Source organism: Nicotiana tabacum, chromosome 13 (genome assembly GCF_000715075.1).
Source record: "Nicotiana tabacum cultivar K326 chromosome 13, ASM71507v2, whole genome shotgun sequence".
Classification (NCBI taxonomy): domain Eukaryota; kingdom Viridiplantae; phylum Streptophyta; class Magnoliopsida; order Solanales; family Solanaceae; genus Nicotiana; species Nicotiana tabacum.
In genome coordinates this window covers 64752073-64824161 of record NC_134092.1, presented here as the reverse complement: position 1 = coordinate 64824161, position 72089 = coordinate 64752073, and the positions used below count along the sequence as shown (strand labels likewise).

General features: G+C 40.0%; 1 protein-coding gene and 1 long non-coding RNA gene across 2 annotated transcripts; both read right to left on the bottom strand.

The window, feature by feature from the left end:
- Window positions 1-4143: 4143 nt before the first annotated feature.
- LOC107778690 (uncharacterized) lies at window positions 4144-6042 on the bottom strand. The gene is made up of 2 exons (XR_012698024.1): window positions 5636-6042; window positions 4144-5033 (listed from the first exon to the last, which is right to left on the bottom strand). It is a non-coding gene; the product is annotated as an uncharacterized LOC107778690 (long non-coding RNA).
- A 22034-nt stretch (window positions 6043-28076) lies between these two features.
- LOC107813106 (UDP-glucosyltransferase 29) lies at window positions 28077-30204 on the bottom strand. Its single transcript, XM_016638320.2, has 2 exons — window positions 29439-30204; window positions 28077-28994 (listed from the first exon to the last, which is right to left on the bottom strand). The coding sequence occupies exons 1-2, from the start codon at window positions 30185-30187 to the stop codon at window positions 28298-28300; spliced, it is 1446 nt and encodes a 481-aa protein (XP_016493806.2). The 5' UTR covers window positions 30188-30204; the 3' UTR covers window positions 28077-28297.
- Between the last annotated feature and the right edge of the window lie 41885 nt (window positions 30205-72089).

Genomic DNA, 72089 nt, shown 5'->3' with positions numbered 1-72089 from the left:
GTTATTATTCATGTTATCTCTTTCCTTGTTGACTTCCATTAAGTGAAGTCATTGTCACATGTTATCTTTTTCATTGTGAGTTATTATTATTTAATTTCTTGGTTATATATTATCTCTCATTGTTGAGTTATTGGTGTTGAAGTTGTGAAGGCCGTTATCACGTTGAGGCAAAATTGTTGTTGTTGTTGAAACATCTTCCTTGTTGAGAATTTAACATTCATTGTTATAGTTGATATTCTTGTACCCGCTGTGGTGGAGCCATGGGCTATTATAGTGGAGGCATTAATATTGTTGATTGTTGGCAAGTTGTGATATATGGGCACTTGTGGTGTGAGTTATTATTGTGATGTGATATTGACAAGCATACAGCGGTATAAGGATCGGGGTTAATATGCATGCGGCAGTATAAGGTGGTACTTATGTGCGTGTTGCTTGTAGGAGAACTACGTGAAGTCACGCGGCATCATAAGGTGGGCTAAAGTGCGTGTAGCTATGTTGGAAATATTATTTTTCAAAACCCATTTCAAATATAAGGCTCTCGCAGCGGAATAAGGAAAGATTGTGATTGAAATTGAGAAATGTGAATATAAGGTGGTTCCTCAGTTGTGATTCTTGATTTATACGAGGCGGTACCTCGGTAGTGATTCTTATTGTACACGAGGCGGTATCTCGTTGTGATTCTTGTTGTTTATCTCATTTCGCAAGTAGTTTTGGTAGGAACATTACTTTTTTTTTCTTCCTTGTTTAGCAGTTGTTCTCTGTATATGATCATTGTGATTCTCTTTAGCTGCTTCTTTTATGTTACTTCCATGTCTAATGTCCGGTATCAGTTATTTCTCCATTTTCCATTATTTATCCTAATTAATTTTTTATACTGTTTATTTACTTCCTAGTAGGTGTCTTGACCTGTCACTACTCTATCAAGGTTAGGCTTGATACTTACTGGGTACCGTTATGGTGTACTCATGCTACACTTCTACACAAATTTTGTGTAGATCCAGGTACGTGTGCCCGTGCCGACCGCTAGAGTTAATTGGAGTTGCTGCTTTGGAGACTTCAAGGTATACCTGCTCCACGTCTGCATGCCTCAGAGTCACCTTCCCTTTCATTCTTGTTTACTGTTGTATTTTCTTCCAGACAGGGAGTGTATTGATGAGATTCTATTTTTCGGAAGGTTATATCAGTTATTCAGTTTTGTTTGAGTATTTGATAATTATTTCTGCCAAGTTATTATTATCTGTTAGGCTTACCTAGTCATAGAGACTAAATACCATCACGACATCTTACGATGGGAAATTAGGGTCGTGACAGAGACATAAAGAGAAGTTCATATTTCTGAATTTATGTACATTATCCTAGTCCCATAAGTTACAGTATTCTCCCTTATCGGGATTTTACATTCAGTTAAGTATTGTCTTCTTCCAGTCAAGAGAAGAGGGTCTCTCTATATATAGGCTCGCTCAAAGGCACTCGGCCATAGTAGGCTCGGTATATAACTTGCCATTCGAGCTACTATGGCCGAGCACCTATGAGCGAGCCTAGAATGACCGAGATATCGACCCTAGTATGGGCTAGCGCCTATGAGCGAGCCTACTATGGTAGAGTAGTTACACGTACCGAGCCTTATAGGGCCGGACAACTATTTTATTTACTATATTAATAGAGTTGAGTCGATATCAGCAGGTTAGCATATCTTCATATCATATTTGACTCCCAGTTACTTTCAATTATTATATTATCAGTTTAGTCTCAACTTTTATTTATTCTATTGCCTTACATACTGGGTGCATTATTTCATACTGATCTCTTTTTATCCGGGGATGTTGTATTTCATGCCTGCAGGTCATGATAGACAGCCGTATAGACCTTCCTAGTAGACAGAACCAAACATCAGCTTGGTTTGTAAGCTCCACTTCCCCGGAGTTACCAGGTCTAGACCTTAGAATCCATTCTATATATACAGGTTTGATGGGTAGGTCGATGCACTGTCCCCACCAAGATACAGTTCAGTTATCTCTAGAGGCTTGTAAATGAGTCCTATATATTTTTTATATCAGTATTGTGGCCTTGCCAGCCCTATGTACATGTTCAGTTTTGTATTGTTGGTTGTAGACGTTCATGGCGGCCTCGTCGGCCTACACAGTTATGTATATGAGCTTTTGGGTATTCTTACCCCTCAGATGGAAGAGATGTTATTTTTAGATGATTCGGAATATGGCCTTGTTGGCCTTGATTGGCATTGTCAGCTTGCAGGTAGGCCTCGTTGGCCTAAGTTGAGGGTTACCCCTCTATAGTTCACAGTTATAGAGTGATATGCTCGGGGAAAGTATGGCACCGGGTGCCGGCCACGCCTCCCCAGGTTTGGGGTGTGACAAACTTAGTATCAGAGCAGTTCTATCCTAAGGAGTCTACAAGTCATCTCTAGTAGAGCCTTGTTTATAGATGTGTTGTGCACCACATTATATAAACAGGAAGCTACAAGGCATTTTAGGAGTTTGTTACCCTTCTTTTAAATCCAAATCGTGCTACGGAGCTGAGTCATAATAGTTTGAGTCAGGACTTATGTTTGCTAATGATACAGAGATGTTTGCAATTAGGAAGATTACAGCTAGCAAGAGGGCTAATACAGCAACTGGTAAGGGCACTAATAAAGAGAGAGTTCTTGACGATATGGCCTTGTTTGAGGCCCTATCAGATCGTGCATACCATATGTGCATATTTCCAACTTAAAACCCTAAGATGGGAATATCAAACACACCCCGTGAATAGCAGGCCATGGGACTATCAGAAGGTAACAGTATAAGTTTTAATAGGTAATAGAAGCAAGGTGAAGGAGGGTATGAGGCACCCAGTAAGTGGAGATATCAGTATTTACAATTCAAGCAAAGAAATATATGCATTCTGAGTTACCTTCAACAGTAACAGAGTTATATACAATTGGCTACATCCATCTCAGTTATGCCCTATGGGAGCTAACAAATATAGTTTAAGTGAAGGATGGGATATTAGGATCCAGTTGGGGTTAGAGCTGTCACATCTCCTTTTTACGGGGAAAGGAATTTTTCCACTTTAAGTGATACTATTGAAAAGGAAGTATTTATTTATACTTTTAAAAAATTGACCACATTGAATAAATTATTAAGGTGTCCCAAGTTATCGATTTATTTTAAATTCCAATTCAAGGAAGTTTTGAATCTGTTTAAGTCTGCGAAACATAGAAGATTGGGTAAGGAATTCTATTAACCCGGGAGGAGGTGTGAGGCACTCGCGGATTCCGTGATTTTAGCACGGTCACTTTACAGCTACACTCGGCTTAATTTTCTGTGTATTGCATATTTTAAACCTACGTACGCTTTTACCTTTTATCGCTTTTAATTATTTTAAACAATTATGAAATTTCTTTAAACAAGTTACGATGTCGCGCACTTGTTATTTTTGTACATATTGCAAATCACACCACGTGAAACTTACCCATGATTTACAATATGTTTATTTTATTATTATTTAAAGTTGGGGTCAAGTCACATGAACGTGCACTTAAAATTGGGGTTACATATCATGACTATGCCACCGGAACTGTACCCATAGTTACGATAATTTATTATTAGTCATGCCTAAGAGCAACTACGCATTTTCATAAGATTTAATTACGTATCAATAGTATAAGATTACATGTGAAGGTCCAAAATTATGGAATTTGTTTGTTGGGATAGCCATATATTTTGTTACTTAAAATAGTGGTGATTGTATTCTAGAAGCTCAATTAACGTTTTAGCTAGATTGGCCCAGTGCTACACTGATTACTTGTCAATATTATGAAATGCATGCGATTGAAGGCTTACCATAAGACCTCTAACAGGACCAAAATGGGGTCACACTTGGGCCTGGGGTGAAGCCTAATGCGCCAAAGCCTTTCGGCAGGGAGCAAATCTTCACACACATGAAGTTACAAGTTTTTAGAAATGGGTCTCAAATTGAGCCTAGACCTGATAACTTCCGCATGGGCCAGATATTCAGGCCCAATAATTTTAAGAAATACAGTGGCCCAAAAGCAAATCCAACAAATTCACGAAAATGAAAGTATAAGAAAAACTTTTCCTAAATATCAGCATTTCATCATCGAAGTTCAGAGTACAGTAGCAGTTCATTACATCAGAGGTCGTAATTTGAATTCACAATAAAAGCCATCTTCAACAATTGAGTTTTAGAAACAGTAGCTCATTAGTTTAGCTAATCAAAATTACAGAGCCGAAATTTCCTCACTTCAAACCTTTCCATCCTTCATATTTAAAACTGAATCATAATACACTTGCGATTGCTAAATTTAAACAAACACGTAGATTCACCCTATTACACGAATGACTATTTGTGCTAATGGTTTAAACATAGAAACATGTAATAATTCGAGAATAATGCCCAAGGCCAGCTCCATTGCACTCCTGTGGAGGTCACCTTACATCTAGGAACCTAATTTCTAGTTACCAGTAACTATAGAGCATTTGTTAATATTCAAAAATTAGATCTAAGCACATTTGACTGTAATCAGTACATATAACATGGATTTCAAGAGAGTAAACATGTTGCAAACACAACTAATGCACCAAGCATGCTAAATCACCCAAATCAACCAACCTATGACATTAATCAATCATAGCTTATTTATAAAAACAAATCAGATCATACAGAGACTTAGAGCATACCTAATTACAAATAAACAGCCAAATCAAACCAAATAAAGGTCTAGAACACTTATGGGTAAACCCCAGCTAACGGTAGAGTGGCAGCAACAGTAAACACAAGCAACTTCTTCAAATCAAACCATCTTTAGAAGCCAAAAATTATGCAGTTGTAGGCAGAAATCGAAGACAGCTGTTGAATCTCTTTTTGAATCTTTTGTTTTGTTTTTTGTTTTTGGTATTTTTTGGAGTTTTTGGTTTCCAGATCTGAAACTCAAATTTTGAATTCAGAAATTAATTTAGCTAATTGGGACTGTGAGCTCTTTTGCGTAGGAGTGAGGATGAGTGAGTCTGTATCTGCAGATGAGAATGAATGACCAAAAGTGTGAGGAGAGTATACTATCTTATAGCAGATTCTTACCGTTGTTTTTCTGTTATTTACCTTTCTTTTAGTCCTTTTTCTTTTCTGTATTTTCTTCCTCACCTCGACCTCTTCATTGTTTTATTGCAACTCGATCCTTCTTTTCCTTTCTAGAAGTACATAAATTAGTTACAAGATTATTCCCCAAGTTAAATCCCTTAAATGCCCCCTAAAACCCATGTTTTTAACCACCTAGCCAAAATTCACATGCCTGGGCCTTGTGGACAACATGCCCAAAATCAAGACCTAGACTCTCAATCCTCCCCAATCTTGAACTTTAATCTAGTGGGCTTGCCTGTCAAGCAAGACAGGCCCAATACTAAGCTAAGACATTTGAACAAACGGATTTGAATTCCAATTAAAATAATTAAAATAAGTAATTAACTATCAATCTAGAATGCAAATATTAGTTCATCTAAATCCTAATTCTGCATGACTATCCTTAACTGACTAAACAAATTCGGACAAGACAATGCAACACAAGGTTAAGAAAAAGAAATAATAGAGTAAAAGAGAAGAGAGACAAAAAGGGGTATACCTATTGAGCTCAAAGGAGTCGGCAGAAAGGGGTTCCGGGAGAAATTGGCCGGTCAGCAGCAATTTGACCTAGATTCGACCATCGATAAACGGATCAAATCTCTATTGATGGAAGTCTTGAACGTATACTGGCCGAAATGATCAAGCAAACGAAAGAGCAAAAATTTTAATTTTTCCGAGATTTCCATATCTATAATTCATTGAGTTCGGTGGGGATTTTGGGAAAATTGAAGGTAGATTTGGATTTAGGGGGTGTTGGGGATTGAAGGGTGATAATTTGGGGATATATGGAGGTGTTTTGTCGTCGTGAGACGATTTCCGACGGCAAAATAAGGTGGAGGATGGTGGGGTGTAGAGAGATGTAAGAGGGATGGTCTGAGAGGAGTGTTTAGGCGTGGGGGGAGGGGGGGTCATTTGAGACAGTCTTATGGGAAAGAGGGTTAGTTTCCTGCCGTTGGATTATGGGAGATGAACGGCTGATATTAATCCTATTAGAAACGACTTTGTTTGGTTTATGGGAGGCACTATGTCGGATTTATGGATTGGGTTTTGGGCGGATTTAAAAATAATTGGGCCATCTACAATTGCTTTGGACCAATTCCAAACAAAGACTAAGCTAACCTCTTTTTTTCTATTCTTTAATTTTCTAAATTAAAAACACTTTTATTTAATCATCCAAATTAAGACTAAATTGTAAAATTGAACTTAGCTATCTATTTTACCTAATATCTTTACTACTTAAACAATTAATTAATTAATTATACCTAAAAATGTAAAAACAAAACAAAAGCAACTAATCATTTTTTGTGTATTTTAATAATGCAATTAAAATGTGACTAAGCGTTTGAAGTGCAATTAAAGTCTAAAATGCAACGAATGAAAGATAAAAATATTTTTGATGTTTTTTTAAGATTTTTAAAACATTTCTAAATATGTATGAATGCGACTAAATGCAAGTAAATGCGAACAAATAAATAAAGAAAAATCCCTAAAATTTCTAAAAATCAAAAAAAAAAACTAGAGGAATATTGTTGGGGGATTTTTTAGGAGTAATCTATGTGTAGGGTAAAAATTACGTGCTCGCAACTGCCCCTCTTTGCTCGAGAACATGAAGAATTTTTAGGCAAAGATAAAGTGAGCAATCATGAATAATTTTTGCCTGCTTGATACTCCATATGAAGCATTTTGTAAAGGTTTGACCGAACCTTGCTTCTAAGGTTGCCTACATATCCTTGGCTATAAAGGAATCAGGTCAGTGTAGTTCTAGAAGTTTTGGTAGCTAGGACTACCAAAAAGCTATGATTTCACTATTATCGCTACTGTTGCTACTTGCTGACCTCCTTATTACACCAAAATCAAAATAAAAAGAAACTAAACAAGCCTAGCAGCTGTGAGTTGCAAGATTCCTATCTATAAGTCTTTTGAAATTTGATCTTGAGTCATGATTGGTTCTCCATGCAAACTCTGATCTGAACCTTGATACTTGCTAGTTGTAGGTACTAGTTTGTTCTTCTGCGGCTTCTTCTGATCAAAATGAGAAATGCAATGCTCATGACTTCAATCATGTCTTGAGCAATCCACATATTTTCATCTACTTCTGCATTTTGGATACACTTCTTTTTTCTTTTCTTTTCTTTATCTTGGGTTGAGACTTCTTCTTTTGATCATCTCGACCCCTGTGCTTCGAGGTAGAATCTGCTCAGACACCAAAACAAACAAACGAACGAAATTTTTCTATGCTAGTTTTCACTGGGAAAATTTCTTGAGTTATTGTAACAAAATTCTAAACTACTTCTTTATTAAAAGCATTAAAGTGTCAGGAATGGTGTACCCTGAAGTGATCATGATTTGATTTTTTTTTGGGATGGTGTTCCCTTATTGTCCAAATGACGTCACAACTAAGGATTATTGTACCTTTTATTGGAACAATGCGGCTAGGGAATGGTGTACCCTATACCGGCAAAGATATTAGGGAGTGGAGTACCCTGCACTTAAGATCAAATCAACTAGGTAATGGTGTGCCCTACGTTAGAAAACACGGGTAGGGATTAGTGTACCCTATACCGGTAAAAATACTAGGGAATGGTATACCCTATATTTGCAAAGATTATCAGGGAGTGGTGTACCCTGCATAAAGATCAAATCAACTAGGGAGTAGTGTACCCTATATTGTAAAACACAACTACAAATTAGTGTACCCTATACTGATAAAGAACTAAGGAGTGGTGTACCCTATATTTGAAATGATATCAGGGAGTGGTGCACCCTGCATTTAGGCTCAGTTAAATAGGGAGTGGTGTACCATATGTTGGAAAACACAGCTAGGGATTAGTGTACCATATACTGGTAAAAGACCAGGGAGTGGTGTACCCTATTTTAGTAATGATATCAGGGAGTGGTGCATCCTGCATTTAAGATCAATTGGTAATGATATCAGGAAATGGTATACCATGCATTTAAACTCAATCAATTAGGGAGTGATGTACCCTATATTGGAAAACACAGCTAGGGATTGGTGTACCCTATAATGGTAAGGAGACTAGGGAGTGGTGTACCCTATGTCTAAAATATCATCAACTAGGAAGTGGTGTACTCTATACTGGTAAAGAGATCAGGGATTGGTATACCCTATACTGGTAAGGAGACTAGGTAGTGGTGTACCCTATGTCTAAAATATCATCAACTAGGGAATGGTGTACCCTACGTTGGAAAATATAACTAGATATTGGTGTACCCTATACTGGTAAGGAGACTAGGGAGTGGTGTACCATATGTCTAGTAATAATATCAAGGAGTGGTGTACCCTGCATTAAGCTCAATCAATAATGATATTAGGGAGTTGTGTACACTGCTTTTAATACCAATTAGTAATGATATCAAGGAGTGGTGTACCCTGCATTTAAGATCAATCAACTAGGGAGTGGTATACCCTATGTTTGAAAACACGGCTAGGGATTGGTGTACATTATACTGGTAAGGAGACTAGGGAATGGTGTACCCTTACGTATAAAATATCATCAAATAGGGAGTGGTGTACCCTATGTTAGAAAACACAACTAGGGAATGGTGTACCCTATACTGGTAAGGAAACTAGGAAGTGGTGTACCCTATGTCTAAAACATCAACTAGGGAATGGTGTAACCTACGTTAGAAAATACAGCTAGGGATTGGTGTACCCTATACTACCATGATTTAGAATTTTTTATTTTCTTATTCTTTTTTATTATTTTTTTTAGAGAATGAGTAAAATGCGGGAAAGAATTTTGAGTGGAGTTCCCTTTTTTGAGAGTTTTTTGCAGTGCTGTTTTTCATCGCGATTTCCTTTTGGTTGCACCTGCTTCTTGCAAGGTTGTTTTTGGATTGCACCTGTTTCCTGTTTTTTAACAAAGAATAATTGTTAGTTCAAAACGGTGGTTGGTTTTGTGGCCTTGAGTGTTTCAGTCACTTGATCTCAGCCCATCTTCTTTTGATGATCATTTCAACTGCAACTGGTTGTTTCCTGAATACCAATTGCATTTCTGGCCCCGGAGAACCTTTGGCTTTTCAAACTTTTGCCATGACAGCTAGTCACGTAGTGGGACTTAACCTTTCCAACTTTATTTTGCCTTTGTGGGCTTTTAACTTTTGACTTCTTTCTTCAAAGTTCCAATTTCAGAGCATTGGGGAACCATTGGCTTTTCAAACTTTGCAAGACAGTTAGTCGCGTGGGACTTAAGCTTTTCAACTTCATTTTGCCCTAGTAGGAACTGTAATTTGATTTCCTTTTACCTAGAGTTTTTTCAAAGCATCGGCCACCATGGCCAGTCGAGGTCGACTTGATGACCTTACCGAGGCTGGGTGCCTTTTGAATATATCAGCTTGTGTCGAATGAGAGCCCTATAAATCAGTCTTGCCATCTCTTATTTACCTTTATTTTTGGAACAAAGTTAGACCGAAAGGGATTCAAAGTAAATAAGTAATGGAATGCAGAATGAGTTTAAACAAGAGGTGTACCTTTCGGGGAATAGAAAGACGGAATTATCTAGGAGTATATGCGGACAACAATGATCATGAAAATGCCTTTGGACTGGATTCCTGATCTGTGTAAACCGTCCGACTCTTAGAAACTCATCACAACTTTTGCCTTGACACCGACAAACCTTGCCCAGTACTGTGTTGATGCCATGGCTATGAGGATCCTCTTTTCGATCAGTAGTGCCCTTTGCGGGTTTTAACCAGCTGACCTCTCTCATTTCTCTTCTCACCAACTGGCTATAAGGATCTTTTTTTCGATCAGTAGTGCCCATGAGGGTTTTCACCAACAAAGACTCTCTTATTTTATTTCTCTCATTTTGGTTGCATCAGATCCAAATAAATGTGTCCTACAATTCTTGAACATTCTCGCCGATTGATTAGAAGGATTTGAATAGGATTTGGATAAAAAAATATTTGGATTGAATTACAACTTTGAAACCTTTCTGGCTGAACCATTGCCGAACCATTATAACATCTGCCCCAGTTTTCACTTTTGGGGGAATATGGATTTTTGTTTTGGTGTGCCTAAACCCCATAGTGAGGCTGCCTACGTATCCTTTTGGAATCATATCGGACGTAGTTTAATGACGTGAACTTTGTTTTTGATTTTTTTTTTTTTACATACAAAGTTCCAGTGAAGGTGATCAAGGAAAAGCATCTAGCTCAAAGGGTTTGTAAGGGGTTAATAGTGTTTGGGTAGCGAGAGTGAAAGCCTTCGTCATCCTAATCGGAGAATGTTAATATTGAGTAATGGGTCAAACATAGTACCTTTTGACTGCATCCGCATTAAAACAGTGAGGCCGATGCACTTGCAAACTTGGGGTCATCGGTCGAGGAAGATGAGATCAGTTTGGGGACTGTCATTCAACTCTCGAGATCTGTGATCGAGGAAGGTCATGCCGAGATAAACTCTACAAGCTTAACCTAGGATTGGAGGAACAAATATATTGAATACTTAAAGAATGGAAAGCTCCCATCGGACCCTAAAGAGTCAAGGACCCTACGAACCACAGATGCTCGATTCACATTGGCTAAAGATGGAACATTATACAGAAGAACATTCGATCGACCATTGGCAGTGTGCTTAGGACCAGGAGGCACCGATTATGTTTTACGAGAGGTCCATGAAGGCACTTATGGGAACCACTCCGGCGCCGAATCACTGATTCACAAAATCATTAGAGCAGGGTACTACTGGGATAGCATGGAAAAAGATACTAAGGAGTTTGTTCGAAAATGTGATAAATATCAAAGGTTTGCACTGATGATTCATCAGCCAACAACTTCATTCAGTCCTATCCTCATGGCCATTCATGAAATGGGGGATGGATATCGTCGGCCCTCTTCCATCGGCCCCAGGTAAAGCTAAGTTCATTTTATTTATGACTGACTATTTCTCTAAATGGGTTGAAGCACCGGCGTTCGAGAAAGTGAGAGAAAAAGAGGTCATAGACTTCATCTGGGATCACATCATGTGTCGATTTGGGATACCCAGAGAAATAGTATGTGACAATGGTAAACAATTTATCAGCAGTAAAGTGACAAAATTTCTCGAAGACCATAAAATAAAAAGGATATTGTCAACATCGTATCACCCTAGTGGGAACGGACAGGCCGAATCGATGAACAAGACTATCATCCAAAACTTGAAGAAAAGGTTAAATGAAGCTAAAGGGAAATGGAGAGAAATTCTGCTCGAAGTCTTTTGGGAATATCGAACAACATCAAAGTCCAGTACAGGGGCAACTCCGTTTTCCTTAGTGTATGGATCCGAAGACTTAATTCCAGTCGAAGTCGGAGAACCTAGCGCAAGGTTTTGACATGCATCGGAGGAATCGAACCACGAGGCTATGAACACTAGCCTCGAATTATTAGATGAAAAACGAGAAGTGGCACTCATTCGAATGGCTGCACAAAAGCAACGAATCGAAAGGTACTACAATAGAAGAACCAACCTTCACCACTTCAGGGTCGGGGACTTAGTCTTAAGGAAGGTCACCATCAACACTCGAGATACTAATGAAGGGAAGCTTGGCCCGAATTGGGAAGGACCCTATCAAGTCCTCGATATAGTCGAAAAAGGGTCTTATAAACTCGGAACGATGGACGGCGAACCACTGATAAACGACTGGAACATATAGCTTCTCAAACGATATTATTATTAAGGTATGTCTTTCTCCCTTCTTTCATTTATATATATATTCAACGCTAACTCATTGCAGGAGTTTGACCAAAGACATTGAGACCTCAGGTTTTAAAGTACGCGTTGCACTCTTTTTCCCTTAGATCAGTTTTTATCCCAACTGGATTTTTTCGACGAGGTTTTTTACGAGGCAACAATTATGTGCTACATGAGGAAAATTCAATAGTATCTAATGTTTCTTTGCAATAAACCTCGAATACTGGAGGGCATCACCCTCGGATGTTATATTCTCGAGAATAGTATTTCATATCAAAGGGCCTCGATAGGGAAGCTTTGTAATGGGCCAAACGGTCAAGTAAACTGTGTCCATATAGATTAGTCGAGCCCCGATGGCAAAATATGTGTGCATGTATAAATTATTCAAAGAAGCATTCTCTCTTCATTAAATATTTTATGTCTCGAAGAAAATTCTCTACTATACAAACCTCATGCTTATGATATTGTGAGAAACGGCTCAAGAGCCAAAGTGCAAATATACACTCGGGGACTGCCATCGATGATGGGCATATTCGAGTTATCTAAACTCAAATTTATAAGACCTCAAAAAGGCATCCCTCGATCTATAGGCCAAGGCCACCGTTCTCGGGGACTGACATTTCAAACAAATTTGAAATGTTATTGGGAAATAAGCCCAAGAGGCATACCCAAAGGCTACAGCCAAAATACATACCCGAAGGCTACGACCTAAATATTGCGTCTCGGAGACGTCCGAATTCCGCAATAACGATAGGCCTTCAAATTCTTTGAAAACCCGGTTAAAAAGGTTACCCTCGGCTAATAATCAAAAGGGCTTCGATAAAAACAGCCCTCGAAAAACCTTAAGAGGTATCAAATTATCTTAACACAAATGTTCTAAGGCACAAAAAGCAAAAGGGTTTCAACCGACATCGGACCCTCAAAAAACCCAATGGGTAAAAAATACATGCTAAGGCATAAAGAAATTTTTACTAAGTCTTTTAAGATGAAAAGAGGAAATAATAGCCATCTTTTAGATTCCATATGGGCCCAACCTGAAAGGGCCTAAGGGCCAATACATTTAGAGTTCGAGACCTTGTTCTCACTCAACTTGGACCTAAGGGTTCCACTATTCCGAGTTCAAATAGAGCTGACTTGAATTTAGCTCGAAGATCCGCCATAAAACCTTAAGGGATATGTTACTGTAAGTTTGGAAATTACCCATTATTTGATAAAAAACCTAAGGATTTGTTCTATTATAAGTTTGAAACTTACTCGAACTTAGTTATAAAAATAGTGCAGTCATGGCATCGTTCAAGCCATCCGAAATCTCGAACATATTATTGAGCTCGGGGACTCGCCCTTGTGTGTCTAAAAAACCTAAGGGTTTGTTTTAAGTTTGAGATAGTGTTCACTCGATTACAGAGGCTGCAACAATAAAAGTTTCACAAGGCAAAAGCACAAAACATGTTTGAACATAAAACTGAGAAGACATTCAAAAGAAGTTTTTCTATTATATATTGATAAAAAAGGTTATGTACAAGAGACCGATCAAGGTCTTAAAAAAAGAGAAACTAAGTCCTAACTACGGCCGGTGTTGACCTTTTCTCCGGGAGAAAATTTTCCTTCAGGCCCCTCATCGGATCCGCCTCGACTGCCTTCTTCATCATCATCTTTGTCATCGAAGGAGGTAAGCTGCCTGGCTTCAGCTTCAAGCACATTGGCTCGGGCTATCTCCTCGGAGAGTTCAAAACCTCGAGCATGGATTTCTGAGTCAACGATCCATCGCTCTCGGTCAGAAGCCTCCCTTAGCTGCATTTGAGTAGCCTCAGCATCGGCCCAGTACATGAAAATGGACTTGTTTGCCATGACCTTTGTCTTCTTGATATCCGCCTTGGCCTCAGCAAGCCCGGTTTCAAGCTCCTCGATCCTCTTAGCTTGGGCCGAACTTTTCTCTTTGATGCCCCAAAGTTGAACCTCGTCTGATGACAGTTTGGCCAAGGTAGTTTCTTTTTCTGCAGCCAGGCGGTCCATATTCTCTTTCCACCGATCACAATCGGCCTTGACATGATCTACTTCTCCCCGATGCAGCTCGATCCTTTAGACCTTTTGCTGCAGCTGAGATAGTGAAGTATTAGCCTCCACAGTTTGGTCGAGTCCATACTCTATCAAAAGAATGGTTACCTGCTTATCTAGCTCGGCCTCTTCCTCACAAGCCTTGGCCAAATCCGCTTGAAGGTCCTTTATAGTTTCGTCCTTTTGGCCACAAAGAATCTTCAGAGCATTCCTCTCCTCCGAGACCTTTTGGATCTCGATTTCACACTGGCTGAGGTCAGCTCGAAACTTGGCGAAAGCCTGTACTAAAAAAGGAAAACACAAGTCATATTTAGAGAAAAAAGAGTAAAGAAAAAAAGTGCAGTAATTGATTCTTTCCCGAGATAAGAGACGTTGGGCCTCTTCTAAAAGAATAGAAGTGTCACTGATATCAGAGGCATCATCGGCTCCAGTAAAGCAATCCCAAAAGGGATCCCCTACACTAGAGCCTCCGTCTATATCAGGGGTTTTCAACTCTCGAGCCTCCATTAGTGCCTCCTCATAAAAGTATGAAGAGAAGGCAAGTGACCTGCTGTCATGGTCCCAAGCAAGTCGCTCGGGACACTCTGATCGATCTTCGGGGTCTAAGAACCGGCCCCCGCCTGGTGTAGTTGCAGATGGCCGAGAAACGATCTCGACCTCTGATGATTCGGGATCCTCACCTGATTTTCTTTTGGAAGCCTCCTCGACACGAGGCTTGATTTTAGCAGCCACCGTTGGCTCAGAAAGTTTGGTGACCTCGCCGTCTTTCCTAGGTCGTACCGTCAGTGCCGAGGCATTTTCCTTTTCTTCCTCTTCTTTGTCTCTCAGCTTTTGGACCGAGTCCATCGTGAGAGCGATTACTTTCCTCCTCACCCTTCGAGGTTTGGGCTTAGGATCCTCGGACTGCGAGGCACTCTTCTGCTTCTTATCTTTCCTCGGCTTCGGAACCGGGGACTTGGTTTCTTCCTCGCCACTCGAGGGCCTCAAAATGGCATTCTTGGTCAGGCCTGCATGAAAGAAAATGTTACATCCCGTAATTTAACATTAGAACTAGTCGTAGTAATCCATATGACCTAGAAGAGATTAAGACCATTCATGAGATTATAGAGGATTTGTGAATATATTATTGTAAGACTCCGTAAGTTTAACAATATTGATACCGTTAGATATTATGTTAATGTGGTATTTTCTTTTAAGTGGAGTATTTTAGTAAAAGTTTTATAAGTATAATTTTGAATAGTTACCATTATTACTATTTTTGAATATGGTAAATTATACACATAATATAAGAAAGTTTATGAGATTTTCTTTATTGTAAAGATAGAAATTATTTTCTCACAAGAAAAGAAGGTTATCGTTTTTACCATTTTAAGAATTAAGCGTACGAGAATTTTTACTCTTTATATGAGATTAGGAAAATTATAGGTTGAGAAAATATATGTATTTTTTTACATGGATGTTTTAATAAAATAATAAGTGTATGTATTTATTTTATATGTTACCATATGACCATGATAGTGTGATGTATAAAGTGTGTTAAAAGTGAGTAGTATTTTAGGTAATTTAAGATAATTCTTAATTATGTGGATAATTGGTTAATGGAAGAATTAACAAAGTTAATTATTAATTAGTGGTTAATTAAGGTCTTTTGGATAAAGACCAAAATGTCATGTGGCAGCAAGGCCATGTCCAAATTGTGACTCTTACAATTGAGTGATAGGTGGCATATTTATTAATATGTGACAAGATTTGAGAATTTGACAAGTCTTCTAACATGAATCATATACCATTTTGGGAAAAGGGGACCATTAAATGTCTTAAATGACATGAATCAATCAGATGGGATCACTACTTCATTTCTAACACTTTCAATACTACAATCAAATAGGAGGTTTGGTACCATAGAAATGAAAGTTCTTACAAAATTCCTACAAAGTTCCTACAACCAGAACGTTAGAGATTTCCTACATACAAAATTCTTGCGATCAAATCGATTCCAACAAGAATTATTAGAACCTTAGCAACATAAAAATTTGTGGTTCTAAAGGAGTACGGTGTAACATTTTCCAAGAATATCACACAGATTTTTCGCTACTCCAGGTATGTTATGGCTATTCCTTCTTTCTTTTGGCATGATCCAAGTAACGATACGTAAACGTAATGATATTCCATAAGTATCTCTACTCTTAGCAGTTAAGGATGTATATGTTATTTGTTCCCCTACTATCATGCATATCAATTTGAGGACATTAATTACGTGTAATAGTTGGCATCCTGTGTTCATGACTTTTCTGAGATTTATTAAGATCACATTCTAGCCCCTTCACGTGTTCTGAGAACAATCTTGTTCCAATTTAATCCTTAATTTTAATACATTAATGATATAGAGAAAGCAAGAAAAAGACGGAGACAAATTTAATGTAATAAGATATTAAGATGCTCTGACCATATTCATACTTATTTGCAGCTTACTTGACTAAGTGGGTGAGAGGAAATTGTATGTCAGTTTAGTTGTGTACTAATTACACAGATTTGGTACTTCATTTTTGGAGTGTTTCCATAAATATAATTTTTATTTCATGGATATTACTCCGAGCAGAAAGCTTCCACTAAAAAAATAATTTTCATTTCATTTGGTTCTTTTTGTAGTCACTAGCCTAAATTACAGCTGTATTTCCTAACAAAGTATGGCAGTCATGCATTTACTACCGTGCTATAGCCGGATGGGCAGTTACATATTTACCACCGTACTATGGTCGGTTGGGCAATTATACATCTACCACCAAGCTATGGCAGGTCGGGCAGTTACCACCGTGCTATGGCCGGATGGATAGTTATATATTTACCACCGTGCTACGGTCGGTTGGGCAGTTGTACATCTACCATCGAGCTATGGCAGGTCGGGCAGTTACCACCGGTTGGACAGTTATGTATTATCATTTACCATCGGTTGGGCAGTTATGCATTTACCACCGAGCTACGGCCGGTCAGACAGTTACCACTAATTAGTTGGGTAGTCATGCATCATACGATATGGATAATAGTCTCAAAAAGAAGCATTATATATATAAGTATAATGAGTACGCATATATGGTGGTACTTCAGAGATTCAGGTTGATTCTTATATGTCTTTAATTAATGTTGAATTATGGTTATGTTTCAGTTCTGCCTTACATACTCAGTACATTATTCGTACTGACGTCCTTTTGTTGGGGACGCTGCATTTATGCCTTCAGGTATAGATAATCAATTTGACGAGCTCTCATAGAAGACGAGATTGGCATCTAGCAAAGAATTGGTAAGACTCCACCTCATTCGGAGTGCAGCCGAGTCTATGAATCATCGTGTCAGGGTTTTGCTACAGACTTATGGGTAGGCCAGTACCCTGTCCCATTTGATGTCAAATAATATTAGAGGCTTTGTAGACAGAGGTTCATTTTGTACAGTATGTAGAGGCCTTGACGACGCATATGTATTCATGTTTTAAGAAAAATGATTCAGTGATACAGTATTTTCCCACTTACACTTGTACATTATGAGTTGTGGCCATGTTGGCCCATGATAGTTACAAAAGGAATGAGTTCAGCCAACTCGACCTATGTATGTTCTAATTTTGGTCGAATGATCATGAGTTACAGAGTGGTTCGTTCGGGCCAGCACGGTACCGGGTGCCAGCCACACCTCCCCAAGTTTGGGGCGAGACAGAAAATTAATGATGAATGAAGTACAAAAAGTGTTTCAGAACATGAAAAATGAGATTCTTACCATAGTTCTTGGCCTCCCATCTGCCCCTTGCCAAATCACGCCATGCACGTTCGGCATAAGTGAAAGTTGAGGCTAACTTCCGAACCTAATCTTCGAGGTCAGGCACCGCTTGAGGCATCCAAGGAATAACTGCATGTCGAAAGGGGATATTAGGCGAAGTCGAAGAAGGTACGAAGAACAAAGTTTAAAAGATCACTTACAGTCGAAGTTCCACTCCTCATGGAATGACATCTTCTCCTCCGGGATAATGTCACGAGTCCTCACCCGTATAAAACGGCTCATCCAACCCCGATCCTTGTCATCGTCGATGCTCAAGAATATGGCCTTCGTTGCCCGGCATTGGAGCCTGATTAGTCCTCGATAGATTCGAGGCTGGTACAACTGCATGAGGTGATTTAAAGTAAACTCCAGCCCCTCGGCCTTGCTAGAAAAGAAGCGCAGCATAATTACTATGCGCCATAGAGAAGGGTGGATTTGGCCGAGGGTGAGCTGATATCTTTTACAGAGATAATCACTGTGTCGAGGGGACCCAATGTGAAGGGGTAAGTGTAAACACTTAGGAACCCCTCCACCTAAGCGGTGATGCTCTCTTCGGGAGCAGAATTTACACCACGACCTCGGGACCCCAGTTGCAGTCCCTCTTCATGGCCTCGAGGTGGCTCTTCGTTATCGAGCATATGTACATCAACACTTGCTCACATCGGCCCGGGATCAATGAAGGGTTTCGACCTTGAAGTGGGATTTTAGAGTACACGGGCCGAGAACATACTCGTGGGGAAGTGGCTCCACCGGCGCCTTGTCGTCGGACGGCCGGGAAGAGGAGCAAGAAGCTTTCTCCTTCTGCGGTATGGTCTTTGAGGTTTTTGCCATTGGTATAAGTGAAGGAGGGAGAAAGAAGATGAAAAACTGGTGGTTTCGGTGCTAACGAAGGTGGCTCTACAGACGGCGAAAAGGAGGAGACGAAAAGAGTGAGAAGACTTAGATGAAAATGTGGCTCTAACTTGTTACAACCCAAATTCGCATATCATAGATCACGCCGTAAGGTAGTCGACGTAAATCCAAGAAGAGATTATCTTTGAGATGATAATAAGTTAATCCTATTGGTCTTAAACGATACAAGGGTGTATAAGAGTGGTTAACAAGTATTTGAAGTTAAGCTAATCAAGGATGTTGTAACCCGTATTTTCGGATAACACTAGAGGTGATTAACTTTCCCAAGAGGTCTTGTTTTAATGTATTTGAATCATATAATATCCGCATCATAAGTCTTGAAGTCAAGCGAGTTATGAAATAAAAGTCGATAAAAGTTGTCGCAACTTAGGTTTATAATTTTACTTAAACTTTAGGTCAAATGTTACTGCATTTTACTCCCAATGTGCTTGGAATTATGGGGTGATATACCTATCAAATTGAAGATCTATGAGTCTAGTTTCCAACGCATTAAACCGTTCGTCGATACGATCTCGGAATAGAGAGATATTCGCATTTTTGCGAGAGTGCGCCAAGCTGCTCTCTATGGGGCCCACAAAGGCGGTTTAAGACATTTGGACATATATAAGATAACTCAACCCCGTTTTAAGTCATTATTTTTCAGTATATTCAGACCTTATAACCCTAAAAACATTCTCTCAAGGTTCTCTCATGATCCAAGACCCAAACAAAGGGCAAACAACACAAATCAAATGTCGGGAATCCCGTGGTGCTAGTAAGTTTCTTGTTTTTCTTGTTGTTGCTGATTTTTGTGTTGTTCCAGCTCGTGTGGGAGGTTGTTTTAAGTGCTTTATGTTCTGTAAATACACCTTCAAGTTTTTAATATCAACCCTAGGTGATTTCAAGTCTTCTAAAGTAATTCTAGTGCCGAAAAACCCGAATTAATTGCTAGTTTCGCTTCCTTGTTCTTGTGGCAGAATTGAAGGGATATTTCGTAGAAATTAAGGTCAAATTGGAGTTGTTCTTTCTGTTTAAAGGTAAGTAACCTCTTACTCTATATATATTTAAGATTATCCAAGTTGCAGCTAAGTCGTTGAAGCTAGAACTTGTGAAATATATATCGAAAAGCTTGGTAGTAATGTTGTTGGTTGGTGGACTATTTTGGAGGCTCAATATGATTATTAATGATGTTGTTTGGGCTGTTTGGTGATTGTATTAACTTGTGGGAAGTCATATAAATAGGGGAGGTGCTGTCCGTTTCATCGTAAAATAGGTTGTGGTCGATACATAATAGTTACGACGCTTAAACGATAATGATAGTGTCATTTATCTTATTGTAGACTAAGGAGTCGTGATATTTGCATAGCTTGAGGTTGGGCAGTATATACAAGGTATGTGAGGCTATCCCCTTCATTCTTTTGCACGACTCCAATTGTACATAATGTAATGAACGAGCTCCCAAAGATACTCTACTCTTAGAAGCTAGCAGTACTTACATTGCTGCCCTTCTTATGAAACGATTGATATTGATGTTACTTCTCTTATTCTTATATTATCAATGTTGTTGGTAGTTCCTGATTCTTATAAGATTCTTGATGAAGAGTTAATCCTAATAACGTGTACGAAGGATACCGACCTTACGTCACTCCGAAAGGTTCAAATTATGATTCCAACGAGTCCAGCATGCATCATATATATGTATCTATTTTACTCTACCGAGCCGCGCTATAGTCGGCCGGGTATGGCACCTATTGTGCAACCACTAATCAGTTGGGTTTTACCGAGCTCCACGTGGCCGGGTACGATTCTACCGAGCCCTATGATGGCCGGGTACGTTTTACCGAGCCTATTATGGCCGGGTACGATATGATGATGATGATGCCCACAAAGGCATATGTTTTAAACGTTTATGTATATATATATGTATGTATCATGTATTTCATGTCAGTAGCCCTCAGAGGTACCCAGATGTCACAGGTTGTATATTCCCTATCACTGTTTACATTATTGTTCTTACTTATGCTATTCTGCCTTACATACTCAGTACTTTATTCGTACTGACGTCCTTTTTATTTGTGGACGCTGCATGTCGTGCTGCAGGTCCTGATAGACGGGTAGACGCAGCTCCCCTATCACAGTAGGCTATCCGGTTCAGCGTTATTGGCAAGATCCTTTCTCCGGACTTGCCGTGGTCTTGGTATGCATTTTTGTTATAGACCTTATGGGTATGTCGGGGCCCTGTTCCGGCAATGTTGTAGCACTTATGTTCTTTTAGAGGCTTATAGACAGGTGTCGACTCATGGTAGCTCGTACCTTATATATAGTTTCTTGACAGTCTTGTCGTCCCATGTTATGTATGTTCATGACATTATCTTTCATTGTTGGATGTTCATGATCCATGTCTACCATTTATATTGATCTTGTCGGCCCTTAAAGATAATAAGGAAGGTTAGATAAAATGTACGTTGGTGCTCACCAAGTATGGCCCGGGTGCTAGTCATGACCCTCCAGTTGGGTCGTGACAAACTTGGTATCAGAGCAAGTCTGTCCTAGGGGTTGTCTATGAGCCGTGTCTAGTAGAGTTTTGATTATGGATGTGTAGCGCGCCACATTTATAATCAGGAGGCTACGTGACATCTAGGGTTGTTACCTTCTTCCTGAATCTAGATCGTGCGTAGAGTTGAGTCGTAAGTGTTCATATCTAATATTCACCTTGTTTTCTTTTAGCGATGCCTTCGACTAGGAAGCAAGCGATTAGTAAACGGCTTGATACAGCTGTAGGAGAGGGTAACATTCAGGTGCCTCCAGCCATAGCAGGCCAAAGTGAGCCTCAGAGTGAGATGCCGTCTCATACCTCTCTGTCTCCTCCAGAGGATATTAGGAGGCACCCAGTACACCCAGTTCCTCCGTCTGGCACTACAGACCACGATATGCGCAGTGCAGTGCAGTTGTTGAGTAGCTTAGTAGCTGCTCAGGCTCAGAGGCAGAATACCGGTGCTGCTGATAAATCGGTTAGTGCAGGAGTTCGTGATTTTATTAATCTAGACCCTCCAGTGTTTACCGGATCAAGCCCCAAGGAGGACCCGCAAACATTTATTGATCAGGGTTCATTGTACATTGCGTGTTATGCATGCTAGTGATACAGAGGCAGTAGAGTTGGCTTCTTATCGGTTATGGGATTTAGCGATTTTATGGTAAGATAGTTGGGAGAGATCTAGGGGTCCGAACGCTCCTCCAGCCGTGTGGAAGGAATTTTCTGAGGCCTTTCTTCATCACTACTTACCAGCTGAGATACGATGAGCTAGAGCTGATAAGTTCTTGAACCTTCGACAGGGTAATATGAGTGCATGAGAGTATAGTATATAGTTTGATTCTTTATCAAGGTATACTCCCCATATGGTGGCCGAGATGAGTGATAGGGTGACCACATCTGATAAATGAGTGCACAACAGCCTCCTTGGTAGAGGGCATGGATATTTCCCGTATTCAGGCTTATGCCCAGACCCTTCAGGATCATAAGTTATATGCTAAGCTCTCTAAATGTGAATTCTTGCTGAACTCAGTAGCATTCCTTGGCCATGTGATATCTGATGCGGGTATTAGTGTCGACACTCAGAAGATCGATGCAGTGAAGAATTGGCCGAGACCTACAACACCGTCAGAAGTCCGCAGCTTCCTGGGGCTAGCAGGATATTATAGGCGGTTTGTAGAAGGGTTTTCCTCTATATCAGCACCATTGACTAAGTTAACACAGAAAACTAAGTTCCAGTGGTCTGATGCTTGTGAACATAGTTTTCAGGAGCTAAAGAATCGATTGACATCCGCGCCAGTGCTCACTCTCCCAGAAGGAACAGAAGGTTATGTGGTATATTGTGATGCCTCGGGTATAGGTTTGGGGTGCGTATTGATGCAACGTGGGAAGGTGATTGCTTATGCATCAAGACAATTGAAGAAGCATGAAAAGAATTACCCGACTCATGATTTGGAATTGGCTGCAGTAATATATGCTTTGAAGATATGGCGGCACTACTTATACGGCGTCCATGTTGACATCTACACAGATCACAAGAGTTTACAATACATCTTCAAGCATAAGGAGTTGAATTTGAGGCAGCGTAGGTGTCTTGAATTACTGAAAGACTACGACATCGAGATATTGCACCATCCTGGTAAAGCCAATGTTGTGGCAGACGCTCTCAGCCGTAAGTGAATGGGAAGCTTAATACATATTGAGGCAGGTAGACAAGGGTTGACCAAAGAGCTTCACCTGCTGGCCAATATGAGAATCAGATTGTTGGACTCTGATGACGGAGGTGTTACTGTACAGAATACAGCAGAATCATCTTTGGTAGCCGAGGTAAAAGCACGGCAATATGAAGATCCTACCTTAGTAAGATTGAGAGAGGGAATTCAGCAGTGTAAGATTACAGCTTTCAAGATCGGAGGAGATGGGACACTAAGATACCAGGGCCGATTATGTGTACCTAGTGTGGCAGGGTTGCGAGAGAAGATTATGATTGAGATTCACCAGTCCCGATATTCTATCCATCCTGGCTCGACAAAGATGTATCATGACGTTAAGGAGCAGTATTGGTGGGATAACATGAAGAAGTCTATTGCAGAATTTGTAGCCCAGTGTCCTAATTATCAACAAGTAAAGATCGAGCATCAGAAACCCAGTGGATTGATTCAGAATATAGAGATTCCGACCTACAAATGGGAGGTGATTAATATGGACTTCATTATTGGATTACCTCGCTCTTATCATAAGTTTGACTCCATCTGGGTGATAGTTGATCGACTTACAAAATCTGCCCATTTTCTACCAGTTAAGACAACTTACACGGTTGAAGATTATGCGAAGTTGTATATCAAGGAGATTGTTAGGCTTCATGGTGTGCCGGTATCTATTATATCAGACCGAGGAGCTCAATTTACGGCTAACTTTTGGAGGTCTTTTCAGAAGGGTTTAGGCACACAAGTAAATCTCAGCACTGCATTCCATCCGCAGACTGACGGACAGGCTGAACGTACCATCCAGATGCTTGAAGATATGCTACGAGCATGTGTTCTAGATTTCAAGGGGAATTGGGATGACCATCTGGCACTTATAGAATTTGCCTACAATAATAGCTATCATTCCAGTATTAAAATGGCCCCGTATGAGGCACTGTACGGGAGGAGATGTAGATCACCAGTTGGATGGTTCGAAGTCGGTGAGACAGAATTATATGGGCCAGATTTGATTCACCAAGCCATTGAGAAGGTGAAAGTGATACAAGAGCGACTGAGGACGGCACAAAGCAGGCAAAAGTCTTATTCCGACGTCCGACGTCGTGATCTGGAATTTAAGGTTGGTGATTGGGTTTTCCTGAAGATCTCGCCGATGAAGGGTGTTATGCATTTTGGGAAGAAGGGTAAGTTGAGTCTGCGGTATATTGGGCCGTACAAAATTCTTCGACGAATTGGACAGGTTGCTTACGAGTTAGAATTGCCATCTGAATTGGAATTTGTCCACCCGGTATTCCATGTATCTATGTTGAGGAAATGTATTGGAGACCCTTCTCGGGTCATCCCTATCAAAGATGTACAAGTTACAAAGGATCTATCATATGATGAAGTGCCAGTGGCTATATTAGATCGACAAGTCCGCAAGCTGAGAACAAAGGATGTAGCTTCCGTGAAAGTATTATGGAAGGAACAAGAATATAGAAGAAATGACATGGGAAGCAGAAGAGGAGATAAAGTCTAAATACCCTTACCTATTCCAGAGTGAAGATAACGAGGATGCCGGGGGAAAGAAGGACGCATTATAAGGTGAAACGGCTCTATGAGATAAGCAATAGCTTGTGAATACTCTTTTTTTAATACAAAATGGTGATATGCAGATAATGTACATATCCATAATGCTTTGTATAGTCTTGTATGGCCATAGGTTGGGTTTAACTGCTTGCAAGTTTGGCTAGTGTCCATTTTATAAGGGAAACTCAGCCGGAAATCTCCGTCGGAATCCACGATGAGTTAGACACCCCATAAACCCTTACATTCGAGGACGAATGTTCCTAAGGGGGAGAGGATGTTACAACCCAAATTCGCATATCATAGATCACGCCGTAAGGTAGTCGACGTAAATCCAAGAAGAGATTATCTTTGAGATGATAATAAGTTAATCCTATTGGTCTTAAACGATACAAGGGTGTATAAGAGTGGTTAACAAGTATTTGAAGTTAAGCTAATCAAGGATGTTGTAACCCGTATTTTCGGATAACACTAGAGGTGATTAACTTTCCCAAGAGGTCTTGTTTTAATGTATTTGAATCATATAATATCCGCATCATAAGTCTTGAAGTCAAGCGAGTTATGAAATAAAAGTCGATAAAAGTTGTCGCAACTTAGGTTTATAATTTTACTTAAACTTTAGGTCAAATGTTACTGCATTTTACTCCCAATGTGCTTGGAATTATGGGGTGATATACCTATCAAATTGAAGATCTATGAGTCTAGTTTCCAACGCATTAAACCGTTCATCGATACGATCTCGGAATAGAGAGATATTCGCATTTTTGCGAGAGTGCGCCAAGCTGCTCTCTATGGGGCCCACAAAGGCGGTTTAAGACATTTGGACATATATAAGATAACTCAACCCCGTTTTAAGTCATTATTTTTCAGTATATTCAGACCTTATAACCCTAAAAACATTCTCTCAAGGTTCTCTCATGATCCAAGACCCAAACAAAGGGCAAACAACACAAATCAAATGTCGGGAATCCCGTGGTGCTAGTAAGTTTCTTGTTTTTCTTGTTGTTGCTGATTTTTGCGTTGTTCCAGCTCGTGTGGGAGGTTGTTTTAAGTGCTTTATGTTCTGTAAATACACCTTCAAGTTTTTAATATCAACCCTAGGTGATTTCAAGTCTTCTAAAGTAATTCTAGTGCCGAAAAACCCGAATTAATTGCTAGTTTCGCTTCCTTGTTCTTGTGGCAGAATTGAAGGGATATTTCGTAGAAATTAAGGTCAAATTGGAGTTGTTCTTTCTGTTTAAAGGTAAGTAACCTCTTACTCTATATATATTTAAGATTATCCAAGTTGCAGCTAAGTCGTTGAAGCTAGAACTTGTGAAATATATATCGAAAAGCTTGGTAGTAATGTTGTTGGTTGGTGGACTGTTTTGGAGGCTCAATATGATTATTAATGATGTTGTTTGGGCTGTTTGGTGATTGTATTAACTTGTGGGAAGTCATATAAATAGGGGAGGTGCTGTCCGTTTCATCGTAAAATAGGTTGTGGTCGATACATAATAGTTACGACGCTTAAACGATAATGATAGTGTCATTTATCTTATTGTAGACTAAGGAGTCGTGATATTTGCATAGCTTGAGGTTGGGCAGTATATACAAGGTATGTGAGGCTATCCCCTTCATTCTTTTGCACGACTCCAATTGTACATAATGTAATGAACGAGCTCCCAAAGATACTCTACTCTTAGAAGCTAGCAGTACTTACATTGCTGCCCTTCTTATGAAACGATTGATATTGATGTTACTTCTCTTATTCTTATATTATCAATGTTGTTGGTAGTTCCTGATTCTTATAAGATTCTTGATGAAGAGTTAATCCTAATAACGTGTACGAAGGATACCGACCTTACGTCACTCCGAAAGGTTCAAATTATGATTCCAACGAGTCCAGCATGCATCATATATATGTATCTATTTTACTCTACCGAGCCGCGCTATAGTCGGCCGGGTATGGAACCTATTGTGCAACCACTGATCAGTTGGGTTTTACCGAGCTCCACGTGGCCGGGTACGATTCTACCGAGCCCTATGATGGCCGGGTACGTTTTACCGAGCCTATTATGGCCGGGTACGATATGATGATGATGATGCCCACAAAGGCATATGTTTTAAACGTTTATGTATATATATATATATATATATGTATGTATCATGTATTTCATGTCAGTAGCCCTCAGAGGTACCCAGATGTCACAGGTTGTATATTCCCTATCACTGTTTACATTATTGTTCTTACTTATGCTATTCTGCCTTACATACTCAGTACTTTATTCGTACTGACGTCCTTTTTATTTGTGGACGCTGCATGTCGTGCTGCAGGTCCTGATAGACGGGTAGACGCAGCTCCCCTATCACAGTAGGCTATCCGGTTCAGCGTTATTGGCAAGATCCTTTCTCCGGACTTGCCGTGGTCTTGGTATGCATTTTTGTTATAGACCTTATGGGTATGTCGGGGCCCTGTTCCGGCAATGTTGTAGCACTTATGTTCTTTTAGAGGCTCATAGACAGGTGTCGACTCATGGTAGCTCGTACCTTATATATAGTTTCTTGACAGTCTTGTCGTCCCATGTTATGTATGTTCATGACATTATCTTTCATTGTTGGATGTTCATGATCCATGTCTACCATTTATATTGATCTTGTCGGCCCTTAAAGATAATAAGGAAGGTTAGATAAAATGTACGTTGGTGCTCACCAAGTATGGCCCGGGTGCTAGTCATGACCCTCCAGTTGGGTCGTGACATAACTGGCAGGCATTAATGATTTAGGGAACTGAACCGATGGGACGTTTCGGTCACATCCGTCGCTTACGTCATGAGGAAGACGCCATAATCGAGGTTTCAGAAAACCGAGGCTCAAACTGTTTCTTATCATTTTATTCCAAGAAACACTGGGACTATCTGTATACGGTCGAAATCGGGCATGTCCGATTTCATAGGCACGAGGAGCTGCCTCGAGAGTAAGCTCGTAATAGACCGGGCTCGAGCTCAATGGCAGAGTATGGAGCATGAAGATCGAAGTGCTCGCTGAAGATCAAGATCGAGCATAATAACGGAATGGCGAGATATTAGCAACCGACCGAAGATCTCGGCAAAAATTCCGGAACATATCGAATCAAGCGGTTATTGACACCAATCATGGGATTTGTTTCCGTTATTAGAATTGTACCTTATTTAAGATTCCTCTACTATACAAAGAGGGACCCCATTCATTTGTAAACATGATTTGACTGATAAGAATATATACAAACGCTGCTCTCTATTTCACTTACTATCCATTACTGTTCTTCATTGTTTATTTTCTGTTCTTTACTGTTTTTGTTACCCAACCTCCAGACCATCTCGAGTCGAGGTCGAAAATACTGCTAGAACATTGGTTTGATTTATTTTACTATTCAAATTATCTATTCAATTCCTTGTTTATCAATTAATATTGGATTAAATCACGTATCCTTAAAACCACTAAATAAGTTTAATTGTTACTCGAATTTTACGGTAAACATATATATCGTCGAAGTGATGATTGTAATGGTACTATTAATCATATCTTCAGAGTTGGCCTAATCTTGAGCTGAAGCAAGACTCGGCAGATTTTTACTTCGTCTCTTTGATTCGCAAAATAATAACCTTTTCCTGTCTATTGCTAAGTTAAGTATTTGACGCGGTAGTTGACACTTGACACTAATCCGATGCAAAGCGTACGAAATAAAAGTAATTCAGATTTAGCCAGAACAAATAGATACACACAAATAAATGAAATTGGATGCTACATCAATTTCATATTAAGAAAATTGATAATAATGTACACTGATCTATGTAGTACCTGTAATTTATTTTGTTGGGAAGTAAATTACAAAAACGAAAAAAGGAAAAAAAAAAGAATAAAATAAAAGGAAAAAGAAAATTGAAGGAAAAAGCCTGTAATTTAGTAAAGCAGTTCAGTAGATTCCTGTCTTCTTGTAAGCCTACAAAGTTTTAGCAACTCTTCAACAACTTGATCTATTTCTTTCGCTCCATTACTCTTCAAAATTTCACTGTACTCTCTTGCTCTTTTTCGCAATCTCTGCCCTGTTTTCTCTGCCACCACTTTCCTTATGACCTTTGCCACCTCTTGTCTATCAAGATTTCCATTTTTGTCCCTAACAGCCTCTTCACCTACCCCTGCATCTACTACCAACTTAGCATTAAGTGGCTGATCAAGATGCATTGGCATAGCTATAATTGGAATTCCAAGTTTAAGCCCTTCCATTACTGAACTCCATCCACAATGGCTCACAAATCCTCCTATACTTGAATGTTGCAAAATTCTTAGCTGTGGAGCCCATCCTTGTACTACTTTTCCTGTGTTCCCAATTCTATCAAGAAAACCTTTTGGAAGCGCTTCTTCTAGGCTGATTTTTTCTCCCATAGGAAATCTCACAACCCACAAGAAATTCACCTTGCTGAGCTCTAGCCCATAAGCCAGTTCTTCCATTTCCTCCTTGGACAGGAAATACTCACTCCCAAATGAAGCCAAAATTGTGGAACATCTTTGTTTACTGTTTAGCCACTTCATTACCTCTGAATGCTCATGCTCATGCTCTGTTTCTGGTGCTCTAACAAGTGGTCCAACTGGAACATACCTGAAGGTAGGAAAAATAAATAAATTTTTAGCCTTCCAAATTTAAAACTATTATACGTTTGCTGACTAAAATGTCCAGATATTAGATAATGGTCCATTTCCTGACTTGACTCAACGAATTAGAACAGAAAGTGACTCATCAAACTACTGGGTCAAACGATGTAACCCAATGACTCACCTTGGTCCAAACATGTAATTAAGAATGAGAACTATGTATATCTTAGGAATATTAATTTAAAAGAAAATACATCGACACCTTTTTCCCTAAAAAACAAAATAGAAAAGGAAGGTCGGGTTATTTGGACGAATTGAACTTTGATCTATAATTTGATCCTCTTTACCTAATTCATTTTGTCACCACAAAATTTTGGACGAATTTGGCCATGAGTGTTTTTTTAATTTGATTCGTCAAAGTTTGAATTTACAGCCAGTAGACGCGACATACCTTTTCTCGCATAAAGTAGAGAGAAAATCCATGTATTTTCCTTCTAGCTCTCGGATAGTCTTGATCAAGATGATTTCAGATGATCCATCTATGCATCCATTGACTCTTCGCTGTGTATCTGTATATCCATCATCTTCAGTTGGTTCAAACATATGTCTATTCCTGTCGTACTCATGATCTCTAAGATAAATAGCTGAAAATGGGTATTCAGAAACAGGCTTCTTTCTACCAATATGAAAAAGATAACAACTTGCTGCTGCACCAGGAGTAAGAAATAGAACAGATGGTATATTCTGTGAAGCAGCCATAGTTGGAACCCATGGCTGAAGAAAATCATACATAACCAAATCTGGCTTCAAAGTATTAAGTATATGAAAAAAGCTTGGTTTCGCCATATCTAAAGCATTTTTTAGAGTGGACATGAGAAGGGGTGGTAGGCCATTTGTGGTGTGGTAGTGAGGAGGAAGTTCAGGTAAATTTGGAAAGTGAAGTTCCACTATCTTTATTGAAATTGAATCTTTTTCAGAAATTGTTTGTTTGAAAGAATTGATATTGACTGGTGTGGAACATATGTATATGTAGAAATTTCTCTTGGACAGTGCTTTGGCTAGTTCTATGAAGGGACATATGTGACCATGTGCTAGCCATGGCAACATTGCTATTCTAATGCTTCTCTGTCTTGTATCCATAGAAAAGTTTGAAACTACAAAAAGGGGGAAATTAAACACAATTGGGACTATAAAAATCATTTTTAGGACATGTATTTATTATAGGATATATGTGTTTTTTAAGCTTTATCTTCTTGTTGCAGCTATACGGATAGAATGAGCAAGAAAACATGTAACGTGGCAACAGAAGGAAAATTATGAATACGTGGCAGTAGAGGAGCGTATACACATGAGCATGAGAGGAAGAAGGAGAAGAAAATGATTCAGTTTGTGATAAAGTCAAAATGCAATATGGAGCGTAGTCTGTTTTTGTAAGAAGTTCTGACAAAAAGTAAATTGAATAACATGAGCCTGTTTGGAAATTCACCTATTAATTAAATTTGGATGTAGCAGTTTGATATATTTATGTCGTTAAGTAATTATTTGGAATTGGGTATAATTGGAAAGGTATAATTATACTTTTTAATTTATAGGTATAATTACACTGTATAATTATAAGGTTATTTTTAATTTCTTTCCTTTTTGTTTTTATTTTAATCTATTTTCTTTATAACTTTTTATTTTTATTATTTTTATTATTTTTATTTTATTTCTATCTACTTTTTAATTTCTTTTTTCATTTTAAAATATATTTTTCTTTGTATTAATACTTTTATTTCTCTACCCTTATTTCTTGTGATTCCATGTAATTGCTCGCATATTTTATTTCCTATTTGTTTTATTTTCTTCATTTAGCGTAACTGCGTTATTATTTTAGTTTTTGAAACTACACTCGAATATTAGAAATAATGAGTCATTAACAAACTTTGCATATAATGAGTGATGTCATTAAATTAGAATTTTGTTGTTGAATGAGGCTATAAACTTATTATGGTTCCAAATCTTAAGTTGTATTGGAACTTATTTTATTATGTTGGAATTTGACATATGTTAAACTATTTTTTTTTTCGGATTTTAAAATTGTGTTCCAATTTACTTGGTTTAATAGTATTGACTTGTTATTTCACATTGCATATTGTTTGTTTTTAGTTAGAATTGATAGATTAGTTTCGTCAAATATTTGAATAATGTTATGACATTATTATTAATTTATTTTATCAAACATGCATTCCATGATGTTCTTACAAAAAGTATGTTTTTAGTTTTTATAATTAATTAAACTAAATATTATTAATGTGAAAAAAATATATCAATTATTTTTATAATTTTAGTTATAAATACATGATTACTAATTAATATATATTCATGAAAAAATATGCAGCTTAACTGCCAAAGCCAATATCATTTATACTTGTAAAAAAATCATTTATAGGCATATATTTATTATATTAACTTTTAAATTTTGATAATTATTTTATTTAAAATTTAATGTATATATATAATTTCACTTTACAACCAAACAATACGCTTGTAATTATACTACAATTACGTTATGACAAACAAACAGATCATCGTAATTACTATATTATATAATTACTAGATTGTGTAATTACTACCATATTAATTACATTAACTTCGATTATCGGGGACTTTCCAAACAGTCTCCAAGTGTTTTCTGTGTAATGAAATTGAGGTGGAATTTTCGGAATCTTTATGCACGCTTTGTCCATTCCCAAAAGAAGTTGCATATATGATTGGAAAAAGATTGCCATTATGATAGAGTGGAATGATGATAGGATTATATTTTTTATATGAATAGAGTGGGATAATGCTTGGAAGTAGTTGACTTGTATGAAATATTTTGTAATATAATAGGATGAAAATTTGATTCTATAGAATATGTTTTAATGATATATAATAAGATAATATTGATTTTATCTAACGAGTGAAGCATAGAAACATAATGCACCAAGAGCTTCGATATATTTGTATACGGTTAAAATTGGGCCCATTCAATTTTACTATTTAATAGAGACCGGGAGGTTGCATCGAAGGACGACCTCGTAACAGAACAGACTAAATCACGAGGATAAGGTACCAAGTTTAGAATCGAGGTACCTGTCGAGATCGAGACTTGTAGCGATCGAAGCCTAATGAGACAGATATCGAGCAAGATCGAAGATAGCAAAATAACAGAAAGGCGAGATATCCGTGACAGATCGAGGATCATGGCGTAAATCTTGAAACGGATCAAATCAGAAACGGTTAATTAGCTAATCATGGGATTTTCTTCTGTAATTAGAATTATATCATAAGTGAAATTCCTCTACTATTTAAAGGGGGTTTTTAATCATTTGTAACATACATTGTTCACAGATATCAAAGCAATATAATTCTCTTTCTCGTTTATACTATTGTTCATCAGCTTGTTATATTTTAATTGTTCTTGCATCAACCAGTTCGAGGGTATCCAAACTCGAGGGCTGAGTTCCATTCTAAAACTGGTTTGCTTTACTTTATAGTTCATTTATGTTATTAATCTTCATATTTATCAATTGGTATTAAGTGAAATCACGTGTCCTTAGAACCACATTATAAGTTTAATTGTTATTCAATTTTAAGGGTAAACAGTTTGGCGCCCACCGTGGGGCCAAGGATAATAGTGATTGCTTAATACCGATTCCGATAACACACACTGCTTTACACTTGTTCTCGTAAGAATCTTATTTTTAGGATAAACATGTCAAACTCACAAGCAGCGCCTACACATGGTGACAACGACCTCTGATTTCACGAGAAAAATGACAATATAGCCGCCCCAGGGATCGAGGTGCCTCAGGCTGACCTCGAGGGAGAACCAATTGCAAATCTCGTCGATGTCAGTTCACATGTCGCCCGAAATGCAAATTTGGGCATTGATCCCGAAGGTAGCATACGCAGGGAAGTTTGATCAGGTGGTCGAGGTACGCAGGGTGGAGAAGATGGTGGAGTTAAACTCCAATTGATATTCGAAATGTTACAGGCTGAACAAGCCGCTATAGCATAACTACAAAATCAGCACCGAACACCGAGTAGGATCGAACCAGAAGTCGTCCACAGGACCGAGCCTGTGCCGGAAAGGTCGAACGCCAACGAATTGAGGACTGACCCCGCCATTATGAAAATGCTCGAGTAGCTCACTAAGCGGATTGAATCGAAAGAAAAGAAAATCGAGGCAAATGACAAGAAAGTAGAGCCATACAACTCCCGGGTTGACCAAATACTGGGGGCATCGCCGATTCTAAAGGGTATGGATTCAAAGAAATTCGTACAGAAGCCTTTCCCTCCAAGTGCGGCTCCGAAACCCATTCCAAAGATTTTCCTAATACAAGAAATTCCTAAGTACAATGGGACCACCGAACCTAATGAGCATGCCACTTCTTATACATGCACAATAAAAGAGAATGACTTGGAAGACGACGGGATTGAATCTGTTCTACTGAAGAAATTTGGAGAAACTTTGTTGAAAGGAGCAATGATATGGTACCATAATATTCCGCCTAATTTCATCGATTCCTTCGCCATGCTTGCAGACTCCTTCGTAAAGGCACATGCCGGAGCAATAAAGGTTGCAACTAAGAAGTCGGACCTCTTCAAGGTGAAACAAAAAGACAACGAAATGTTGAGGGAATTCATATCTCGGTTCCAGATCGAACACATGGAACTACCACCGGTCACAGACGATTGGGTTGTTCAAGCCTTTACTCAAGGTTTGAATGAACAAAGTTCGGTGGCATCACGACAGTTAAAGAAGAATTTAATTGAATATCCAGCGGTAACCTGAGCCGATGTAAATAATCGGTACCAATCAAAGATCAGGGTCGAGGATGATCAATTGGGGACCCATTCCGGTTCCGTTTATCCAAACAGGCCCGTTGGCAGAACTCAAAGGGATATCGACAGAGAACCCCGATCGAACAGAGATCGGTATCAACCATACAATGCAGATCGTAGAAACATCGGCCCAGGACGCAATCCCATCCGAAATGATGGAAAGAGCGATCGAGGATAGAGCTCTCGATGGCTCATGAGCAAAAGTGTCTTCGATAAATGTGCCGATCCCACAAAAGCACCACGATTATCAGAATACAACTTCAGCATCGACGCATCAGGTATTATGTCAGCCATTGGGAGAATCAAAGATACTAGATGGCCCAGACCCCTTCAAACCGATCTATCCCAAAGAAAAACCTAATCAAATATGCAAATACCATGGTACACATGGTCATAGAATCGAAGACTGCAGACAACTAAGGGAGGAGATGGCCCGTCTATTCAACGAGGGTCACCTTCGAGAATTCTTGAGCGACCGAGCTAAAAACGATTTCAGAAAGACAGGGATGCAAATAGGAAAAACGAGCAGGAAGAACCACAGCACGTGATTCACATGATCGTTAGTGGGGTCAATATTCCACAAGGGCCCATGTTCAAACGCACTAAAGTATCAATCACCAGGGAAAAACGAACTCGAGACTATGTGCCAGAAGGCACTTTATCATTCAATGATGAGGAAGTAGAAGGGATCTCACAAACCCACAATGATACTTGGGTAATCTCTATCTTTATGAATAAAATTCAGGTTAAACGTGTTATAATTGATCCAGGAAGCTCGGCCAATATTATTCGATCGAGGGTCATAGAGCAGCTCGACCTACAAGATCAGATCGTACCCGCAGCTCAGATTCTCAATGGCTTCAACTTGGCGAGTGAAACAACTAAAGGTGAAATCATCCTACCAGTAAATGTAGCGGGAACTATTCAAGAAACAAAGTTCTATGTGATCGAGGGCGATATGAGATACAACACACTGCTCGGAAGACCCTGGATTCACAACATGAGGGCGGTCCCCTCAACCCTTCACCAAATACTGAAGTTCCCAACACCGGATGGAGTAAAAACTCTGTTTGGGGAACAACATGCTGCCAAAATAATTTTTGCGATCGACAAAGTAATACCGGTATCGGCGCTTTCGTCAACAAAGGGATCGGAGTCCAAAGGAAACAGGAAGCTAAAAAGCAACCACAACCACGAGCCTTGACTCAGTCGGAGAAGCAGGGAATGGACGAGGACGATGACTACTTTACCCCTCGATCCTTCATAATCCCCTAGGATTCTGATGCCACCAAATCAACAGTCAAAGAGCTAGAGCAAGTCATACTGATCGAGCATCTACCCGATCGAAAGGTATACTTGGGTACGGGGTTAACCCCCGAGCTCAGGGAAAAACTCATTAAATTTCTTATCAATAATATTGATTGTTTTGCTTGGTCCCACCTATATATGACAGGGATCCCGCCGGAGATCACTATACATCGACTGAGCTTGGACCTGAAGTTCCGCCCGATAAAACAAAAGAGAAGGCCCCAGTCCGAGGTAAAACATGCATTCATCAAGGACGAGGTAGCCGAACTTCTCTAAATAGGATCCATTCGGGAAGTAAAATATCCCGAATGGTTAGCAAACGTAGTCATAGTCCCTAAAAAGGGAAATAAACTTAGAATGTGCGTAGACTATAAAGATTTAAACAAAGCATGTCCTAAAGATTCTTTTCCTCTGCTGAATATCGATCGCATGATCGATGCCATAGCCGGTCACGAGATCCTTAGTTTTCTCGATGCCTACTCCGGGTACAATCAAATACAAATGAACCCGGAGGATCAGGAAAAGACTTCGTTCATCACTAAGTACAACACCTATTGTTATAATGTAATGCCGTTTGGACTATAAAATGCTGGTGCCACTTATCAACGCTTAGTAAATCGAATGTTCGAAGAACAAATAGGTAAATCAATGGAGGTTTATATTGACGATATGCTAGTTAAGTCCCTGCGAGCAGAGAACCATTTGACACATTTGCAGGAGACCTTCGATATACTAAGGAAATACTACATGAAACTCAACTCGGAGAAATGTGCATTCGGGGTCGGCTCGGGCTAGTTCCTCGGCTTTATGGTATCAAATCAAGGGATCGAAATCAACCCCAATAAGATCAAGGCAATCGAAGCCATCACAGTCGTGGACAATGTTAAGGCCGTACAAAGATTAACAGGGCGCATAGCCGCCCTAGGCCGATTCATCTCGAGGTCTTCAGATAGAAGTCACCGGTTCTTCTCACTGCTCAAAAAGAAGAACAATTTTTCATGAACCCAGGAATGCCAACAAGCATTGGAAGAATTAAAGCGGTACCTCTCGAGCCCGCCACTGCTCCATACTCCAAAAGCGGACGAGCAACTATACTTGTACTTAGCAGTCTAAGAAATCGCGGTAAGTGGGGTCCTAGTTCGATAAGAGCAAGGTACGCAATTTCCTATTTATTATGTTAGTCAAACTTTAGGTGAGGTCGAGACACGGTACCCACACTTAGAAAAATTAGCGCTTGCCCTAATAAGAGCCTCTAGGAAATTAAAACCATATTTTCAGTGTCACCCGATATGTGTGGTGACTACTTATCCCCTTCACAATATTTTGCATAAGCCCAAACTTTCGGGCCAATTGGCCAAATGGGCTGTCGAGATCAGTGGGTACGTTATCGAGTATCGACCCCGAACGGCCATCAAGTCTCAAATCTTAGTGGACTTCGCTGCTGAATTTATGCCAGCCCTCGTACCCGAGGTCGAAAAGGAAGTATTATTAAAGTCGGGTACATCATCGGGGGTGTGGACCCTCTTCATAGACGGTGCTTCGAACGTGAAGGGGTCCGGGCTAGGCATTATTTTGAAGCCGCCCACAGGTAATACAATTAGACAAGCTATCAAAACTTTCAAGTTAGCTAACAATGAGGACGAGTATGAGGCCATGATTGCAGGTCTCGACTAGCTAAAGGTTTGGGAGCAGAGCTCATCGAGGCTAAATGTGACTCCCTGCTTAAGGTAAACCAAGTCAACAAAACGTTCGAGGTTTGAGAAGATCGAATGCAGAGGTACTTGGACAAACTACATGTGACTCTACATCGGTTTAAAGAATGGACCATACAACATGTGTCTTGAGAACAAAACAGCGAGGCTGATGCCCTTGCAAATTTGGGGTCATCAGTCGAAGATAACGATATTAGCTCGGTGACAGCCGTATAACTTCAAGGTCAGTAATCGAAGTATGCCACGCCGAAATCAACTCCACAAGTCTGACCTGGGATTGGAGGAATATGTCGAGTACCTAAAGAACGGGAAGCTTCCATCGGATCCTAAGGAATCGATGACTCTACGTACGTAGGTCGCACGATTTACATTGGCCGAAGATAGAACACTATATAGAAGGATGTTCGATGGACCATTGGCAATATGTTTGGGACCAGGAGATACCAACTACGCACTACGAGAAATCCACGAGGGCACCTGCGGAAATCATTCCGGTGCCGAATCATTGGTTCACAAAGTCATCAGAGCAGGATACTATTTGGCCGATATAGAAAAGGATACAAAAGAGTTTGTTCGAAATTGCGATAAATGTCAAAGGTATGCGCCGATGATTCACCAACCCGGAGAGCAACTCCACTCAGTCTTATTCCCATGGCCATTCATGAAATAGGAAATGGATATCGTCGTCCCTCTACCATCGGCCACAGGTAAAGCTAAATTTATTTTGTTTATGACTGACTATTTCTCTAAGTGGATTGAAGCACAGGCTTTCGAGAAAATTAGAGAGAAAGAAGTCATAGACTTCATCTGGGACCACATTATATGCCGATTCGGGATGCCTACCGAAATCATATGCGATAATGGAAAGTAATTCGTCGGCAGCAAAGTGACAAAGTTTCTCGAAGATCACAAAATAAAAAGGATCCTGTCGACGCCATATCATCCTAGTGGGAATGGACAGGCCGAATAGACAAACAAGACCATCATTCAAAATCTAAAGAAAAGATTGAACGACCCTAAGGAAAAATGGAGAGAAATGTTGCCGAAGTTCTTTGGGTGTATCGAACAACGTTAAAATCCAGTACGGGGGAAACACCGCTCTCTTTAGTATATGGCGCTCCAGTACAGGGGCAACACCGCTCTCTTTAGTATATGGCGCTGAAGCTTTGATCGCAGTTGAAGTTGGGGAACCTAGCATCAGGTTTCAATATGCAACGTAAGAGTCAAGTCAAGAGGCTATAAGTACAAGCCTCAAATTGCTAGATGAAAAATGATTTTTGAGCTCAGAATTAGATGATTTTTGTATGGTTGGACTTGTAATCGAATGGGTGCCCGAAATTTGTGCATTTTGTCAGGTTCCGAAGTGCAAGCCCGGGGTTGACTTTTTGATTTTGATAAAGATCAAAACTTTATTGTTTGAAGTTGTTTCTTACGCCACTATTTGTTGATATTGGGTTGTTTGTGACTAGATTCAAGTCGTTTGGAGGCCGATACACGTGGGAAGGGCTTGTTAGAGTTGTGATTTGCGCGGTTTGAGGTAAGTAACACATCTAAACTTGGATTTGAGGGTATTTAACCCTAAGGACTGCATTATGTGAAAGATATTGGGGTGACATACGTGCTTGGTGACAGGCGTGTGTGCGTGCACCGGTTTGTTCATAATTCTTGTTTTGCTATCATACCATGTTGCCCTTGTGTCCTCTCTACTTGTTTGATTATTTGAACTGTGAATCATGTTAGACATCATGTCTAGGCTATGTGTTAACTGTTTGAGACTTGATAGGGCTATTCTTGTTGTCTCTGAGTTATATATCTTATTTGCACACATGTTCTTAGTCATGATACTATATTCGTGTATAATATCTTTGTCTCAGCACTTCTTATTTGATTCCTCACATGTTGCTGATATCGCTTAAGGGTAAAACTGTTTAATTAAATATTTGAGATGTGTTCATCTGAGACTTGAACGGTAAATGACTGAGTTTGGGGCCTTAGAACCGGTTTGGTACTGATTTTGAGGCGACGCGTGCACCAGGCCCCATTATTGGGCTAAGTGATTATAATTAGCACTTGGGCAGGATCCGCCCCTCCGAAGTCTGACATGCCAGCAGTTGGCGTAGGCACAATGTTTCATATATGTGCTTGATGATGGGCAGTTATGCAAGGCACCCGTACAGTGCTAAGTGTAAATTCTATTGATGGATCCACTACGATACTATTGATTTACGTGTATACTTGACATGTAGGCATAGAAATGTACTTTCCTCATGCTAACTGGTAATTGACCTGCTTTATCAGTGTTGGGTTTTAAACTATTATACTTGTAAGCATGCTTAAATTTCTGAAATGAGAACGAGTCGTACTTGATATCATTGATCTACTGTTTCTACGATTTATCCTGTATTTTCTAAACTGTTATCGGTTATTGGTACTAGCATTTGACTGTTGTTCTGAGCTCGTCACTGCTTTCAACCCAAGGTTAGTATTGTTACTTATTGAGTACATTGGGTCGGTTATACTCATATTACACTTTGCACTTCGTGTGCATATCCAGGTACATTCGGCCGAGGTGATTATCAAGCTTGAGTTGTGCCAGCCATTCGGAAGACTACGAGGTAGCTGCTATACCGTCTGTAGTCCTTGAAGTTCTCTTCATGTTATCTTTATCATTACTGTTTTTCATGTTCAGACAGTTGTATTAGAGAATTTATTTCGTACCTTGTTACTCAGTAGTGTTCGTGTACTTGATGACACCAGATTTTGGGGTTGGTTGTAGTAGCATTTTGACTTTATTCTCAGATATTTTATGGTATTCTTCCGTTGTTGAGTTATTAGACTATGTTATTTCATTTTCATTGTTAATCATGTGTCTGTTGGCTTACCTAGTGGGTTGGATTAGGTGTCATCACGACTTTGGTTTTGAGGAAGGTCACCCTCAATACTCGAGACCCAAAGGAAGGAAAACTAGGCCCGAACTGGGAGGGACCGTATCAGTTCCTCGATATCATCGGAAAGGGATCCTACAAACTTGGCACGATGAACGGCGAACAATTACCAAACAATTGGAACACATCACTCCTCAAACGATATTACTGCTAAGGTACGACCTTCTCCATTTTTGCTTATATTGTATACTAACCATTTGCAGGTGTTTAATCGAAGGCACCAAAGGATTCTTCAAACATAAAGTCCTTAGGTCTGAAAGCACGCGTTGCACTCTTTTTCCCTTACACCGATTTTTGTCCCAAATGGGTTTTTTCCGGCGAGGTTTTTAACGAGGCAACCATTGTTCGTGCTAACTTAGAGAAATTCATCAGTATCCGAGGCTCCTTTACAATCAACCTCAAATACTAGGGGGCATCACCCTCGGATTGTTACAAGGAAAATACTTCGTGTCGACAGGGTCTCGAAAGGTAAAGGACCAAACGGTTAAATGAACCGTGTCCATGTAGATTACTCGAGCCCTAATGGCAAAACATGTACGCATGTATAATCTATTGAAAGAAGTATTTTTCCTTATCAGATGTTCCATGCCTTAGAGAAATTTATACTTTACAATTCCATACTTATGATCTATTGTGGAAACTGGCTTAAGGGCCAATCACAACTGAAGTTCAAACAATTTGCCCTATACTCGGGGACTGCCGTCCAAAAAATCGACATGATCGAATTACTAAACCTCGAAATCATAAGACCTTAAAAAGGCAATTCTCAATTTTATAGGCCACATCCACCCCCACTCGGGGACTGACACTTCGAATGAGTTCGAAATATAGCAGGGAAACAAGCCTAAGGGGAAAATCCCAAACTAAAGGCTACGACCAAATTAACACGGTTTGGAGACGTCCGAATTTCATTATAAAACAGGCCTTCAAATATTCTCATAAACCGGTTAAAAAAGGAAACCCTCAGTTGAATTACTAAGGGTCTCGATAATATCGACCCTCAAAAAACCTTAAGGGGTATCGAATTGTTCGAATTCCCGGACAATTTTGTGCTAAGGCATAACAAAGTAAAGGATTTCAATAACAACAATCCTCGAAAAACCTAATGGGTACAAATTTATCTCATGCTAAGGCATGACAAATTTTTATGATTAATTTTTCAAGCCGAAAAAGGGGAAAAGCCATTCTTTTGAGGCCATATCGGCCTAATTCAAGAACCTAAGGTCCATTTTATTTTTTGAGTTCGAGAAATTGTCCTTACTCAGCTAAAACCTAAGGGTCACTCTACTTCGAGTTCAAGCAAGTACTCACTTGATTTTAAAGACTACATTGGTCCGACTTGGTCTAGTTGCCTAAAGTCCCAAACTTATGAGCAAAATCTCCATAAGGCACGAAGGCATGAATGAAATAGAATTTTCACGAGGCATAAAATAGAATAAAGACAAGTCAAATATAAAAAAAGATCTTTTATATATACGAAAATATTTACAAGGACCCATCAGGGTCCCGCACAAAAAATCAAAAAGAAAAAGCCTAAGATTCCTAATTTTCCTCAGGCGCAGCTTCTTCTCCATCGAGGTCCTCCCCATTCTCGGACCCGCTCTTACTGTCATCATCATCATCATCATCGGAAAAGGCCAGTGCTCTAGCATCAGCTTCATGCTCTTTAGCCTTTATTATCTCGTCGGTAAGATCGAAACCTCGAGCATGGATCTCCTCGAGGGTTTCCTTCTGAGATTGGTATTTGGCTAGTCCAGTAATCCAATGTGCTCGAGTTTGAGCGGTCTCGGCTGCCTCTCTTGCTTGGACTTGAGCGGCTTCAGCATCGGCTCGGTAGACGGCCATGATCGCCTTTGCCTTTTCGGCTTCAGATTTGGCCTTTGCAAGTTCGGAAGCCAACCGAGCCTCAAGCTCTTCTATTTTCTTTGCCTGAGCTGAGCTCTTCTCCTTCATGCCTCGAAGCTAACTTTCGACCGATAACAATTGGGCTCGAGCAGCCTCTTTTTAAGCAGCAAAGTGGTCCATACTTTTTTTCCACCCCAAGGTCTCTGCCTTCATCATGTTGAACTCCTCGCGGAACTACTTGATCCTCTCGACCTTCTACTGTAGCTGTGAGATTGAAATGTTAGCCACTGTTCCCGAATCGAGCCCATGAGCTTTTAATATTTTTATTACCTGCTCGATCAGGTCGGTCTGATCTTGGTGAGCCTTGGCTAACTCGGCTCGGAGGTCCTTGTTCTCCTCTTCTTTTTGCCCACTGAGAAGTTTAAGGGCATTTCTCTCCTCCGTAAGCCTTCGTAGGTCGTCCTCACATCGGCTCAGCTTTGCTCGGGTCTTTGAAAATGCCTCCTGATGGAGTGCCAAAGCCTATACGGAAAAAAGAAGGGAAATTAGACAGGAAGAGAAGAAATAAACTTAGTATGATATCGACAAAGAGTGTTGAGACTCACCCAATTCAAGGCTTGTTGAGCCTCATCGAGGAGACTCGACACTTTACTCAGGTTGGTAGCATCCTCGACCCCAATAAAGTAACCACGGAAGGGGTCCTCCCCTCTATGGGCCCCATCTACTTCAGGAGTCCTGTAGCTTGGGCCTCCCGAATTGCCTCCTCAGAAAACGCAGGGAGAATCGACGAGTCTCCAATATCTATTGCCCCAAGTGAGCCACTTGGGGGCGTTCTCCTCGCTGCGAAGGGCCTCATAGCCGGCCCCTTCAGACATACCCGCCTTTTGCTCATCTCGGCGGGAGGCATCTTCGATCTTCGATGACTCAGGAACTTTGCCCGAGTCCTTTTCCAAGACCCCCTCGGCTCGAGGCAAAATCTCCTCAACCACCACCGATTCAGCGGCCTTTGGGGCCTCGATGGTTTTCTTCACTCGGGCCACCAGTTCCGAGCCATCGTCTTCATATTCTTCTTCTTACTCCCTTAGCCGTTGAATTACATACACAGGCAGGGCAACTGTGTCTTTCTTTGGCTTACGAACCAGATTCTTCTTAGGCTTTGGATCCTCGGAGGTTTAGGTCCTTTTCCTCTTCTTATCCTTTGCCGGCTTCGGAACCGGGGTCGAAGTCTCCTCCTCACCAGACGTGGGCCTCATGACCGCATCCTTGCCCAGGTATGTACACGAGAAAATTGAATAAGTAGAAGAAGGGCATCTTAATCAAATCATCAAATACACAAAAATTGGACTTACCATAATTCTTGGCCTCCCATCAGCCCTTTGCTAAATCGCGCCATGAGCGCTCGGCATATGTAGAGGTCGAGGCCAGGTTCCGAACCCAGCTCTCGAGGTCGGGAATCGAACGGGGCATCCAAACGACCGCTACATCATAGAAAAAGATGTCAATGAGAAAAGACAAAGGAACAAATAATACATGGAAGCTAACAGTGAGACGGTACTTACAATTCATGTTCCATTTCTGATGAAATGACATCTTCTCGGCTGGGATTAGGTCGGAAGTCCTCACTCAAACAAACCGGCCCATCCAGCATCGATCCTTGTCCTCGTCTATTCTCAAGAACAACACTTTGGTAGCCTGACATTGGAGTTTTATTAACCCGCCTCGATAGAGGCGGGGGCTATACAATCTGATAAGGTGATCGAGGGTGAAAGGGAGCCCCCCGAACTTTGCTCACAAAGAATCGGAGCAGAATAACAATTCGCCAAAAGGAAGGTTGGATTTGGCCCAGGGTTATTTGATATTGATGACAAAAATCAACGATGACGGGGTCGAGGGGGCCCAGCGTGAAAGGGTAAGTGTAAACACTTAGAAACCCTTCCACATGGGTGGTAATGTCTTCTTCGGGGGTCGGGATCACCACCTCTTTGCCCTCCCAGTTGCAGTCTTTGTTTACCGGCTTAAGGTATCCCTCAATTATCGAGCATATATACATCGACATTGGCTCGCATCGACCAAGAATCGACGAGGCTTTATCAGTCTTGAAATCGGAGTTTAGCGCACACCCCCCAGGAATGCATTCCTCAAGACGGGGTTCCACCGGCATTTTCCCGCCGATCGGTTGAGAATATGAAGCAGCTTCTTTTTGTGTACTGTTTTTGATATTTTTGCCATTTTTGTGTAAGTTTGAAGAAGAAGAAGATATTAGGACTTGACGTTTGATAAAGGATAAGCAAAACCTGAAGATTTATAGAAGGGAAGAACTTAAGAGATGTAAAAGCTTTGGAGATTAAAAGGAAGTGAAAGTAAAGTTTGAATCAATGAGAAAGGGGTCTATTTATTGGATTCACGGCGACGGTTCAAAGGCACTAGTGGCCGATAACCAACTGATACTCATTAATGACTTGGGAAACTGTACCGATGGGATGTTTCGGTCACTCCCGCCGCTTACGTCAAGAGGATGACATCATGATAGGTCGAGGTAGAAAATCGAAGGCTCAATTCGTTTTTTGTCATTTCACTCCAAAAATAAGGGAACTATCTGTGTACGGTTAAAACCGACCCCACCCGATTTTACTATTTGACCGAGACCGGAAGGTTGCATCGAAGGACGGCCTTGTAATGGAACAGACTAAATCAAGAGGATAATGTACCGAGTTCAGAATCGAGGTACCTGTCAAGATCGAGGCTAGTAGTGATCTAAGCCAAATGAGACAGACATCAAGCAAGATCGAAGATAGCACAATAACAGAAAGGCGAGATATCCGTGACTGATCGAGGGTCATGGCGTAAATCTCGGAACGGATCAAATCAGAAACGGTTAATTAGATAATCATGGGATTTTCTTCTGTAATTATAATTATATCATAAGTGAAATTCCTCTACTATTTAAAGGGGAGTTCAAATCATTTGTAACACACATTGTTCACAAATATCAAAGCAATATAATTCTCTTTCTCGTTTATACTATTGTTCATCAGCTTGTTATATTTTAATTGTTCTTGCATCAACCAGTTCTAGGGTATCCAAACTCGAGGGCTGAGTTCCATTCGAAAACTGGTTTGCTTCACTTTATAGTTCCTTTCTATTATTAATCTTCATATTTATCAATTGGTATTAAGTGAAATCATGTGTCCTTAGAACTACATTATAAGTTTAATTGTTATCCAATTTTAAGGGTAAATAATATTATTGGATTTTTTAAAAGTTTTTTTTTTAAAAAATTCAAATTATATATGGGGGAGGAGAATAGGAAATAGGATGAGATTACAAGGTGTAAATTTAATCCTCGCCATCAAGGTGAGAGTTCAAATAGCCAACTAATTGCATTATTAAAATTATCCTATTATTGGTTTTAATTTTAAAGCATATTTGGCCAAACTTCTATGAGGCTAAAAGTACTTTTTATGTGAAAAATACATTTTTGAAAATTTGATGCGTTTGGCCAAGATGGAGAAATGTTTTTATTTTTTATTTTTTTAATAGCAGATTCACTAGGTTTCACGACCCAAAATCACATGTGTCGTGATGGCGCCTATCGCGATACTAGGCAAGCCGACAACTCACAAAATAATAGGCATCTTTAATTTAAACATACTGAAATAGTCTTAAGTAAAAAAAATCTCAAAATAACTGGAAGAAAACACCACAACTTATTACAGAATTTTTCAAAATTCGGGTGTCACTGAGTACATGAGCATCTATACAATAACATGGTCTGACTACTAAAACACTATCTAGGAAGGTAGAACATTATAAATAAGACTAAATGAAAAAGGAGGAGAGTCAAAGTCTGCGGACGCCAGGGCAGCTACCTCGATAGTCTCCGAATTGAATAAGCTCCAACACTAGCAACCTCTGTGCCCAGAAGTACCTCGATTTACTCACGAAGTGCAGAGTGTAATATGAGTACAACCGACCCAATGTACTCAATAAGTAACAAGACTAACCTTGAGCTGAAAGCAGTGACGAGCTCAACCAATACAGCCCAAATACAGAATTTAACAATATAGAATTGATAGAAAATTTGACAATAATATCTTAGAGAAACTCATAATCTGTTGGGACACAATACAGGAATGTAGACATGCTTCTAGGTTTAAAAGTTAAGCTCAATACAGATAAAATATGCCAAGTATGACTGATATGAGGCATATTACATCTATATATCTGCATGCCAATGTGCATATAATATGTGATACAACACAATAAAAACCTCACGTACTCATACTCTCATAGTACTCAATCTGACTGTCTCAACTCTCGCTCATCACACTCAGTAACTCAGCACTGTATGGTACCTACGCTCACTGCTGGTATGTTAGACTCCAGAGGAGCGGATCCTGCCCAAGCGCTAATAATAAGCCATTCTGGCCTGCTGCGGCATGCAGACCTATCCCATAATAATAAAGCCTAAAAGGCATACTGCAGCGTGCATCTCGATCCATATAATAATAATATATATAAATCCATAAGGCCTGCTGCGGCATGCATCCCGATCCACAAATCTCACTCAAAACACGACTCTCATGCCCCAACTCAGTCATCAATCTTTCTAGTCTCTCGGGCTCATAAATCTCATACCAATCAGCCCAAATAATGATATATAATACAACAATAAATAGTAACAGACTGAGATAGGATATGCAAATGATGTATGTGGCTGAGTACAAAATTTCCATCTAAGCAAATAATTCAACAGCAGAAATGACCCCAGTGGGTCTCAATGGGATAAACATACAACCTAACATGATTTCTAACATGAATTGTAGCTCAATTACTCTAACACATAGAGATAACATGAATAGCAACACAGTACAACGGAATCGACCGGATCACAATTACTACGGTGCACGCCCAGACTCCCGTCACCTAGCATGTGCGTCATCTCAACACCAACCACATAATGCGTAATTCATGGATTCATACCCTCATAACCAAGTTTAGAAGTGTTACATACCTCAAACCGTGTAAATATCTACTCCAACAAGCCCTTGACTCGTGAATCAGCCTCTGAACGCCTCGAATCTAGCTACAAATAACTCGAAACAATCAGCACGAGCTATAAGAATCAATTCCATATAACAAAGCTAAGTTCTTCAACAAAACTCAAAAATTGAACCCCGGGCCCATGTCTTTGAATTCGAAAAAATTAATAAAATCAGAACACCCATTCAATCACAAATCCAACCATACCAAAATTACTCAAATCTGATCACAACTCGATCTTCAAATCCTCAAATTTAAGCCTATGAAGTTTCTACAATTTTTCCCAAACATTTCAACCCAAAACACTAATTAAATAATGAAAACAATGATATATACATGTATATTAACCAAATCCGAGGTAGAATTACTTACCCCAATCACTTCCTTGAAAATCCCACCAAGAATCGCCTCAATCCGAGCTCCTAAAGTCCAATTATGAAAAATTACTCTAACCCTCATTTTTGAAAACTTATATTCTGCCCAGGTGCTCTTCTTCGCGATCGCGGAAAATGCTTCACAATCGCGAAGCATAAATTCACAGGCTGCCCAAAAAACTCTCCGCTAACGCATAAATCGACGCGCGAATGCGGGTCTGGGTTTGATTTTTGGTTGATTTTTGGCTTTTGAGTAGAGATTCAACCTCTATCCATTGGAATTGTTTCCTTAGACTCTATTTGATGTATTTGAGTTGCTTTTGGCTAGTTTCGAGCCGTTCAGAGGTCGGTACATGCGGGATAGCATTTTGGAGCATCTCTTGGCTTGCTCTGTATAGGATTTGGCTTGTTCGAGGTAAGTAACACTTCTAAACTTGGAGCTGAAGGTATGAATCCTGATTATACGTGTTATGTGATTTTGTTTGGAGGTGACGCACATGCTAGGTGACGGGCGTGTGGACGTGCACCATAGAAATTGAGACTTAGTCGATTCCGTAGAGCTGTGTAGTAAATTAACATGTATTTTCCATGTATTTTTCAAGTGTTAGAGAAACTGAGCTGCGACTCATGTTAGAAATTACGCTTAGGCAAATGCTGGTATTATTGGGACCCACTGAGGTCATTTCTGTTGTCGAATTATATGTTTAAATTGTAATTTCGTACCCAGTAATGTTCATTTATTGCATATCATATCTCAGTCTCTGTTGCTACTTATTGATATAACATATCATCGTTTTGGGCTAGTTTCATGTCATTGTGAGCCTGAGAGATTGAAGAGATTTATGACTGAGTGAGGCTGAGGGCCTGATAGCGAGTGATATTTATGGGATCGGGCTGCACCCGCATCATGTTTTATTTATTTATGCGTGGATTTGGCTCATTATAGTGCTTGGGCTGAAGGAGCCTCTCCGGAGTATGCACACCCACGGTGAGCGCAGTTGATATTATATTGCGGGATAGATCTTCCCTAGGCATGGATCTTGCCTAATTATTTATACTGAGGGATGGATCTTCCCTGGGCATAGATCTTGCCTAATTTTTTATATTGATGGATGGATTTTCCCTGGGCTTGATTGGCCCTATACAGTAGTACTGAGTGACTGAATGTCAGTTATCATATACATATATTTGGGACGGATCTTCCCTGGGTTGGATTGGCCATATACAGTACTGAGTGACTATGCACGAGTTGTCATTTATATTTGGGCTGAATCTACCCTGTACAGTGCCGAGTGACTGAGCGTGCGGAATGTGGAGCGTGATGAGTGGAAATGCGAGATAGTGAGATTGGGTACTCTGAGAGTATGAGTACACGAGTTCATCACTGTGCTGCATTGCATTAGACATGCATACTTGATATGTAGGCATAGAGAAGTATTTTTTCTCATGCAATCTGATAATGGAATTTCTTATCTGTTGTTAAAGTTTTTGAGAAAAATCATGGATTTCAGACTTACTCATATTTTCGGTGATTTCGGCAAAAGATTTGAGTTTTAATATTATACTTGAAAAGAAAATGTGTATTTTCCGAAATTGTATACGAGCTAAGCATTTATTTATTGAGTTATTTCTTGTACCGTCTTTATTATATTGTTATGAACTGTTGCTGGTTATTGGAGTTGGACTATGATATTTTTCCCAGCTCGTCACTACTTTCAACCTAAGGTTAGGTTTGTTACTTATTGAGTACATGGGGTCAGTTGTACTCATACTACACTTATGCACCTTGCGTGCAGATTTTGGACACTGATAATGCTGTGTATGATGGAAGCTAGCATTGAAGATGTACATGCGTTCCTGTTACAACTTCCTCTTATTTATGGTAGCCCTAGACTTATGAAAATCTGCTTATGTATATTCGTACAGATGGTGTATTTATTTCATACTAGCTTTGTAAACTCTAAATCTTAGAAGCTCATAATTTGTACTACCAGTCTTGGGGAATTCTTGTATAACAGTTTAGTTGTATTATCATTTCTTCTCTTAATAAATATCATTGAACTGCTTTGTTGTTAACTGGATTACCTCGCGGGTTGGGTTAGGTGCCATCACACATAGTTGGATTTTGGGTTGTGACAAGTTGGTATCAGAGCTCTAGGTTCATAGGTTCTATAAGTCATGAGCAAGTGTCTAGTAGAATCTTGTGGATCTGTATGATGACGTCCATACCTATCTTCGAGAGGCTACATGGCATTTAGGATAAACTTCCCATCTTTCTTTCCTTCTCGTGCGGCATTGATTTAGCTTGAAACATAACTCTTTGAATTCCCTCCACGCATTTGTATGCATATGTGAGCGCTCGGTATTAGCTGTGCATCGCCGGCTTGTGATTCCATGGATGAGGTGCGAGATGTGATTTCTGTGTGTTGATGATGGTCCAGTCTGGAGGACTTGAGGCCGGGGTTTTGACTGTAGCTTGAGCATAGGGATTTCGGTTGTGTGAGCACGTTCTTTTGGACTTATAAGTCTGGTAGTGTTCCTATTAGTGGAAATTGTGGCTCGATGAATGGTTGGATGGCTATGTGATGAGTAAGATGTGGCTGCGGGATGTGTTCAGATGGTTTGAATGTGACGGGAAGAGCTTGCTTGAGATGTGAGAAGGACTATTGGGTTCTTGATTACTGTCTTGATGTGACGTATAGTCTCGAGTTATGAGTGTGTTGAAATTTCATGTTGTTTAATTGTGGAACGAAGTAGATTTTAATATCTTGTTGTGAGTTCAGACTCAGGAAGATTAAGTGATGGCATAGTAATCGTGACTCCAAAAGGGTATAGCAAGATGCCAATTTGAGGCTAAGCAGGTGGGTTATCTCCTGCGGAGTAATCTACGGAGGTGTGATCCTTATAATGTTGTGTGGAGAGTTTCTCTTCTACCAGCAGGGTATATGTGTTGAGATTTCAATTTAAATTTGGTTGAGAAAGTTGACCTGTCGTCATATGGATGTATGCGAGCTTAGTAGATGATTTGAGGTACTATATGATTTGTGCTATGTGAACTTATAAAGGATTTAGTTGAATCTCCCTGCGGTATTATGGCAATAATAGAGTATGAGTATGGTGAGTTATCAGATATTCTATTCTATGGCATTGAGCTAACTGGGGGAGTCTGCTATCGACGATTTGATTGCATGGTTACGTGTTGTATTGGTTTGGTCTGAGGCATACTTGTGGATCGATTATGACTTGCAGAGGTTGAGATCGAGGATGACTCGAGTAAAGAAATTTCTAGATACAGGATATGTTACACTTTATGGGTATATGGGAATCATGGAATGATTTGAGTTGTTATTCGTAACGGATGTAGTGCGCTTGGTGTAGGAATTTGCTCGGTTACGCTAAGGAGGGGTCACTTCTTTGGGTGATGTTGTGCTAATGGGGCATAGGTCGTTCGGCCCATTTGGTTGGTGCAGTTGAGATTTGAGTAGGGTGGTTGACTTTCGAGAAAGTTCTAATGGATTTAAGATTTTCATGTAGAAAATGAGAATTTTGCGGATTTGTATATGGCTAAAATTTGAGATTTGCATTGGATGATGTCGAGACTTGCGATATTTCCATATCATTATGGATTTTACATTTCAGTATCATAAAGGTGGAGGAAATGACTTTAGATTCACAGAAGGTCTCTTTAGAGAAGGTATCTCGGTTGTGGTACTTTTGGGGTGCTTAAGAGGGAATACAACGTCTTATGGAATTTAGGGCGGTGGTTTTATTCAAGGATCTCATGCGGTGAGTTTTGGGTTGAGGATCGTGGTATTATGGCGAGGAGAAGTATCAACTTGAAGGAAATTCAAAAGAAACTCGGAGAAATAGGACATCGTGGTAGTAGGTTGAATCAGCACGGTAATGGATATGATCAGTTCTTTTAGTTCATACGATGTGGTGAGTCTCGACATGCGATTGGTGGCAATACTCTAGGGTTTGGCGACCTGCGTGGCTTGGTTGAGTTAGAGAGGTTCAGTTCTGATGACTTGGTTACGTGTTAATGGGGTTCGAAGATTTCTCAATGGTTTCTACCACAGTTTGAGATGGATATTTCCTACCGACGTGAGGAGCATGTTGCGTATTGTGATTTTCTCCTAGATGGGATCAAACAGAAGGTTTCTGACTGATCGGGTATGTGTTCTACTGGTAAGTCCGAGTTGATTATGAGATCCTCTTACTGTCCATATGATGGCATGAATGATGTGGTGTATTGTGTGGGATTAAAATTTGCGTGTGCAAGGTCACAGTTTAGTTTTGAAAGGGAGGTCATGAATTCTTAGACGGCATGGATGATTTTCGATGTTTAGATGGATGCTATAATTACTTAGTAATTCTTGAGAAGGGTGCGCATTTTAGAAGGCGCACTGTGTATTGACTTACGCATGCTCCATTGGTATTGCGGTACACACCTAGTTGATCGACTGTTGATATTCAAATTTTGCTATGTAGCACGGAAGAATTATAGAAGTGTTCCTCGTGGGATGATCGTGTATGATAGATGTGTTAGATATTCGGGCGGTGGAGTTGGGACCAGATATGGTGATTCGCGTGTTCTACGGATTTGGAGACCAGGAGTTCTCAAGAGTATATTGTTTCATGGATGTGGACTGTGAAAAATGTGGCCAAGGCTAGCCAGAGAATAGTGTGTGTTGTGATTCTATCATTATGGACTTTCAGAGAGTTATTTATCTATTTATGGGTGATCAGAGTTGATTTGGGATCCATTGGTAGGCCCAACGAGGATGTGTATTCTATATTTGGTCGGATTGGTTGACTCCGTACTGCTATTGTTGAAGGATGTGCCATTCAGTTAGAGTGGAGCTTATTCATGTTCTGATATTATCTATGTGTTGATCCTCTATGCTATGAGGGGTTGTGATTTGTTGGTTATATGCACCTATGGTGCGGTTCTGTTTGGGCCTTATAGTGGAATTCGAGCGGAATGGTTGATTGCGCCTTGGTTATAGCTTTTATTCGGTTATGATGTATGGTGTTGTTTGCTTCTTGGTGGTTATGGTCATGCACTTTTGGTACTAGGCATCAAATTACACGTGGTTGTTGATTTTGAGCATTGTGGCTTGATGTATTTCATGTGGACCGGTGTTTGGATGGGGTCACGCATTGTAGCGGAGTTATGTCGGGATATGATCCTTTGTGTTAGACTCATGTGTTTTGGTTCTGCGGTGTGTGATAGGTACTTAGCATTGCGTTGTAGTGGTACTTGTTAAGCTTGCAGGATTGTTCTCTCATTTGAATCATTTTCCATTTTTGGGTACATTTGAATTGTTGCGTAGTGGTGCACGGATTTCACGGTTTGTGGCTCTATGTAGTATTGGTGTGGTGTGTCGGTAGAGTAGCTTGTCTTTGATAAAAGGAGGTCGTCGAACCTAGAATGGGTGCTATCAGATATGATTACAATATGTTTGGGAGAATAATATCAGAAGTCGGCTTAGGACTTGGCTTTGGTTCTTGTCGGACGAGAGAGAGCTCCATGAATTGTTGATCTGATGAGGGATAAGAGTTTCTGCATGTTTCTTTCATCATTGGCAGTGTACAAAGGTTCAAGATAAGATTTTAGTTGATACAAGGTTTGTTACCAATGTCGAGTTGGTTGTCGAGTATCTATTATGGTTAGAAATTATTGCTGTGAGTATTTGAGTTATGCAGTATATCATGTGATTAAATCTTGGGTTATGTTTATGGCTTGATACAGCTTGTTCAGACTTATACAATGTGAATATACGAGATTCAGGTCTTATAGAAAATTTCGGATGTTGGAAATTGGATTCTAATGTTTATGGGCTAAGATCGAAGTAACGATCGTTAGCTATGTTGTGTTGTCGGGCCTATATGTAATAGGGTGACGTGGGATCACCCCCGGGTATGTGCATGCTAAGGTCACACGGAGATTTGATGGTCTTGGAATGAATCTTGGCACGTTCGAGTATGGACGTATGTTTAAGTGGGGGAGGATGTAACGACCCGACCCATCGTTTTGAGCATTTGCACTTCGCTCGGCAGTTTGAGGGTATGAGTGGCTCTATATGATATATTATGACTTGTGTGAATCATCGATTTTGATTTTTGGGTTAATAAAAATCGATTCGGAAGAATGAATTTTATTGTTGAGCTTTAAGTTGGAAGAGTTGACTAAGTTTGACTGTTCAGCATTTGACCTATGATTGGAGTTTTGATAGTTCCGTTAGGTCCGTATGGTGATTTTGGACTCGGGCGTATGCCCGGATTTGCAGTTGGATATTTCTAGAAGGATTCGGCACTAATTGGAGAAAGTTGAAAATTTGAAGAATTGGAAAGTTCATAAGTTTAATCGGAAGTTGACTTTGATGATATCAGATTTAGATTGTGGTTCTGGGAATTAAAATAAATTCGTTATGTCAATTGAGACTTGTGTGCATAATTTGAGTTCATTCCGGGTTGATTTGATATGTTTCACCGCGACTTTTGAAAGTTGAAAGTTCAAAGTTCATTAAATTTTGATTTGAGGTGTGATTCGTCATTTCGATGTTGTCATGTGTGATTTGAGACCTCGAGTAAGTCCGTATTATGTTATGGGACTTGTTTGTATATTCAGACGGTGTCCCGAGGGGCTCGGATGCGTTTCAGACTGAATTTGGATCATTTTGGAACTACTTGGTTAAGGCTGGTTTAATAGGGATTCTTGTGTGACCGCACCTGTGGAGCAATGGGCGCAGGTGCGGAGCCGCAAAAGCGGCATAGTGGTTACAGGAGCGGAGAGGGCTATGATTGGAAGCATCGTAGATGCGAAGTTTTGGGTTGCATATGCGTTATCGTAGAAGCGGTGGCTGAGGTGCAGGAGCGGACGTCTGCGCAGATGTGCATTTGATATCGCACCTGCGATGTCGCAGGAGCGGATATTTTTTCGCAGGTGCGAAGAGCCATTTCTCCAGTTGATTCCGCAGAAGCGGGCTTCAAGTCGCATAAGCGATGCCTCAGAAGCGGCTAAATTGTTCGCAGAAGTGAACACGCCTGGGCAGAACTTTATTTCGAGGTTTTGGTCATTTATTTCACATTTTGGGAATTTTAGAGCTCGGTTTGGGTGACTTTGGAGAGGAATTTCACCACACGAATTTGAGTATGCATTCTCAACTCGGTTTTTATTATATTTCGTGATTCTATCTTCGTTTTTGGTAATTGGATTAAGAACTTTAAAGAGAAATTGGGGGTTTTAGCCTAAAGTTTCATAGAGTGAGTTTTTGAGCTTTGAACATCGATTCAGAGTCGGATTTGGGTGAAACTAGTATGGTTGGACTCGTAATTGAATGGATTGTCAGATTTTATGAGATTTCGTCGAGTTCTGAGGTGCGGTCCCGGGTTTGATTTTTGTTTGATTTTGGGCTTTTGAGTAGAGATTCGACCTCTATCAATTGGAATTGTTTCCTTAGACTCTATTTGATGTATTTGAGTTACTTTTGGCTAGTTTCAAGCCGTTCAGAGGTCGGTACGCGTGTGATGGCATTTTGGAGCATCGCTTGGCTTGCTTGGTATTGGATTTGGCTTATTCAAGGCAAGGTCACTTCTAAACTTAGAGCTGAGGGTATGAATCCTGATTATACGTGTTATGTGATTTTGTTTCGAGGTGACGGACATGCTAGGTGATGGGTGTGTGGGCGTGCACCGTAAAAATTGAGACTCAGTCGATTCCGTAGAGTCGTGTAGTCAATTAACTTGTATTTTTCTATGTAGTTTTCATGTGTTAGAGAAACTGAGTTGTGACTCATGTTATAAATAATGCTTAGGCAAATGCTGGTATTATTGGGACCCACTGAGGTCATTTCTGCTGTCGAATTATATGTTTAAATTGTAATTTTATACTCAGTCATGTTCATTCATTGCATATCATATCTCAGTCTCTGTTGCTACTTATTGATACATCATATAATAATTTTGGGCTAGTTTCATGTCATTGTGAGCCCGAGAGACTGGAGAGATTTATGACCGAGTGAGGCCAAGGGCCTGATAGTGAGTGATGTTTATGGGATCGGGCTTCACACCACAGCATATTTTATTTATTTATGCCTGTATTTCGCTCATTATAGTGCTTGGGCTGAAGGCGCCCCTCCGGTGTCTGCACACCCACAATGAGCGCAATTGAATTTATATTGAGGGATGGATCTTCCCTGGGCATGGATCTTGCCTAATCATTTATACTGAGGGATGGATCTTCCCTGGGCATGGATCTTGCCTAATTATTTATGTTGAGGGATGGATTTTCTCTAGGATGGATTGGCCCTATACAGACTGAGTGACTGTATGTCAGTTATCATATACATATATTTGGGATGGATCTTCCCTTGGCCGAATTGACCATATACAGTACTGAGTGACTGTGCGTGAGTTGTCATTTATATTTGGGCTGAATCTGCCCTGCACAGTGCCGAGTGACTGAGCGTGTGGAATATGGAGCGTGATGAGTGGAAATGCGAGACTGTGAGATTGGGTACTCTGAGAGTGTGAGTACATGAGTTCATCACTGTGCTACATTGCATTAGACATGCATACTTGATATGTAGGCATAGAGAAGTATTTATTCCTCATGCCATCTGATAATGGATATTCTTATCTGTTGTTAATGATTTTGAGAAAAATCACGGATTTCAGACTTACTCATATTTTTGGTGATTTCGGCAAAAGATTTGACTTTTACTGTTATACTTGAAAAGAAAATGTGTATTTTTCGGAATTATATACGAGCTGAGAATTTATTTATTGAGTTATTTCTTGTACCATCTTTATTATATTGTTATGAACTGTTGCTGGTTATTGGAGTTGGACTCTGATCTTTGTCCCAACTCGTCACTACATTCAACCTAAGGTTAGGTTTGTTACTTATTGAGTACATGTGATCGGTTGTACTCATACTACACTTCTGCACTTGCTTGGATAATTTGGATGCTGATGTTGCTGTGTATGACGGAAGCTAGCATTGAAGACGTACCTGCATTCCAATTACAGCTGCCTCTTGTTCATGGTAGCCCTAGACTTATGAAAATCTGCTTATGTACATTCGTACAGATGGTGTATTTATTTCATACTAGCTTTGTAAACTCTAAATCTTAGAAGCTCATGATTTGTACTACCAGTCTTGGGGAATTCTTGTATAAAGTTTAGTTGTATTATAATTTCTTCTCTTAATAAATATCATTTGAACCGGTTTGTTGTTAACTGGCTTACCTAGCGGGTTGGGTTAGGTGCTATCACGGCTAGTTGGATTTTGGGTCGTGACACAACAAGCCCTAAAATATCATACGAACTCCCTTAAAGCGTCAAATCACATCAAACATCACTAAAGCCATAAATCGTGCATCGATTCAAGCCTAATGAGCTTATGAACTTCTAACTTCTACATTCGATGCCGAAACTTATCAAATCAACTCCGATTGATCTCAAATTTTTCACACAAGTCATAAATAACACAACGGACCTATTTTAACCTCCGAAATCAAAATCCGAGCCTGGTAACCACAAAGCCAACTCTCGGTCAAACTTCTCAACTATCTAAACTTCTATTTTTTTAACTTTCGCCAATTCAAGCCAAAATCATCTACGGACATCCAAATCAATATTCAGACACACTCCTATGTCCAAAATCACCTTATGGAGCTATTGGATCCGTCAAAACTCCATTCCGGAGCCATTTACTCAACAGTCATTACTGGTCAACTCTTTCAACTTAGGCTTCCAACCTTGGGACTAAATGTCCCAATTCATTTCGAAACATACCCGAAACCGATCCAACCACCCCGGCAAGTCACATAACAACAATTGAGCATAGAATAAGCAGTAAATAGGGGAACGGTACTACAACACTCAAAACGACCAGCCGAGTCATATACTAGGTAGTATGCCTAAGGCTAGTTTTTATATATAACTAAAATTAAAAATATAGTCTTTACAAGAATGATAGTGGTAATGGACGATACTAAATAACACAAGACCCATTACCAAAATGGAAATTATGCCTTCTATTTTGATATTACAAAATGAACTATGAAACATAGTTACTATGCAAGTAATAAACGAAACCTTAATAAAGAAATTTGTCCAAGATAGGTCTTCAAACTTGTTAATCGACAAAGGCATTTGTATTCTCATTTCACATTGTAGAAACATCTTTGATATCTAGAAGTTAGTGAACGTATTGCATCCTGTCTCCAATGTCAAGCTAAATATTCAAACCTGATTAAAGCTTGTCTTTGTACCTCCATCGGCAATTCAACATGTGAGAAACACCACTGAAAAAACTCGTCCACAACAACTTCAAGGAACCCAAAATTAAACCTGCCAGATCTATGATCTTGTACATCCATTCATAATTTAGCATGTGAGGCGATGCACACCTTCAATCAATTTGGACTGCCAGATCTCAGGTGAGTTTTGTATAGGCTACAGATTATTTTGAACTTAGAGGATCTGCTGTTTCGGCTGTTGCTGATGTCTGGTGTTTTGTTCTTCGCAATCGCGAAGAAACTCTTTCGATCGCGAAGGGGAACTTGGGGCTGGCGTGGTTTTCTTCTACGTAAACGAGGAGAAGCATTGTGAATGCGAAGCGTCAGATTAATTACCCTTCACAAACGCGACCCTTCACTCGCGAATGCGATGGGTTAAGTGAGATTCAGGGAGGGGCAGGGGTTGTTCTACGCGAACGCGAGCCCAGGATCGTGAACACGAAGGCCAGGGGGACAGACCATCATGAACACATGCAACCTCTCAAGAACGCGTAGGCCACTAGGGCCGCTGTTCTTCAAGAATGCATCAGGCCCTTCGCGAACGCGAAGAAGGCCTGACGCCCATTGATTAAAAGTTCCCAAAGTCGGGAATCAAGTCATTTTCACCATTTTCAAGTTTGATATCGGCCTAGAGGTGATTTTGAATAGGTTTTTCATCCCAACTTCATAGGTTAGTAGATTTTAACTTTTTTCCTTACATTTCCATAAACACCCATTAATTTTAACCATTAATCTATGCTTTTCCATGGTAGAAATTAGGGATTTTGGTATAAATTGGGAATTTTGAGAAATTGAGATTTAGACCTTAAATTGAGGTTGGATTTCGAAACTAATCAAATAACTGGGATCGGGGGTGAATGAGTAATCGACTTTTTATCCGGATATCGGGTTTTGACCACGCGAGCTTAGGGTTGACTTTTGTTGACTTTTTTCAAAAACATTAAAGATAGAATCATTTTCACTCGTGGGTAGTTTCTAACGCTTATTTTGAATTATTTGAACTATATTTAGTTAGATTTGATTGGTTTGGAGGCTAATTCTAGAGAAAAAGGTGCAATTGAGCATTGATTTGGTTTCGAAGTGAGGTATGTATCGTCGTTAACCTTGACTTAAGGGATTAGGACTTGTTGGTCTATTTGCTATGTGTTTTATTCGTGGGAACAACGTTTAAGTGAGGTGACGAGTATTTATGCGTTGTTATTAGGTTAAAGCATGCGGGTGGAACTTGTTTTTTTGTATTTTATTTCTTGTCAATTATGATATCCATGTTTAGGTTAGATTATTACTTCTTTGATTATTTGTTTCATAATTTTTGCTTATTTCAAAGTTGTTTAATATTTTTGGGAGTTGAAGTTTGGTATCATGGCACCATATTTGTAGTTAAATTTATCCTCCGCATTGTTTATTATACGAATTCATATTATCATTATTATATGGTAAGGAAGAGAGTAGAAGAACGAAGGGTGATGCCGTGCCATTTCATTTACATTAGCATTATTACATGCTGAGGAAGAGAGTAAAAGCAAGAAGGGTGATGTCGAGCCATTTCATTCCTTTTATTATTACATGGTGAGGACAAGAGTAAAAACACGATCTATTATTTTCCCGGTTTTGGTGATTTACTTGGTTATTTCATGATTTCATACCTGTCGTAGTTGTTATATCTTCCCCTTTTTGCATGTCCCTTCCCAGTTTGTAAGTTATCATTCTCTATTATTATTGCTGCTTTATATACACTTGTACATGTTTATTTATGTAGGTGTCGTGTCATAGCTTCGTCACTACCTCGTCGATGTTAGGCTCGACACTTACGGAGTACATTGGGTCAGTTGTACTCATACCACACTTCTGCACTTCTTGTGCAGATACTGGTATTGGTCCTAGCGGTGCTAAGTAGCTTTCCGCTCGGATTCAGTCAAAGTTGGAGGCTTGAGGTATAGCTGCACGGCGTCCACAGAATTGAAGTCCCCTTCCCTTCTATCTTTACTCTTTTATTGAGTTTTAAAATAGTTGTATTTTGTTCAGACCTTATTTGTAGCACTCTAGATGCTCATGTATTCGTGACTCTAGGTCTTGGGATATGTTTAGATTTTGTTATTCGGCGTTATATTACTCTACTTTAGACTTTTATCGTTATCATTGTTAATATTTTTGTTTACTATTGTTAAAATCAGTTATTTATCTATTTCACGTCAGCTTGCCTAGCAAGTGGATATTAGGCACCATCATGACCCCGAGGTTGGGATTCCGGGTCGTGACAAGTTGGTATTAGAGCACTAGGTTGCTTAGGTCTCATGAGTCATAAGCAAGGTTAGTTGAGTCTGGAGGATCGGTACGGAAACATCTGTACTTATCTTCTAGAGGCTATGGAGTTTTAGAAAAAACTTCACTTCTTTCTTTCCCTATAGTGCAATTTTGTTCTATCGTTCATGTTTGAATCATTCCATTCTTGTTCTCTTGAAGATGGAGAGAACACGCACAATATCTATAGCCGGGCTAAAGCTGGATCCCCCTGTTGCAGCTACTACCAAGGGTAGAGGCCGAGGTTGAGGTCGAGCTAGAGGCAGAGGCAGAGGCAGACACAGAGGCAGAACTCAGCCTAGAGCTCGAGCAACAACACCCACAGTGGAGCCTCGGATTGATCATGAAGAGGAGATCCCAACTCAGACCGTACCTGTTGGACCAACTCAGGTCCCAGAGAGATTTGTAGCCACTTTAGTACTTCAGGACGCTCTAGTCCACTTGGTGGGCCTTATGGAGAGTATGCCCCAAACTGGTGCATTTCCGGTGGCACCAACTGTCTCTCAGGCTGGGGGAGGAGTAGAGACTCCCGCTACTCATACTCTAGAGCAGATGGCTCTGCTATATCAGACTCCAGCAGCCCAGCTAGTTAGGGTAGTTTAGCCGGTTATTGTGGCATAGATCAGGGAGAGGCCCACGATGTCTACTGAGGGATTGATGAGTTTGGACAAGTTCACAAAGCTCTTCCTTATTCATTTTAGTGGTGCACCTTCTGAGGACCCACATGATTACTTGGATCATTGCTACGAGGTATTGTACAACATGGGTATTGTTGAGACCAATGGGGTTGACTTTGCAGTATTCCAATGACGGGTTCTACCAAGAGATGGTGGAGAGATTATGTGTTGAGCAGACCAGCTGGTTCACCTTCACTTACTTGGGATCAGTTTTCACAACTATTTCTAGAGAAGTTCATTCCTTTCACCCTGAGAGAGGAGTATCGCACGTAGTTTGAGCTCCTTAAGTAGGGTAGCATGACGGTTACCCAGTATGAGACCTGATTTATGGACCTAGCTCGCCATGTAGTTATTTTACTTCCTACTAAGAGGGAGAGAGTGACGAGATTTATTGATGGACTCACTTTCAATATCATGCTACAGATGGCCAAGGAGACCGGAGATGATATTTCTTTCTAGAGGGTCGTAGAGATTGCTAAATGGATCGAGATGGTTCGTGGTTAGGAGAGAGGGCCGGTGTTTGATAAGAGGCCTTTTCATTTGGTGGTTTCAGTGGTGCCTCATCTGGAGGCAGGGGTACATTTGGTAGAATCCATCCTCTTAGGCCATTCTAGTCAGCGCTTCAGGCATCCCATGATGCTTCGGGTAGTCATGGTCCTTATGTATCTCATCATGAGCAGCTAGCCTACAGTGCACGATCATCTCCTATTAGTGCATCTACGATCCATAGTTATTAGAGTGGCTACCCAGGTCGACAGGGTCAGTTCCAAGGCCAGCAGTCAAAGCAGCCGAGGGCTTGTTATACTTGTGGAGATCAGAGGCACCTCTCTAGATTTTGCCCTAAGTCACAAGGTGGCATGCCACAACAGATTTCTCATGCCATGGTTCTAGCACCGATTGCTTCACCGCCCGCTCAGCCATCTAGAGGCGGGGGTCAGGCTGTCAAAGGTGGAGGTTAGGCCATTAGAGGTGGAGGTCAGGCCGTTAGAGGTGGAAGCCAGCTAACTAGAGGCCGTCCGAGAGGCGGAGGTTATAGTGGTGGGGCTCAGCCCCGTTTTTATACATTCTCAGCTAGACCTAAAGCCGAGTCATCTGATGCCGTTATCACATGTATTATTCCAGTTTTCCATAGAGATACTTGCGTTCTATTTTATCCGGGCTCTACCTATTCCTATGCGTCATCCTATTTTGCTTCATATCTGGTTTGCCTCCTGATTCTTTGAGTACTCCTGTGTATGTATCCACGTCTGTGGGAGATTCTATTGTTGTAGGCCATATTTATCACTCATGTATGATTACCATTGGGAGTCTTGAGACTAGTGTAGAACTTCTGCTTCTTGATATGGTAGACTTTGATATTATTTTGGGCATGGATTGGCTGTCACCTTATCATGCTCTATTGGATTATCACGCCAAGACGGTGACATTAGCCATGCCAGGGTTGCCTCAATTGGAGTGGAGATGGACTCCTGGCCATCCTACCAGCATGGTAATTTCTTATGTAAAGGCTCGACGTATGGTCGAGAAAGGATGTCTAGCTTATTTAGCCTATATTCGCGATTCTAGTGCGGAGGTTCCTTCCATGGATTCAGTACCATTTGTGCGTGAGTTTACAGAGGTGCTTCTGGTAGATGTGCCAAGGATGTCACCCGACAAAGATATTGATTTCTGTATTGACTTGGCTTCGGGTAATCAGCCCATTTCTATTCCACCATACCATATGGCCCCGTTTGAGTTGAAGGAAATGAAGGAGAAGTCACATGATTTGCTTGATAAGGGATTCATTAGACCTAGTGTCTCACCTTGGGGTGCGCCCGTGTTGTTTGTGAAGAAGAAGAATGGTTCGATGAGGATGTGTATAAACTATCGGAAGATGAAAAAAGTCACTATCAAGAACAAATATCCGTTGCTGAGGATTGATGACTTATTTGATCAGCTTTAGGGTGCCAAAGTGTTTTCGAAGATTGATTTGAGATCTGGCTACCATCAGTTGAATATTAGGGCATCAGATGTCCCTAAGACAGCTTTTCGAACTCGGTATGAGCATTATGAGTTCCTAATGATGTCATTTGGGTTGACAAATGCCCCAACATCATTTATGGATTTAATGAATCGGGTGTTTAAGCTTTGTTTGGATTATTTTGTGATCATATTCATTAATGATATCTTGATATACTCTAGTAGTTGAGAGAAGCATCAGCAACACTTTCGGGTTGTACTTCAGACTTTGAGAGATAGCTAGTTATATGCCAAGTTTTCAAAGTATGAGTTTGGTTGGATTCGGTTGTCTTTTTGGGGCATGTTGTAGCGGCCGAGGGCATTAAAGTGAATCCTAAGAAGATTGAGGTAGTTCAGAACTGTCCTAGACTTGCTTCATCGATAGAGATTCGGAGTTTCCTGGGTTTGGCGAGTTATTATCGCCGGTTTGTGGTGGGGTTTTCATCCATAGCAGCCCCATTGACTACATTGACCAAGAAAGGTTCCCCATTCAGGTGGTCCAATGAGTGTTAGTTGAGGTTTTAGAAGCTCAAGAGTGCTTTGACTACAACCCAGTGTTGGTGTTGCCCACATGTTCAAGATCCTACACGGTGTATTGTGATGCACTGCATATGGGGCTCGGTGCAGAATTGATACAGGATGGCAGGGTGATTGCATATGTGTTGCGGCAGTTGAAGGTTCATGGGAATAATTACCCTTTTCATGACTTAAAACTGGCAGCCATTATTTATTAATTGGAGATTTGGAGGAATTACCTCTACGGCATGTCGTGTGAGGTATTCACAAATGATCAAAGTCTGCAGTATTTGTCCAAGTAAAAGGATCTTAACTTGAGGTAGTGGAGATAATTGGAGCTATTGAAAGACTATGATATTATCATTTTGTATCATCCCGGGAAGGCCAATGTGGTGACCGATGCCTTGAGTAGGAAGGTTGTGATTATGGGTATCCTTGCTTATATTCCAGTTGGTGAGAGACCGGTAGCATCAGATGTTCAGGCTTTAGCCAATCAGTTTGTGAGGTTAATGTTTTGGAGCCTAATCGAGTCCTAGCTTGCACGGTCTCTCGCTCTTTTTATATAACTGCATCAAAGACTGTTAGTATGGCGACCCCCCTTTGCTCATCTTTAAGGACACGATGCGATATTATGGTGCCAAGAAGGTTACTAATGGAGATGATAGGGTATTGCGGATGCAGGGTTAGATTTGTGTGCCCAATATGGATGGGCTTCGTGAGTTGATTCTTAAGGAGACCCATAGTTTGCGGTATTCCATTCATCCGGGTGCTGCCAAAATGTATCAAGATTTGAGGCAGCATTATTAGTTGGGAAGAATGAAGAAAGATATAATTGCATATGTGGCTCGGTGTTTGAATTGCCAGCATGTAAAGTATGAGCATCAGAGGCCTGGCAGTTTGTTTTAGGTACTTGAGATTCCCGAGTGGAAGTGGGAGCATATTACCATGGATTTTATTGTTGGGCTCCCACAGACTTCAAAGAAATTTGACGCAGAATAGGTTATTGTGGACAGGTTGACCAAGTCAACAAATTTATTTCCAATGGCGGTTACCTATTCTTTAGAGCGGTTGGCTGAGATCTATATCCGCGAGATTGTTTGTCTTCACGGTGTGCCGATGTCCATTATTTTTTATTGGGGTACGCAGTTCACATCTCACTTCTGGAGGACTGTATAATGTGAGTTAGGCACACGGGTTGAGTTGAGTACAATATTTCACCCCTAGACGAACGGATAGTCCGAGCATAACATTCAGATATTAGAGGATATGCTTCGCGCAGGTGTTATGGATTTTGGGTATTCTTGGGATCGGTTCTTGCAGCTGGCGGATTTTGCTTATAACAACATCTACCAATCGAGTATTTAGATGGCTCCTTATGAGGCCTTATATGGGAGGCGGTGTCGTTCTCCAATTAGTTGGTTTGAGTCGGGAGAGGCTCGGTTGTTTGGTACCGATTTGGTTCAGGATGCCTCGAAAAAAGTCAAGATGATTCAGGATCGACTTCGCATAGCTCAGTCTAGGCAGAAGAGTTATGCCGATCATAGAGTTCATAATGTTGCATTCATGGTTGGAGAGAGGGTTTTGCTTCGGGTTGTACCCGTGAAGGGTGTGATGAGGTTTGGAAAGAAGGGCAAGTTGAGCCCTAGGTATATCAGGCCCTTTGAGATTCTTGAGAGAGATGGTGAGGTGGCCTACACGCTTGCATTGCCACCCAACTTATGTTGAATGTGTCATGGTGAGCCGTCCTATGTATTAGATTTCAGCTCAGTCCAATTTGACAAGGATTTGACTTACGAGGAGGAGCTGGTGGCCATCTAGCATGGCAGCTCCAAAAGTTGAGGTCGAAGAGTTATCCTTCTATTAGAGTGCAGTGGAGAGTTCAGCCGATCGAGGCATCTACGCGGGAGTCCGAGTCCGATATGCGAAGTAGATACCCACACCTTTTCACCAGTCCATGTACCTTTCTATGAACGTTTGTTTTAGATGTGAAGAATATGATGACCCAATACCTCGATTAGAATTATTTTTCTCAATTTGCGTGCACAGTTCGTGTCTTATTTCAGAAAATTTTTATATAAAAAGCTGAAGAAAATAAGAATTTTAGCCATTAAAATGATTTTAGTTGACTACTATTAATATTTTATGTAAACGGAACCGAATCGGTATTTTAACGATCCCGGTGGGTCCGTATAGTGATTTTGGACTTGGGCATATGTCCGAAATTAAATTTGAAAGTCCCTAACTTGTTTTGACGTGATTGGTGGAAAACTAGTAATTTGAAGGTTAAGACATTCAGAAGTTTGACCGTAGGTTGACTTTATAGCTATCGGATTTGGATTTCGGTTCTGGAACATGGTATAGATTCATATTACTATTTAAGACTTGTCTGCAAAATTTGCTTCAAAACAGAGTTGATTTGATATGATTCGGACGCTCGGTTGTGAATTTGAATTCTTGTACGTGGTCACGAGAACTTCGCACGTAGCTTTTCTTCTACGTGAATGCGGAGAAGTGGTCGTGAATGCGAAGCATCAGAGGGATTACCCTTCGCGAATGCGACCCTTCACTCGCGAACGCGATGGGTTAAGTATGATTCTGGGGGAGGCAAGGGTTGTTCTACGCGAACACGAGCCCAGGCTCGTGAACGCGAAGGCCAGGGGGGACAGGCCATCGCAAACGCATGCAACCTCTCACAAACACATAGGCCACTAGAGCCGCTATTCTTCGTGAACATGTCAGGCCTTTCGCGAACGCGAAGAAGGCCTGACGCCCAGTGATTAAAGGGTCCCAAAGTCGGGAATTAAGTCATTTTTTACCATTTTCAAGTTTGAGCTCGTCCTAGAGTCGATTTTGAAGAGATTTTTCATCCCAACTTCATAGGTTAGTAGATTTTAACTTATTTCCTTACATGCTCTTAAACACCCATCGATTTTAACCATTAATCTATGCTTTTCCATGGTAGGAATTAGATTTAGGTAGAAATTGGAGATTTTGAGAAATTGAGATTTAGACCTCAAATTGAGATCGTATTTCGAAACTTACATAACCGGGCGGAGGTGAATGGGTAATCGGGTTTTGGTCTCAGGTTTTGACCTACCGGGCCCGGGGTTGAATTTTTTTGACTTTTTCCAAAACCATTAAAGATTGAATATTTTTCACTCGTGAGTAATTTCTGAAGCTTATTTTAAACTATTTGAAGTATATTTGGTTAGATCTGACTAGTTTGGAGGCTAATTCTAGAGGAAAAGCCGCAGTTGAGTATTGATTTGGTTGCAGAGTGAGGTAAGTGTCGTGGTTAATCTTGATCTGAGGGATTAGGACTTGTTGGTTTATTTGCTACATGTTTTATGTGTGGGAACAACATATATGTGTGGTGACAAGTACTTATGTGTTGTTCTTGGGTAAAAGCATGCGAGCGGAACTTGTTTCTTTATATTTTATTGCTTTGTTAATTATGATATCCATGTTTAGGTTAGATTATTACTTCTTTGATTATTTATTTTTAATTATTTCTTAGTTCAAAGTTGTTGAATATTTTTGGGAGTTGAAGTTTGGTATCATGGCACCATATTTGTAGTTAAATTTATTCTCCACATTGTTTATTATTCAAATTCATATTATCATTATTATATGGCAGGAAGAGAGTAAAAGCACGAAGGGTGATTCCATGGCATTGCATTTACATTATCATTATTACATGGAGAGGAAGAGAGTAAAAGCACAAAGGGTGATGCTGTGCCATTTCATTTACATTATCATTATTACATGGTGAGAAATAGGGTAAAAGCACAAAGGGTGATGCCGTGACATTTCATTCATTTTATTATTACATGGTGAGGACGAGAGTAAAAGCACGAAGGGTGATGCCGTGCCATTACATTCATATTATTGCACGGTGAGGACGAGAGTAAAAGCATGAAGGGTGATGCCGTGCCATTTTCATATCACTGCTTTGACTGATTTTCCTGGTTTTGGTGATTTACTTCGTTATTTCGCGATTTCATACTTGTCGTGATTGTTATATCTTGCCCTTTTCGCATGTCCGCTCCCAGTTTGTACTTTATCATTATCTGTTATTATTGTTGCTTTATACACACTTGTACAGGTTTATTTATGTAGGTGTCGTGTCATAGCCTCGTCACTACCTCGTTGAGGTTAGGCTCCATACATACAGAGTACATTGAGTCGGTTGTACTCATACTACGCTTCTGCACTTCTTGTACAAATACTGGTATTGGTCCTTGCGACGTTAAGTAGCTTTCTTCTTGGATTCAGTTATAGTCAGAGACTTGAGGTATATCTACACGACTTCTGCAGCCCTGAAGTCCCCTTCTCTTTTATCATTACTGTTTTATTGCATTTCAAACAGTTGTATTTTGTTAAGACCTTATTTGTAGCACTCTAGATGCTCATGTATTCGTGACTCCAGGTCCTGGGATATGTTTAGATTTTGTTGTTCGGCGTTATATTACTCTACTTCAGACTTTTATCGTTATCATTGTTAATATTTTATTTTCAATTGTTAAAATCAGTTAATTATTTGTTTCACGTCAGCTTGCCTTACAAGTGGATGTTAGTCGCCATCATGGCTCCGAGGTTGGAATTCCAGGTCGTGACAATTTTAATTGGTTTGCACGTTGTTTGACTAATTTCGGATCGATGGACATCGGCTTAAGCTGTTAGAAAGGCGTTGGAGCCGGTTATGGAACTTCAGAGTGAGGTAAATCTCCTGTCTAACTATGTAAGGGGAATTTACCCCGTAGGTGCTATATTTGTTAGGTGCTACATGTTATGGGAGCTACGCACGCATGGGGTGACGAGTGTCCGTGCGTATGCTAGAATTCCTAATTATGTCTGGGTAGAATTAGAATCACGCCATGCTTTAATTGTCATGTTTGAGTTATTCTTGCATGTTTAATTGCTTTAATTCGCATTATGACCTAAGACTAGATTCACGTAGAGTAATGGACTTGATATTTTAGATACTTGACAAACTACTTGATTAGCCAAAGAAATTATACTTCCCTTACGGATTTCTCCCATATTGTGCATATTCATTAATTATTTTTTTGAATTTCATAACTCACATGTACATTTGTGAGTGGGGTCAAGGACTCGTAAAAGCTTCATATTCTAATGGGATCGGGATGAAAGCCTTAACAATACTCTTATGGGATCGGGCTGTTCGCCTCGGCATGATTATTGTAATACACTCTTTATGGGATCGGGCCGTTCGCCTCAGCAGGATTATCATAATACACTATTATGGGATCGAGCCATTCGCTTCAGTAGGATTATTATAATACACTCTTATAGGATCGGGTCATTCACCCCGGCAGGAAATTGTAACACACTCTATGGGACCGGGCCGTTCGCCTTAGCAGTTCTATTAAACACTCTTATTGGATCGGGCCGCTTGCCTCAGCAGAATCGTGCATAATATCTGATAAGAAATCAGTGTACCCGTGAGTTTTTCTTACTTGAGACGTGATATGTTATCTGGTGTTGACCATTATGCATTCCAGTTGAGGCAGTATCCGATTTTTGAGGACTTTATGTTTACTGTTCAGTTGAGGATCATATTCTAAACCTGTCATGCCCTATCCTCGGGAAGCGCAATCAGCGCTTAACCGAATGAACCCGGCCAAGCAAGCCTGTTAGATACTTTCTACCCAATTAACCCATGATGAAGGAAAGACATGATTTCATTAATTATACAGTAGGAATCTCATTCATACAATCCTAAGTCATTTCATTAGTCATTGCGCCTTTAAGTCTCAAAATACACATTTCTTATAGTTCAAGTGGAACAACTGATCAAACACAACATAACTTGTTTAACATTCCCAACACCCATATACAACCCACATAGTGTCTACGGAGCCTCTAAAGATACAAAATAGAGTAAAGATGGTGCCGGCAACAAGGCCTCGGCTATATCTCAAAAGTGACCATAATATAAACAAAAGGTACAATACATGACCCCAGAATGAAATGGGATCACCGAGTCCGTTGAGAAGAGGATGCAACACTATTTGTGATCCGCACTGCCTGCTATGTAACCACCTGCATCTATTCAAAGATGCAGTGCCCCCGGTAAAAGGGACGTTAGTACCGTTAAATATGTTACACCCCATGTTTTCGTAAGTGAAAGTACTCCATAAGTAAATTGATGGACGCTCGAAAATGAGATACTATATCCCGTATTTTCGTGTGTTAAAGTTTCATCGTAAGTTAATCGACGTAAGTTCGGGGATGAGATTTTATTGAGATCATAAGCATTATGCTATTTCAAACACATAATGAGTAAATTTGTGAAGGAGAGAAGATAAGCAAATAGAAGAAAATGAGTTTCGTTAAAGGTTGTCGATTTGGGATAAAATATGGGCCGAGCGATAATATCCTATATTTATGGACTATTACCATACAAGGTACCATATGGCTATGATAGTAAGGTGTATAAAGTGTATTAAAAGTGAGTAGTATTTTATGTAATTTGAGATATTTTTAATTATGTGGGTAATTAGTTAATTGTTGGACTAGTGGGGGAATTAATGGATTGATTAAGAAAAGGGGTGGATAATTGGATAAGTGAGGGGGCACTCACGTGGAAGCACCCCTTAAATCCCATGAATGACTCTTTAAGTCATTACATTATGTGATATAAGTTGGATAAGTTTGAGGGATCTTACCTTTAACGTGGCAACCCATGAATTTGTTAAGAAAAACCACTAAGTGACTTATACAAGATGTGGAAAGGTAGTACACTATTAAAGCATAACAAAGATTAACATTTTCTTTAGCCTTCTACACGTGAATTGCCAAAATACATTCACCTTAACAATGCAAGATAATGTTTTCTTACCCCTCCTTAAGATTAGAAGATGAAGCATCACGTTGCAGAGAGATTGCATGCGTGATTTTCAATGATCGGAACATCAACGTGAGATTTTGCAAATATAAGGGAAGTACGGTGCAATCTTTCTAAAAAATATCACACTGATTTTTTCCCTACTCCAGGTATGTTAAGGCTATCCCTTCTTTCTTTTGGCATGATCTATACGACACGAACGAAATGAGCAAATGCACAACTTTCATAAATGACTTTATTCATAGAAATATTAGGGGTGTCTATATTCTTTATTCCCCACGTGAATTATTATTATATAGTATGTTCATGGGTCTCAGAAAAATACGTACTTGATAAAATTTATCCGACAGGCATATTATTTTTATGACATTCCAAGAAAATCTTATTAACGTATTTCCTATGCATTTCATGCATTTATACATGTACATTGACCCATGACCGGATGGTGTTATATACGCGTATATATGTATATATATGTATATGGGATATGGGAAAAGGTTAAGGCGTTATATATGCACCACCACCTGATTAGCTGGTATACGTTGATGATTAGCCCACAGTGGCCGAAATGATATGATTCGATGCCCTCAGAGTCTTGATGATGTTATGAACGCATATACTTATGCATGGTATGACATTTATATGCATATGCATGACATTATAAAAAATGAAATGATTCACAAAGCTATGCAGACGTACATGTCGAGTCTTTTACTCCATGTTTCTCTCATGTCTATTATTTACTGATTTTCATTCCTTACATACTCGGTACATTATTTGTACTGATGTCCCTTTTGCTTGGGGATGCTGCGTTTCATGCCCGTAGGTCCCGATAGACAGGTCGAGAGTCTTCCAAGTAGGCTATCAGCTCAGCGAAAAATGTTGGTGCGCTCCATTTACTCCGGAGTTACTTATTTGGTCAGTATAATTAGGACATGTATTAATTGGTATGGTGGGGCTCAGTCCCAAACTTTATGATATTTATGTACTCTTAGAGGCTTGTAGACATATTTCAAGTATATTAAAGATTGTATGGCCTTGTCGGGCTATGTTTTGAGTTTACAAATGATCATGCTGGCCTTATAGGCCCGTATGTCACATGTGTAAGTTGTTATTTCAGGTTGGGTCGTCCTATATGGATTACTCCCCTATGTTCATTCTGGTTAGCCCATGATGGCCAGTTTGGCCCATTTGCCAATGAAAGTATGATAAGAATGATATGCTATGTTTGTACTTGGTTGAGCAAGGTGCCGGGTGCCCGTCGCGGCACATTGGTTTGGGCCGTGACAAAATAATACTAGTATGTAAAGCTAAACACCAACTCAATATAATGAATAATAATATAAGAGGAACAGTCAAGAATTCAATAAGGGCTTCAAATAATAGTAAAACAACAAGTTAAGGATCATATGCATTTTCAAGACAATTTTCATATTATTAGGTTGGGTGATCTTTAGCACCACTATTCCACAATTCACAATACCCCCGTATTCTTATACGGAGTCTGATCTCTGCCCGATCGGCTAGGCCATCTCATTTGAGATATTACCACAATTTCATTATAATTTACGGCATAGTACCACCATGTGTACGGCATGGTGTCTGATCACGGCCCGATCGGCTAGACCATCTCATTGTAGACATTACCACAATTTCATTTACAATACCATCGTGTTCTTACACGGCGTCCGATCTCGGCCCGATCAGCTAGGCCATCTCGTTGGAGACATTACCACAATTTCATTCACAATACCATCATGTTCTTACATGGAGTCCGATCTCGGCCCGATCGACTAGGCCATCTCATTTGAGACATTACCTTTTTCAGTCAATCATCTCACATCGTACTTCTTTCATGTACTTTTGATTCATTGACACTAGTGAGTACGATTACAAAGTCATTCTTTGCACTTGGCCGTATTTTATAGTTCCAGACCCCCCTTCCACATTCAATATCATTATGAAAATCAATAAGGCTCCCCATTCAAGACATTAAATTCACGTATGAGCAATTTGGGAATTTTAGGCACATAGAGGCTTTCCATACAATTTGGCATAACAACTTTTATTTCGATCTTGACATGAAGTCTTAATATTTCCAACACATATTCCACGTTTTAAACACATCCTCAATGACAAGATAACATGATGAAGCATTTAGAATAAATATTGAACTTACATCCTTCAACATACATACGTTAGAAATCGCCAATTCTATAATGATCAAGGGCTTACTCCAATTACATGATCACTGTGGGGTTTGATTCTAAGAAGAAGGGGGTTTAGCCAACATACCTCAATTGAGCTTCTCAAACTCTAAAATGATCCGG

Bases quoted from the DNA above. Each gene is read 5' to 3' on its own strand.
- LOC107813106 (XM_016638320.2), bottom strand. From the start codon at position 30,187: ATGATTTTTATAGTCCCAATTGTGTTTAATTTCCCCCTTTTTGTAGTT. The intron at 28,995-29,438 runs GTATGTCGCGTC...TCCTACCTTCAG, and splicing joins TCTACTTTATGCGAGAAAAG to GTATGTTCCAGTTGGACCAC.